The 71,441-nt window shown below is 48.0% G+C and overlaps 1 protein-coding gene and 1 long non-coding RNA gene across 3 annotated transcripts; one reads left to right on the top strand and one right to left on the bottom strand.

The window, feature by feature from the left end:
- Positions 1 to 2,177: 2,177 nt before the first annotated feature.
- On the bottom strand, positions 2,178 to 40,540 carry Adgra1 (adhesion G protein-coupled receptor A1). Of its 2 annotated transcripts, XM_004838698.4 has the most exons (7): positions 40,086 to 40,540; positions 39,109 to 39,315; positions 31,319 to 31,446; positions 29,514 to 29,637; positions 25,343 to 25,488; positions 6,150 to 6,248; positions 2,178 to 5,265 (listed from the first exon to the last, which is right to left on the bottom strand). In XM_004838698.4, exons 2-7 carry the CDS (start codon positions 39,109 to 39,111, stop codon positions 4,059 to 4,061), a joined length of 1,707 nt encoding a protein of 568 aa, XP_004838755.1. In that variant the 5' UTR covers positions 39,112 to 39,315; positions 40,086 to 40,540; the 3' UTR covers positions 2,178 to 4,058. The 2 variants fall into 2 exon arrangements, with proteins under 2 accessions (XP_004838755.1, XP_021108876.1); XM_021253217.2 differs by lacking the exons at positions 29,514 to 29,637; positions 31,319 to 31,446; positions 39,109 to 39,315; positions 40,086 to 40,540 and adding an exon at positions 26,597 to 27,077.
- Positions 27,059 to 36,948, top strand: LOC110347799 (uncharacterized). Its single transcript, XR_002392630.2, has 3 exons — positions 27,059 to 28,643; positions 28,927 to 29,044; positions 35,696 to 36,948. It is a non-coding gene; the product is annotated as an uncharacterized LOC110347799 (long non-coding RNA).
- Positions 40,541 to 71,441: the final 30,901 nt, after the last annotated feature.

Below are 71,441 nucleotides of genomic sequence, written 5' to 3' on the forward strand. Positions count from 1 at the left end.
TGGAGCCTCTGTGAATTTGGACCACAGCCTGGGGAGGCTGTTTGCATCCTCTGTCCAGGGCTTTGGAGGGCTGACTGTGGGGCAGGTGCATCTGGGCTCAAGCCACTGGCTCCACAGCCCAGGAGGCCCTGGCAGTTGGCCTTGGGTAGTAGGAGTTACCCAGATGGATGCTTGCCCCTTCCAGCACCCCTCCTTCTGGGTCCACAGGAGCCAGCGTGGTGGGGCCTAAAGTGATATAGTCATTCTGTTGCTGATGCCCTCCCTGAAGCCTGGCCTTACCCACAGTGGGAATGTCTTCCAACAGTGGCCCAGGGATGCACCTCTCCCTCATGCTTGGCCTCTGTGGTCCATTTTCTGCTCTGCCCACCCTTTCTAATGACTGAAGGATTCAGGTGGCTGCTCAAGTTTTGCCTTGAGACCTTCCAACTTGGCCCCTCTACTGGCCACCCCTGTTTGGCCTCCCAGATGCCCATCAGGGCCCTGCCTCTGCCCTGCACCGTGCATCCTGTGTTCATCCTATCTTCTTTCTCCTACCTTGCCCTTGTCTTCCCGGGGCATACCCCACTCCTACAGATGCAAAGCTGTCCTCTATCATGGCCAGAGGCTCTGCTTTCCCCAACTCAAAGGTTGCAGAACAGTTTTTGGTTGACATTTCAGCCTGACAATGAATCACGCAGTCAAGGTGGTATTGTGGCCTTCAGTCTCCAGTGTAAATCCTGGCAACCACCGTGGTAGAGGAAGCATAATGGGAGGATGTCCTGGAGATCTGTGGGCCTTGTGGAGGGCTCAGCAATCCTCAGGGCCAGCAGACACTCCTTGCCCCAGGCTGAGGATCATACAGATCCCAGTGGTATCCACCCAGAGACACTAAGAGTCTCAAGGACAGGTGGCAGGACTAGACAAGCTTCCTATGCTGCCTCCATTTCCTGGGACACCAGAGCCCAGAGCAACTCAGAAGCCCCCAAGACAGCTGCCTATGCAGAAGGATGGGCATGCAGGTCCCACCTTGAGGCTGCTTGTCAGCCCTCTGACAGCTGGGTCAATCTTCTGAGCTGACCTTCCTCCTCAGGTGGGCTCTTGGGGGCCAGGAGCTGCCCTTGGCCTGCTGTGTTTCTTAGAATCTCAGAGAGGCAGGTTATCACCCTACTCTTACTAGAAACCCCATGGGCCTCTCAGCTACTCAAAGCCCTCACAGGGATGACTCATTCAGAGGCTGCCCAGAGGGCTTCATGGAGGAGTGAGGGGGCCAGAGAGATGCTCTTAATTTACCTAACCAGCTCTGGCGCCTGGGTAGGCAGACCTGAGACCTTTCTGGAGCTATAGGACAGCTTCCCAGGAGAGACAGAAGCTGCCTGTGTGGTCTACAGACCTCTGGGGGCTTCCTCAGCTAGAATCACTGCAGAGGAGCCTGTTGAGACCCACCTGTGTCCTAAGGCACAGGTGACTTTCACTTTCCCACCTATTTCAGGTGATTAAGTTTGTCACAGCTTTCTTGTGTGGTAGGGATGTCACCTCTGTGAGTTAGTACCTGTGCAGAGAGGAGGGGGTGCCTCATGCTGTGTCTTTTGAGAGTGCACATGTGCATGCATGCACATTCATGCACGCACACATGCAACAACCTTCACAAACACATTTACTCCCAAATACAACCACACGCACCCTCACAATCATGCATGTTCACATCTATAGGTCCCACACACAATTCATAACCACACAACACACATATGCAGGCAGCATACCCACACATATATCCACATGGACACTCACAAAAGAAGGAAGGGACACAAAAAACCCCTGAGACAATGGGACGTGGTCTGCTCTCCTGACCCATGTCCTATGCAGGATGGCTCCATGTTGAGTGCTCCATCTTGCAGTTATGCTGTGAATCCCCAAACAGGACACACACAGGGGATGTCACAACACTGGTCTCGAGTGGACTCACAAGGCTAAATCAATATCGAAACACAATGAGGTTCAATATTTAATGCTGAATTTCTTTGGTTGAATGATGAGGTGCCCTCTTTGTTCTGCCAGGGGGTGTGGAGAGCAGAAAGGATGTGAGGGGCCGCAGCCCAAGGGAGCAGCCTGGATGGGGTCCCGCCCCCACCTGGACCATTGTCCCCTGTCAAGGGCAAGAAACACACACAGGATGCTATTGACCAGCCTCACCAAGGACAAACAATGCAAAATAATGTATTTTCATCTGGACAGTCTGCATCTACAGTGTGCACACAGCATAGCATTGGGTTCTGTGTGCATCAGCTACGGAAGCAGGTGACAAGCCTAGACAGTGACAAAAACTTAAACCACCCAGAGGTCCTTGGTTGCCTGTTGCTTGACCTATAAGGACACACAGGGTCTGTGTTGGGTGCAGGAAGCTGCGGTAAGTTACAATATCACAGATGAGTTTATAAGTGTCAGGGCTGACAGGCTCCTTACTCAGATACTGAGCATTGGTCTCTGGATGGCACTTCTCACTGCAGCACTGCAGATTGTGCCTACCTGGAAGGTGCTGCAACATGCCTCCTGCTCTCCCCTCTGAGGTGTGCATTGGGAAGGTTCTGCTCCCGATGAAGCCACCTGCCCAAACAGCAGAGTCACAGTGACACTGATCCTGAGGCTGACATGAGCACCTGCAGTGAAAACCCAGGGCTTGGGGTGGATAGAAAACAAGTGTCTGGGTACATGTGTAAATGTGTGTACACTGCAGTATGTGTGTATGTGCACTCGTGTGTGTTGTACAGGTGCATGAAGGTATGCATGTGTGTTTTGTACGATGTGCACACACTCATACACATGCCTGTTCTGCAAGTGTGTGCATGTGTACTTTTCACACATATATACGTTTGTACACATGCATGTTTGTGATATGCACAGTGTGTGAATGTATGTGTATCCAAGTGTGTGGTGTATGTATATGTGCTTGTGTACATGTATGTGTGCATACATGTGTGTGCACATGTTCCACAGGCTGGGAGGAGAGAGGGGAATGCCTGTGCACAGTCTCATGGGCATGCCCCTCTGAACACAGGTGCTCCAGCCTCAGTGGGGACTCCGCCAGGGACAGGCTACTTCTTTTCACAAAAGGTTCACTGTCGTCAACATCTGTCCTTCGAGTTGGGGCTTTGTGCCCAGATGAAAATGAAAAAAGAAAAAGAAATTTTGTCTACGATGACTATCACACTCCAGTTAGTTCCTCTTCTTTGTGCAACAGAGAAGTGCCCACAGTGGAGTGGGATCCAGTCCAATCCTGATAGTGGCTGGGTCTGGAAGCTGAATCTCCATGAAGTATTTGGGCATCTTGGAAGGCATGGGACCCAAGAGACTGTGACCAGCCCTCTGTAGGCTGGCAGCCATTGGCAGCTGCTTTCCTTGCCTACAGCTCCAGAAGCAGTGTGGGGGGCCCACCTTCCAGCATCCAAGATACTCTCAGGCTGCACTGCCAGGGGTTAGGGTTCAGTGAGCTGGAAGAAGTGCCAGGGGGAAGATGCTGGTGTGACACAAACACAAGGACACTGGAAGGGACCTGTGGAAACTGCCCAGTGGGAGAATGCTCTTTAGGACTGGCCACCATGGCTCCTAGAGCAAAATTTAACACACACATGTGCGCGCACACACACACACACACACACACACACACGAGGCCAGGAAACATCAGATGGAGCCTCTGCTGAGGTTGCCTGGATCACCACCCAGCAATACAGTATGGATGCAGGGCCCTGCCCTGGGGTCTGGGGTAGCTTCTTTGATAGAATCCTGTACTCTGATTCTGGGCTGCCCTGGAGATGGAATACTATAAACAGAAAGCAGGTGACAGTATGTGGACAGCCACATCCCACTTTGGGACTAACAGAGGCAGGTGCGGCCCAGAACATTTTCCTGCTGGGGTCTTTCACAACAAAAGGAACACAGATCTAATGTGTGAGCAGCTTCTGAAAGGCTTGGTCATTTTGGTGACCCTTCCCACCAACCTCATGTGGCAAATGGGCCTCCTCTTTGCTCAGAAGCTCCTCCAGGGACATGGTGGCACTGGTGAGGGTGATCTGTTCCTGTCCCCATTACACAGTAGTTTCATTTTTCCAGGGCCCTGTTCGGATATTGCCCGTCCCGTCGGTGCTGAATGACAGTCCTTCTTGAACAGTGCCCTTGAGCATCCCATTCTGGCTGGGGCCACCAAATGGCAGGGACTGTGTCCTCCGGAGCATCTCCAAATGGGCAGGTCCTGGAGGCAGCCTTGGAGGGCAGCCGTAGAGTGCAGGACTGGCGTCACTGCCCTCAGGCTGGCTGACCATAGGGAAGGGGTCACCCTGGGTGCAGCAGGCCAATGTGTGCACTCCCATGGGGCCCTCAAGAGAGCTGGTGGGACTGTCTGTGTGTGAGCTATGGGGGCTGCCATCTAGGCTGGAGGGGATGTGGTAGGCATACTCATGCTCAGTGGCAGCTGCCTGGTGCCGGCTGAAGTAGTGAGGCTTAGTTCTGCCCTTGAGGCACCTGTGCAAGTGTGGGTCGTGTGGGAAGGCATCCTCCTCAGGCATGTGCACATGGGCCTCCTCCTCCATCAGCTGCTCGCAGTGCATCTTGGCACAGCAGGGAGTGGCTGGTGAGAGACAGCTGACATGGCCCTGGGCAGCCTGCAGGTTGGTCATCTTGCAGTGGCCAGTGGGTGCGTGGCTGAAGCCCCTTGGGTTGCCAGGGCCTGGTGAGTCCTGCAGGCAGGTGTGCCCCAGTATGTCTCCATTGGCATCAAGTGCAGGGTGGGTGCTGGGTTTGGTGGTGGAGGTGTCCCCTCGGGAAGGGCAGCAAGACCACCAGCATTGCCACACGTCCTCCCGCTTGGCGCAATGGTGGATGAGCACGAAGAGCCCCAGCGTCACACAGAAGGCGCCATACAGACAGCTGAAGATCATGTCCAGGAAGTGGCCCTGAGACACAGCCAGTGCCCCAAAGGTCCATGTGGCTGTGAATAGGAACAGTGTGAAGGCGGCGGCCCGCAGCTGAGCCTTGAACGAGTGCTCATTCTGCAGCTGTGAGGCCACCAGGGTGTCACAGGCAGTTGGTGTGCCTGGCCTCACCCCATGGCAATGGCTTCCCTCTGGTACAGCCAGGCGCTGCTGCTCCTCTGTGCGCTCTCTGAGCTCATACCTGCGCTCGGGGTGGCGCCGCAGCTGGACGTAGGTGCTGAGGAAGTACACACAGGTGACCAGGGCGATGAAGGCAGCTGGCCCATAGAATGCACCCAGGCTGGGCTCCCAGGCCATCCAGCAGCTGCAGGGAGATGCCAGTCAGTGCAGGCCTGGTTGGACAGACTAAGAGGGGTTTCTATAGTGTGTTGGATTAATTTTGTGGGACAGAATCAGATGGAAAAGGGCAGAAGCCAAAGCATCTGAAACTGGTCAGTGGAGAGGAGTAGGCATTGGTAAATGGGGACTGAACTGGAGCAATCACTGGCAGCTCAGATGTCACTAGATGGAAGTTTGGGGTCTGATCTCAGCCCTGCTGGTCAGGGGAAGTGACAAGAAAGTAACCTGGACTGGGAAGCAAACAGAGGTGATGGGTGGGGGCTAAGGTGGGGCTGAAGTAGGGAGGGCTTGGGGGAAGCACTGGGGCTTGAGAGGCAGGGCTGGATGTCCTGGGGCACAGGGAGAAGGTGCGTGTGATGATCTGAGTGTGAGGAGAGTCTGACTAGGGCTCTGGACATGGGCAAGGGGTGAGGTGGGTGAGTCTGTCCCTGCTCAAGGTGTCCATTCTCAGCCGACCTCAGGGCTGCTGCTGAATCATTATCTGCCTCCCAGGCCCTTCCTATCTGAAGAAAACCAGTCCTTTGGTGCCCACACAAAGAGATTTAGCAGGAAACTGAGTCTTTGGGGAGGAGATAGCTCTACCCACCTAGGGGAAAGGGAGGGGAGCCATAGCTCTGAGTGGCCTCTGGGGCCTAGAGCCAGGTTTTGCTGCTTGTTTCTCACCAGGGGCACCTTGGGGAAAGTCACTGACCAAAACTGACACCACTGGAGGCCTGTGGAAACCAGCTTTCCCCCACCCAATATCTGGGCATGGAAACAGTAACGTCCTGCAGGGGTTCTGGGCACCCCTGGGTGTGCAGTGGGCAAGTGGTTCCACCCTCTACAGGGTGGCTAGTACTCAGTACTCACTATGCTGTGTCCTCATCTTCAGTTCCATAATTACTGATGTTTGTGGCAGCTGTGACCCCACAGATGATGAAAGGGATGCCTCCACTGATGAGGTAAAACCTGCCAGAAAGCAGAGGGTGTTGACTCCCTGAGAGCACCTGAATTCACTGCTGTCTTTCCACTTCCTTGGTGCAAATAGACAGCTGAGGGGTCCTGGGCCAAGCAGCCCCTTAGGACAGAGAAGCACAAGCCTGATGGAGGAGCCCTGGCCACTCAGCTGTCTGTGGGAGGCATGGGCCTGTGGCAGCTCATCTGTTACAGACTCAGCTGGAGACCTTACCAGGATGCTGGTGGAGGTGGGACAGCCACAAAGGGGTAGAGTGAGTGTACTTCTGGTGAGGACAGGTTTTGGGGGACACTGAGTGGGGTCACCCACTCAAAATCTCAGGGCAAGGAAGTTAGGCCCATCTAGCCCTCTGCAGCTTCGGAGGCAAGATGTTCCCCTTTGGGCTGGTGCCCTGGAGGGACAGCATTCATTCCAAATACAGTTAAGATGACTTTACCCGGGATGATCAAATGTCAGATACATCCAGCAGAAAGCTTGTGTGCCTTGGATGTGAGGCTGAGAGCACACTGGTTCTGACAGCAAGGGTTCCCAGAGATGGTGTACCCAGCCATGGGTGGCCTGTTGAACGGGCCACTGTGGGACCCATTTAGGAGAAGGGGCTCCCTCCTGGGGGCTATAACATACCTGGAAGGCAGAGTGTGCTGTTCCCACAAGCACAATAATGAGACCCCATATTCAAGAAGTGGGATAGGAGGCCCCCAGGGAATCTTCACCTCCTAGGACTCTGTAGCCAAAGAAATGGCCTTCAAGAATGGAGGTAAAATAAAGACATTTCCTGACAAAAATGTAACAGAATTTCTCCTCAAACTATGCTTCGAGAAATGTTACATATAGTTCCCCAGTCAGAGGGATGTTGTACCTAGGAGAAACTTGGGTCATCAGAAAGCATAGAAATGTTAATTATTGGGTAACTGAAAAACTTTGTTTTCTCTTAATTTCTTCAAAATACTGGAACCATCATGTTAAGTAAAATTAGCCAGACTCAGAAAGCTAAATATTGCATGTTTTCTCTCACATGAGAACCCAAATAAATGAATAAAATAAAGGAAAGGTGACAGAAAACCAAGAGGAAGACTTTTGGAGACAGGGAAGGAAATAGGTGGGGAAAAAAGTGAGAGGCAGTAATGGGATAAAAGTAGATCAAGATATGTTAAATACAGGTACCAACTCCCTCAAACTCCACCATCTTATAATACTAATATACACTAATAAAAATACATATGACTGTTTAAAGAGAGAATTTTAACATCACTGTGTGGAGTTGATAATTTATGACCTAAAGCATGGCATAAAAGAGAATAGAGGTTGGCCCTAAGTTACAAGGTTCCTCTACTCTACACAAGGTAGTAATTTTATATTCTACATGGATTGTGAAAAAACCATGGACTTTAATTGCTAAAGTCTGTAAGACATTAATAGAAAAATACTATAAATAAAAAATATTAAAATAATACAAAAGAAGGAAAAAAAGGAAGAATGAACAAACACAAAACAAGAATGAGAGGTTAAAAATAGAAAGAAAAGAGAGTAAAATGGAGACCCAATTCAAACAAATCAAAATTCTATTACAATTAAATTGACTGAAAGATCCAGTTCAAAGGCGGGGACTGTCAGAATAGGAAAAACAAAACAAAAAACCCCCAGCCACATGTGGTCTAGTATAGAAGCGCTTTAATATGAAGGCACAGAATGGAGAGAAAATGCCATTTGCTGTTATCCATCTGTGAGCCCCAAAAGGCTGGTGCAATCACATGATCACCAGATGAAATGGGTTTTGTGGCACAGGGTGAAAGGTAGCATTCTGTCACGATTGCAATGCTTGTCAGGGTATACCCAGAAAAGGGCTCAAAATACTTGAACCAAAATTGATAAGAAGAAAGAAAGGCGAAATAGATGATTCCAAAATCATAACTGGTGACCTTAAAACCTCTCTCGTAGCTAGCAATAGGACAGCTAAACAAAATACTGGTAAAGGAATAGAAGATGTGAAGAATAAACTGATTTCACCTAACTGCTGTAGAACATCACACTCAACAGTGGTATTCAAACATTCTTTTCAAGTGCAAGTGACTTATTCACCATTACAGATGGCAAGATATGCTATGAAATGAGCCTTGAAAAATCCAAAAGACTTAAAAATGATGGAGAGTACTTTCTCTGATTACAATTAAGTTAAATGGGAAATTAACGACAATATCATAACTAGAAAACCACAAATATTTGTAAAATTAACAACAAACTTGTTAATAATTCATAGGTCAAAGGGGAAATCACAAGGGAATTCAGAAAGTATTTTAAGTAGAATGATAAAGAAAATACAATATACCAGAATTTCTGGGATGCAGCTATAGCAGGGAACACAGGGAAATATATAGCTTAAATGGTCGTATTTTTTAAAAAAGGAAAGATCTAAAATTTAGTGACATAAGATTCCAATTTAACAAGATAGAAAAATACAAGATCAAATTAGACCCAAAATAACCAGTGGAAGAAGATGATAAAGATAAAACACTGTGAAAGATGATTCCTTGAAAAAAATGAACAAATCCCCAAACTCCTAGCTAGACTGAGTAAGAAAATAGATAGAAATCAAATTACCAGCATTAAGAAAGAGGAGTTAATGTTATATTTCCTAAGATATTGCAAGAATAATAAAATAATATAATAAACTACTACAGGCCGGGCCTGGTGGTGCACACCTGTAATCCCAGCACTCAGGAGGCAGAGGCAGGAGGATCCCTGTGAGTTTGAAGCCAGCCTGGGCTACATAGTGAGTTCAAGGCCATCCTGAACTACATTAGTGAGACCCTGTCTCAAAACAAAACAAAACATAAATAAACAACTATGTACCAATAGGTTCAGAAACTTTGATGAAATTGATAAATTCCTTGGGAAAAGTACAAATTGACAAAATATAAAAATAAGAATTAGAAAATCTTGGTATCTAGTGTCTAATAAAATTGATTCAATATCTAGAAACATCTAACAGGTAGGTTGGTTGGTAAGTTTGACCACATATTTGAGGAGGAATAACACCACTCTCATATAAGCTCTGAAAAGGGGAGACACCTCCTAATTTATTTACAAGGCTAGTAAGACTCTGATCTCAAAACCAGACTGAGAGACTAAAAAAAGTTACCTTGCACTATCCCTCATGACCACAAACACTAATTGCTCTAATAATGCATCAGCAAATGAAAGCTAGGAACTTCATGGAAAGGACAAACATTATGACCATGTAAGATTGAGCTAAAAAAGCAAAGCTAGATTGTTATTCACAAAAATTAGTGAACATAGTTCAACATATGAACACAGCAAAAGGAACACAGTATGATCATTCAATAGATGCAGGAAAAGATAAAATTAATACATATTCATCATAAAAAACATAAACTAGGAATGGAAGGCAATTTCCTTAGTTTGTAAAATGCATTTATGGAAAACTTATACCAGATAACAAGTGAAGTAAAGATATTTTTGTTTGCAGTTAACATAACTGATTACATGAAAAATTCTGTGGACTCTACAACAATTAGCACTAGGAAGTGATTTAGGAAAGTAGTAAGGTTAATATAAAAATATCAATTTTATATTCATATATGAACAGGAAACCACTGAAAAATAAAATAAAAATGTTTTACAATGGCATGAAAATCATAATCACAATCATAATCCCAGCAGTTCTCTTTTTGTAAAGGTTGAAAAATCTACTCTAAAATTTGTATGGGGATGTAATTGATGTGGTGTATTCAGAGCCATCTTGAACACTCACTTCATCAGACCAAAGACTTACTAAAAAGCCACAACTATCTAGACATGTAGTCCAAGAGGAAGGACTGTAAAAAACAAAACAAAACAAAACAAAACAAAAAACAAAACCAAACCAGAAAAGACCGCAGTAATTTAGGAAGAGTCTGAGATGGACCCACAGTCACACTGTGGAATGATTTTCTGTTAAGCCATCAATCAGTGTGATGGGGGCCTGGGATTTAGCTCAGTGGTTCCACCGCCTGCCTCACAAGCAGAAGGACCTGAGTTCGATCCCTGGTACCAAAACAAAACAAAAACAAAAACAATGTGATGAGGAAAGGGCATTCCTCATCACTAGAATGTCCATATGGAAACTCGACTCAACCTATCCTGTACACAGACTTGGTAGGAAAAGTTCAAACTCCAAAGATTTATGGGATAATACAGGAGAAATTATCACACAATGGTGGTAGGGAGAAGTTTCTTGGAGTCCCACAGGAAAGGTAAAATAAATGAATAATAATTAATAAATGAAAAAAATTGATAAGCAAAACTTCACCGAATTGGTAACTTCTGCTCACAAAAAACATTGTTAAGGAACTGTATAGGCAGCTATGGAGTGGGAAAAATATTCACAGAAGGTGGTCTTGACAAAGGGATAGCATTCAGGCTGGGCTTGAACTTGGGATGTTCCTCCTGCCTCAGCCTACCAAGTGCTGGGGTTACAGGCATGAGCCACCACACCCTGCTCTCCTTCCTTCTTTCTTTCTTTCTTTCTTTCTTTCTTTCTTTCTTTCTTTCATTTCTTTCTTGTTTTGAGATAGGTCTTGCTGTATACTTCGGGTTGGCCTTGAACTCACTATACAGCCCAGGCTGGCTTCAAAGCAATCCTCCTGCCTCAGTCTCCTGCGTGCTGCAATTATAGGTGTGTGGCACCATGCCTGGCTCCTTTACTTTAAATAAAAGTTGCATTTACCTGTTCATTGGTTGTCCTAGCCAATTCTTTGGATGGGACAGAAAAAGCCTAGAACCACTGGATACCGTGCCATCTGGCAACATAAACTTGCAAGCACAGAAAGACTTGAATCAGAGTTCACACAGATTTGTGTAACCCAAACCAGAAACAGGAAGGCGTTCAACACCTGGAAATGGATGATACCATGGAACCCACTCAGCAGGATGGTCCCAAAATGTTCTGGGCTAAAGAAGTCTCAGGCAATAGGGCACATGCTGCAGTAATTTGGTTTCTTTCTTTCCTCTTTTTTTTTTGGTCGTGCTGGGGTTGGAACTCAGGGCCTTTTGTTTGCTCAGCAAATGGTCTGCCACCGAGCCATACCCTTGAGTGATTGAAGCTGTTAGTCAGACAAAATTACTCTTGATGGAAAAGAATCATAGTAATTCTTCTGTGGGAGGATGGGGCTGCTTAAGCTGTTCATGAGGGAAAGTTGTTAGAATCAAAATAAAACAAATAGCTGGACAAAATGGCACTACCTATAATCTCAGTGGCTCAGCAGGCCAAGGCATGGCATTGAGCCTCTGCCTCCCTATATCTTCTGCTCTTGCTCTGCCAGGACCTGCCCTTCATTTTCTGTGGACAAAACAGCTGACCAATTCATCCTCTTCCCAGAAGCCCCGCTGCTCCTGGGGACATGTCAAGGGGTCTCTCACTTCACCAGAAAGTGTCAAGGCTCTTTGAGAAACAAGAAACATCCAAACCAACAGGCAGCATTTTTGGCCTATTGACAAAGACCACAGAGGCCTTTGATCAGGGATGGCCAGTTCTTGTGTGGTCCAGATGTATCTGTAGATCACAGCCCCACTAGACTCAGCCCCAGATCCCTGTCCACTTGGCTCCTGCCTGGACCCTTCCCAGCCTTCCCTACAAGCTCTGTTCCATTCTATGGGTCTCCTAGAACCTCCTTGAGAAGTTGCCTTGCCCCACGTCAGTGTCCTGCAGTCCTGTACACTTTATACCAACATGCTTATTCACCTATTGGTCTCACTACAAAGGCACTGATCACATGTGCTAGACACCTCTAGCATATAGCAGGCACCCAAAGTGGCAAGGTGCATAATGATTTTCTTTCCTGATGAAATCAGGTGTAACAGGAAGCCCTGGACTTGCCACAGGATAATTCAAGGCTGTGAGCCTCTAAGGGCTTTCTACGTGGCCCACCATGAATACACACCCATGCAGGCAGCCAAATGAGGGGTAAAGAGAGGGCAATTTGCCAAGAAACAGCCCAATTTCCATGAAAATGTCACAGAACAAGCAGGTCCACCCAGCCCAGTGAGGAGCTGCCCTAGGGCTGGAATGCTTGGGAGCTGTTCCTGCTGAGTGTGGAGGGAAATAAGCTCAAATGTTTTTGCACAGAATTCTCTGAGTGTAAAGAGGGGCACGAATGATCCAGGTGAGATCCCTGTGAAGCAAGTAGGAGATCCCAGTGTGCACACCAGCAGGCTAACAGGACAGGGTGGTAGGAAACTGCCCAATGTCTGTAATACCTACAGGAACATTTCGTGAGGGAGCTTGCTTGGAGGCTAGGTCCAAGACAGTCCTGTCCAGAGTTTGTTCCAGCTGCTGGGCTGCAGAAGGCCAGCCTGGGTTTGGTCATCCAGGTCCCCCTGACCTGCTGTCACACATGGGGCCTCTCTGCTCAGCTCCCAAGGTGGACGATAGTACAGGAGGCCCCTGAGGTCCTGCTGGACTGTGCATGAGGAATCTGGAGACCCTGCTCAGAATTTGCAGAAGCCCATGCTATCTATCCAGCCTCTGTAGGCTCTGATTACGAGGTCTCCCTTGATATCTTTAGCAGGCACTGGGAAGCCATGTGACAAGAGTGGCACAGGGCTCACTCTGTTCCAGAGAGAAACCTGGGCTCTCCCTTGTGGCCTCAGGACTCAGGGGAGCCCATGAGAGCAGGTCCCTTGGTATCCCAGGGTGGATGGAGAAAGCCTGTGGCCACTTGGAGGACAGCTTGTCCTAGAGACTCAACATGGGTTACTATGTGGAGTGGCCCACCTTGGCCACTCAGCCCTGTCCACCTGCCTTTCCTGGCTGCTGACCTACCCTCAGGGGACCCCATGGGTCCTCCCATGCACTGTAGAAAAGCTGTTGCCACAGTCAGCTGAGAAAGCACATATCACGCATACATGGTGGCCTAGGAGGTGGCCCCTCCCTTCTGCTGCTCCGGCTCCCTCCCGACCAGGCCTTGCAGGAACAAGAAGCACGGTTGTCTTTGCTGGCTCCTTCCCTCCACGTAGGGCTAAGTTTGGTCAGCAGAGGGCGCAGGAGGCTATTGCAGTTGCCTCCCAACCCAACCATCATTTTTCTTGTTGCAACTGCTAGGCTATCTAGAGTGTGGATGTCCGTGAAGTCCTGACTTGTCCTGTAACTGTCGTCCTACAATCCATAATAGACCCTTTGCACTAACTCCAGTTTGTCCTTGCTGGGCACCCACCTGACTAAATTCTCTCCAGCAGAGTCTGGTCCCCAGCTTGGGTAGCTCCCTCCTTGGGGACTCTCTCATATGTCACGGTCACTTGAGTATCACCTTATGTCACATCAAGCTGTGGGGAGATTACTGTCTCCTAGTTATATCAACACTGACCAGCATAGCACTGATGAGGAGGGAAGGCAGAGGTGAGAGGAGAGGAAAATGTCCATGCTGCTGGGCTGGAGGATGGAGAGAGGGGACACAAGCCAAGGAGGGCAGCCACCAAGATGGGCTCTAGAGGCTGGAAAGATGAGTCTCACCTCCCCTGGAGCCTGCAGCAGAAAGCAGCCCTGTTCACACCTGGATTTTAGTGCAGGGACTGACATTAGACTTCCGACCCCTGGACTGCTGCATTGTCACCAAGCTGTGGGTTGTGTGACAGCAGCCACTGGAAGCTGAAACATATCCCCTGCTAGTAGAATAACCCAGGTGGTTAGGAAGGAGCTGAATGTAAGGGTCAAACTCCTCAAATAAGACACCATGGAAAACACGTCAGCACTATGAACTTTTTTTGCAAAAGCTGACTGAGTGGAAGCAGGGGTCTGATGTGCAGCCACTGGAAGACTTCCAGGTTAGCACAGACCCTGCTGGCCAATGAGGGCCAGACAGTGGCCAAGAGAAAAGGAGAAGAAGCTCTAGCAGACACTTTCCAATGGTGATGAGAAGCAGTGGTACTCATGGGAGGTGTCGACTAAACCCAGTAAGAACCCACCAAGGAAGAACACCAGAACAGATGGGTGCAGCACTTGGGGCCTTCCCATCCGGATGGGGTCCATGGGAAATGAGTAAAACTGCTTTGCAGATGGTTACAGCTGAAACCTGCGAGCATGTGAGACAGACGCTAACTGTAACAAGAAGGCTGGACAAGCTGCTGTGCTTTGTGAGTCTGTCTTGTACAATAGTTACATGATGGGTTGTAAAATCAACAGCCAGAGAAAGAAAAACAATAAAAATGACGTGAAATGATTTCACATAAAACCAGCTCAATGTCAGGGCAATATAAGTGTGAGGAGTACAAACTTGGGTGACAAAATATGAACAAAGACAGAAGTGTCAGTGAGGCCAGTGAGGACCTGGGAACTGGGACAGGCTTGGAGGTCTTTCCTGCCCCACAGGCCACATGCCATGCACTGATGCTTTTGGCATTTTTTTGGGTAAGAGCTCTGTCACACTCAGAAAGGGAGAGAGAGAGAGACAGACAGAGAGGGAGGGAGGGAGAAAGAGAGACTTAGAAAGAGAGAAAGGTTATATCAGGAAATGTATTTAAAAAAAAGAAAAAAGAAGAGGAAGGACTTAACCCCTGATACAGGCAGAGCTTTCCACAGGAGGGGTTCATGCTCTCTCACCCAGACTGATGGTGCTTGAGAGGAGCTAACTCCACTTGTCCTCTTGAGTCTGTTAGTCCACTGTCCTCCATGGGCTCTGTGACCCCACCTTGCACACAAACCTTGCTGTTGATTGGAACGAATGGTCCAGTAGGAATAAACTAATTTCTAGGACACATAGAAACCATAAGAAGAGCCTGAACCCAGGGCACAGCCCTACCACAGGTTCCATTCACACACAAGCCCACTGTTTGTACAAGTGGCCTGGCAGTCGTCACAGCCTGATCAAAGATGGCATGGGAGTGACCATGTTACTGCTCTGCCCTGACCCAACACCCTCCCTTCCTGGCTGGCCATATCCCCTGGGAGCAGAGAGTTTCTACCATCTCTGCATCCACAGGATGCAAGGGACAGCCTGAGGCCTTCTAGGGCTACCTCTGCTTCTTCTTGCACAGGCATACTGGAGTGCACACTCACATGCTTGTATACACACCACATAGTAACACATGTACCCTTGCACACAAACTTCATACTCACATCACCATAGTAATGCACATGCATTTGCACACACCACTGTATGTATATACAAACATACCACACACACTATACACATGCATGCTTGGAACACACTCACAGAACACACTTGCACAAGCATTCACACACATGCACACTCACACATGCAGAATGCATGCTTGCATATGCAGCATATATACACATGCACACTCATACAACCACATATACAAACACAAAAACATTTACATACTCTTACATGCACATACACACACATACACACTCTTATACATACAGTTGTACATATGCACATATAATATATATATACTATACACAACCCTCACATAATCACAAACTCACACATTTACACACTTGCATGCACACATATATACACATGAAACACGTGCACACACATTTTCCCACATACCACACATACACATTCACACACATATTTGGATGTACACACATGCACTCCTAAACCACATCAACTCACACATGTATGTACTCATGCACACATGCAAACAACCTCACACGTACGGTTGTACATATGCATATACAACATGCACACAGCCACGGTCTCACTCTGGGGACAGCTGGAACATCACCTACTCATCTACTTACTCTCACACTCATAGCTGCACACCCATAGGAAGTGCACAGGTTAGGATGTCAGCTAACATACAACTCAGAGGGACAGGAGTAAAGCAAGGCCTTGCTATGGGATATGAGTGTCATAATATGAATCCCTTGTGGGACTGTAGCAGCCAGTGGGAAAGGGGCTCCTGAAGAGCTCTTGTTGTTTATGAACAGCCAAGCCTGAGAGTTTTGGGAACTCAGGCAGGAAGGGACTCGGGGCTTCAGATCCCTGAGGTAGTAAGACCAGAGAATCCTTCAGAATCCCATCATGGTGGTAGATTCACCTCGGGAGTTTGTTCTCACCCAGCCTCTCCACCATCACATGCAGCTTTGTGGGTAGACCTGACATAGGCCCACTGTCCTGGATGGGCAGATGGAACATAAGAGAGCAGAGAAACAGGTCAGAGAGATGGTGACAACCGCTGGTTGGAACTGGGATCTCAGTGGCTGAGACCTTTGCCAGCACCTACGGGGTTGGGTCCAGCCCTCGTGGGAGCTCATGTCCTGGCAGCCATGGCTGAAATGCACTGGATCTGTCTGCTGCCCTACAGCTGGTCCAGACATAAAAACACATGCTAAGCCCCTCAAGCTGCAGTCAGCTCCACCAAATGACCATCACAAAGAACTTCCTGTTGGGCACATAAAGCTTGAGACAAGGACAGACCCTAGGAGTTCCCAGGGGCCTTGGATGGGCAGTAGAAAGAGAGAAGAGGTCAAGAAAGGGGCTGAGGATAGGAGCAGAGAGCGGCTGGGGGCTAGGCGTTGAGTGCAGAGTGTTGGCTCGTTCCTGAAAATGGTCTCTGGAAGGCAGGGAGGGATAGGGGGGCATGTTGGTAGCCAAGGTGTGGTGACAAGCGTGGAAGCTGAGAAGGCAGAAGGCATGTGGCTGTTCTGAGGACATCGAGGGACAAGGCTGCTTCTGCTGACAAGGTCAAGAGTGCAGGTGGCTGTTGGGAGCAATGCTACATAATTCTAGGGATAAATCATTTGGTTAGCCTAGTTCTCTTGCCTACAGCCCAGCTACAGAATAACTCCAGTTTGGCTTCCGGTCACAACTGAGACTTCAGTGATCCAGTGATGCTGTGATTCTCCGGGACAAGAAACATCCTGGGAGAACAAACATCTGCTCAGTTCCTCATTGTTCTTGGACTGATTAACATCTTGTTTGCCGGAGATGTACTGAACTCTCTGCAAGCCTTCCGTTACACCTTGTTTATCCCAATGTGAACTATTGAACTCTCTGCAAGTCATTTGTTACATTTGTTTCTCCCGATGTACTGAATAAAAGGTGTGGTAAGGTGGGGGCTTTGTCTTTGCTGCCCAGAGCAGCACTGATCAGACCCAAAGCTCAGCTTCTTCTCAGTCTCATTTTTCTACCTTTCCTGTAATTCGCCGTGTGCTGCTGTGGCTCGCAGGAGACCAGGACTAACTGCAGAGGTTCTCGTAACGTCCCCTTCCCCTGTCCCCTACAGGTGGCCAAGAAGGCTGGGACAAGGTCAGGTACCTGTCACCTACTCCTGAGCTGTGCTGAGTCCTCACAGTGTCCCTGGCTGTGTGCTCCACCTGTAGACATGGTCTCCATCCTAGTCCTTGAAGAAATTTCTTGACCTCCAGTCTTACTCTTGGAATGTCTTCTTTGCACTTCTCCTTATTTTTCCTCACTTGCTCTGAATGCCGCTCCTGCACTTGCAGCAAATCTCTGTGCAGGAGTCTGCCTAGCCACTGCAGCCTTCCAATGGAGCCATTGGCTAGGCCTGGCTGACCAATGCTGGGCTTCCTGGAATGTTCCCAGCTCCCATGCTCAGGTGTCCAGGCTGGAGGAGAGTTGTTCTTTGGTCAGATCCAAGGCCTGGCTATTTCCCTTTCCTTCTGGAGCCCTCACCCTAGCCTGCTGCTGACCACCTGTGGGGGCCCGTGTGTACCCTGTTCTGCTCTCAGCTGGTGGAGATGGACTGGGAATCGAATCCTCAGCTTCACAACAGGTGACAGACAAGGTTCCTATGCACTTTGAACCCTGATGTCTTGGCTTTTTCAGGATTCCCTTGAAGGAACAATCTCAACAGCCAAAATGCATGTCACTGAAGACTTCCCTCTGTAATATATAGGTAGTGTTGCCCCCTATCCCACCCTGACCCAGAGGAAATCAGATCCTCCCTAGAGTACCTGCAATGTGCTGGGTCAGAGCCAGTCTGGATGTGCGGCTGGTGCTGTCCAGGAAAGTGTGAGGCATGGTTGAGACTGTGTATGTGGACCTGGCCCCCAGGAGTTGGCCTGGGCAGGAGCCCAGAAACTTCAGCACAGCCCTTTGGGGCCCTTTACGTCTCTGAGATGCAGGATTTATCTGAGAGATGTTAATAATGACTTTTGAATTCCAAGAAATCAAACTGGTTGTTTCAGCTAAGGCAAGAGCCACTTTTGCCAATTTGCATAAGTATACTGCCTCTTAGTTACTGCTGTGCCCCTGAGGTGTCGCATGCCCATCTGCCTTTTACAGCCTTTGAGCGGAGGGTGGGGGTGGGGGTGAGGCTTTGCATGCATGGGGAGGACAGCTGCTGGACAAAGATGGTGGGAATCAAGTGCAGAATGAGATCAGCATCCTAGGCTGCCACCTGCAGACCACACTGTGATGTGCCATGTCCAGAAATGCAATGATTAATGAGATGCATTAAAATATCACAGCACCATTTGCTAGGATTTTCTTGGAGACAGGTGCACACACATAGGGTGACATGATCATTTTGTCATGAAGAATACTGCAGGCCAGGGATTTAGCTCAGTGGTTCCGCTGCCTGCCTCACAAGCGCAAGAACCTGAGTTCGATCCCTGGTACCAAAAAAAAAAAAAAAAAAAAAGATGAATACTGCATTTTCTGGATTAAGTCTATGTCCTAGAATGTTTCTGCCCAAGTGTGGCCTTGAGGGACTGCTGCTGGACATGGCCTCTGTGTGACCTGCTCCATCAAGTCTCTGGAACCCTCTAAACTCCTGTATGGGGGATCCCAACAGTGGGTGCTGGGCTTGCACTGGCCCCCATAGTGGCAGCAATGGGACTTGTGGAGAAGCTGCAGGTGCCCCTGTGACCCCTCCCCCCAGCCCTCCTGCTGGTCAGCAGACAATAGGAACAAGTTCCCACCATGGCCCTCAGTCTGTCTGGGTGAGAAAGGTGCAACACCTGGTGAGGGGGCTGAGGGGTCTACAGAGTCTGTGGGGTCAGAGTGTGGGGCATTTCATCCTGATGGCCGGCTGTGGCTCTGGGCAAGCTTCTGTGCCTCTATGACCTCAGTTTTCCTATTTGCAAAGCTTAGGGGAGGACCAGGAGACGAACCCTAAGGACCTTTCTGGCCTGAGACCGGAGGATCCACGAGGAGAGGTAGGAATGGACATGAGGGCTGCTTCATGAAGAGCTCTGGGTTTCATGGCAACCCTGGGAGCTTTTACCATTACATGAGTGTCTCAGTCAATCCCCTCCACCCCCATATCGCTTTGGCTCCATGAACTCCACGGTCTTCTGAGCAGCAGGGTGGGTCTGAGCACCAGAAGAGGGTGGGTCAGCCATGCCTGTGCCTCCTGCCCAGCATCTGTCTACCTGCCTCTGACCCCAGCTTGCTCTGAAGTAGCTCACTTGAAGATGGGTCCACAGATGTGAATTCAAAATGGAACACTGTGTTGTTCCAGCCCTGTTCCTAGGGCTGGCATACCCTGAGGGGCCCAGATCTATGTGTAGGTCAACCCTGGCCAGTGCTTGAACATGAGCATGTCCCAAGCCCATGGCAATTGTTAGAATTTGCAACTGTGGCCCAAAAAGAGGTTCCTGGCTGAGAAGGAAACCACTCTCTGCTGAGCAGGTTGGGAAACAGAATGGTTTCTCTACCTCTAAGCAAAGTTGGGAAACAGAATGGTATCCTTCACCAGTGCTGGCCTATGAGGTTGAACATGAACACTGCTGTGGTGCTACTGCAACTGTCTTTCCAAACAGAAACACCACCAGCAGAGCTTCAGTAACGGAAACCACTTTGGTCCACTTTATCAGAGGGGCAGCACAGATTGCAAAATTAGAATGTAATTATATGTAGTTAAATTGGAAATTAGCCCCTGAGCATCTACAAGAAAGTCTGTTGCTTCTGAAGTGTCTTCCCTTTGGATTATGGAGGGAGTAGAAAACATGAATGGACCTGGGTTCTCAGAGACCTTCCTGAATGAAGGTCCCTGACCAGCAGGGTTGGAGAGAGGCACCCAAGGCAGGCAGCTGGCCCAGCCCTCTGAAACCTGTGCAGCTCAACCACATTCCTACTGTCTTAGTGGGGTGGAACATGCTGAGAGCAGCCATGTGTAAAATCCAAGGATGTGCTCAAAACTGTGATCACTGATCTGTCCTGTGGTCCTGACTGTGGTGACAAGATTGAGCAGTTAAACTGAAGACAGACAGAGAAGTGGTTTGTCTGTGGTTATGAGAATTCAGGGAAATAACAAGTCTGGACTGTGAAATTTTGCTGTGAAGGTCTAAGTAGGTCTCTGCTTTGTAAAGAAGGGTCAGCTTGGGGGACACAGTACTACATTCATTCTTTCCTTCAGTTTCTTACCCAATCTCCTTCTCTCAAACTCTCCTCTCTCTTCTCATTCAGGTAGTTAGGAGTGGACAGATCCAACAGCTTCCCTGTAGAATGCAAGCCTTGGGCGGGGGGCAGTGTCCTCAGGTCCCAAGTTGCTACGTGAGGGGCCTGTTCCAGGGCTGGCTCTTGGTGGGAGTCTGGGAACTTGGCCTCTGGGATGTTACCAGCAGAGGCAACTCGGCTCTCTAGGCTATGTATGCAAACAGTGTGTTGTGTGCTCAGCACCTGTGCTTGCCTCAAAGCCTGCAGGATTTGAGCCTGTGGCCAGTCAGTGGATAGAGGCACCTGTGGCCAGTTCCAGTAAGAACCCTGAGGAGGTCTGAGCCAGTCTCCCTGCATGGAAACATAGTTCACATCTTGCTGTGTTTTGCTGCAGGAGGTAGGGGAACAGGTCTTCTGTGTTCCCATCCTTCAGAGCAACAATTTTGAGGCCCTTCCCTGGACCTCCCAGACCCTGCTCATTATGGCTTTTGCCCTTGCAGCCCTGTCACATGACCTGGTGCATAGAGGAACCATGTTCAGGAAGGCTATGCCTCTGTGTCTTGAGTCTTGGCCTGCTCCTTATGGTGGGTAGCCATGGGTCCCTGCCTGCCCACAAGGGTAGTTAATCCTGCTGGCCACCCACCCCAGGAGGCAGAATTTACACATTGTTGTTTAACAACGTCTGGCTCAGACTAGACACTGCAATGATTCCCCAGAGGCTAATTTAAAATATACACGGTCCTGAAGGCTGACTAATTCATAGTGCAACATTTAATGAGCAGGAGTTAATTGACAGACTCTGATGACACAGAAAAGAAATACCATTGTTGTGGTCTTGGGAAGGGTAGTCCTATTTCCTTGTGGTCACACTTGAGGTGGCTGGTGACATCTGGGAGGGGGTGTCGGTGGGATCCGTATGTCTGAAAGTCTAGAATGATGTGGATCCTGGAATGGCCACAGTGTATTTAGGCTGTGGGCAAGAGTCCCATGGGCAAGAGCTTAGGGTGTCAGATGTGACAGTGGCCACTATGGAGGGCCACTATGGAGGTGAAGTGTCCTAGAATCAGAAGGGATCCTTGGGGTGCTGGGATAGTTAGAGCAGTGCCTCCCATGAGCTGGATGGGTGGAGTCCAATGCTGCCCATCACTTGCATCTGTCTTCTTAGGGTCTACCTTCTTGCCTCCCAAGGTTTACCCTCCCTTCTTCCAACACCACTCCTTCTTTAGGGCACATCTTGCTCTGTCCTAGGTTGACCTCACCACACTGAGAAAGTCTTCTTTCTCTGGAGACCCCATCTGAAGACTGTCTCTCCTGAACCCTCCTCCAAGCTGAGGGCAGCACTTGTGTTGTTGGCCTAAGGCTCACACTAGGCTCCGGGTAGTGTCTAACCTACAGAGGCCAAGGCAGGACTGAAGGGTCAGGAACTGAATCACACTCAACTTGCAGCCACGCCTCTTAAATAACCAATAGCCAAGGAAGAAATCCAAAGGAAAATACTTGAGATAAATGAAAAAGCCACATAATACACTTTGGGATATAGCAATGCAGCTCAGAGGGAAATTTACAGTTGTAAACATCTGTATTAAAGAAGAAAGTTCTTGAATCAATAATCTAATTTTTATACTGGAAGGAACTGAATAAAAGAAGAGCAAACTAAACCCAAAGCTAGTGGAAGAAGGAGAATCATATGGATCAGAGCAGAGCAGAGGTGAAATAGAGAATAGAAAAATAGAGAAAACAGATAAATCAAAATTGGTTCTTTAAAAAAATCAACAAAGTTGCCAAACCTTTGCTAGACTGCCCAAAGAAAAGAGAGATTAATACTGATTCAGAGGTTCTAGCCAAAGTGGTTAGGCAGGAAGAAGAAATGAAAAGTACTCAGATTGGTACTGCCTTACACACAGATGACATGAACATTATATATATAGGAAATCTTGAAGAATTAACAGCAAACTATAGTATCTAATAAAGCAACTCAGCAAAGCTCCAGGATACAAGATAGACACACAAAAATCAGTTCTATTTCTATACATAAGCAATGAATAATCAGAAATGAAAAGTAAATACAATTTATATAATATTACAAAGAAAAAAAAGAGTAAAAACTTTAGCCAAGGAGGTGTACGATTTGTGTGCTCCAAATTATAAAGCATTTTAGGAAGAAATTAAAGATTTCAGTAAGTGAAAAGAAGGGCCATTCTTGTAGACCAGAAGTTAGTCCTGTGAAAACAGTAATACTTCTTCATGTGGTCTGCAGACCAGTGTGGTCCCCATAGCAGGGATCTGACAGACTGCCTAGAGCCTGTGTGAGCTACCCTGGGCCCAGTTTGTGAAACTGTTCTACACATGACCTGCCTCTTTATCTGTGGGAGTTTGGGCCTCTGATGACTTGTCCCCAGGATATAAACTCCATGTCCTATATGTGCTTGTTCACCTGTCCACACACAGGACCCAGGCCTGGATGTTGGCTGCTTTTCTTCATGCTCCCCAGCTCGTGTGGCTTGGGCTCCATACTATGGGCCTTGCTCCAGTGTGGGTTCTCGCTATATATACCCCTGTTGTCAGGGAGGAGACCTGGGTGGGGTGATTCTTCTGCCCATGACCAACACCCATTTGACCAACAGCCATTTCCTGAGGGCCCAGCTGGCCATGGAGTGCTTCCAAAGGCCCCACGTACACATGGAGGACACATCTTGGGACTAAGGGGAGATGAAACCAGACGAATCACTATCTAAAGTCACAAAATCTCCACTGAGACTCTAGTTTGGGTTGTCATAGAAACCAGAAACCTCCATCAGGATTGAGGAGTGAGTAGATGACTTTAACCTTGGCCATGAGGCCCACTCAGTTGAAAGGTTTGGACTTTCCAAGGCTGATGCCCTCAATGAGTCCTCCTCTTTTTTGACCAAGTCCTGACTCAAGGGCAGGTTACCAACCCACCTGTGAGGATTTTGGGGTTGTCAGTACCCTCTCCCCACCAAGTTGTCTTGTGAAGAGAAGGCCTCCAACTCACCCCCCCACACACACACACACCATGCTCATGCAGAAAGGGGATTCAGGCTTGTATAGTATTCATTGACTTCAGATCTGCAAAATTCCTTGAAATCTCCAGGAAATGGGCATACATCCCCCAAAGCTGAGCAGAGGTATGTTCTGAGAGCACATGCAGACCCAGCTGTGGGATTGAAGGAAGGGGAGGGCTTCTTAAAATATTAAATGCCCAAATAGCATCATCTGATTTCCCACAGAAGACTCTCAGGGACATTTATTTTTTAAATCTCTTGTTGGAAACTCGCAGGATGGGCCAGGACATATGGGTTCCTTTATACACAGACAATGACCCTGACCTGCTGCCCTTGGAGCTGGTTGCCCTGCCTGTTGTGACCTAGGGTCCAGCAGGAAGGGTGTGGCTAAGTAGGACATGCACCTGTAAGGGCATCTTGGGGATTTTTTCAGGGCTGAGAAGTTCTTGGAACTCATGAGCTAATTTCTGTTAATGTTGATGTGCACAGGCCACATATAACTTTTGGGCCTGGGGCCTGAGATGCAGACCCAAGGATGCCCATTGTGGAGCCCGGGGAAGTGTAGCCTTTAAGTGGGGCACTGGGTTGAGGAGGTGGTGGCAGAGGTTGTGGGCCAGGGTATGGAGGGCCCCTTAGGAAATCTGAAAGGAAAGACTCCAGGTCTCCAGCTGCTTCTTGCCTGGTCTTCTCAGGAAGGGGCAGCACATTCCCTAACCAGCTCTAAGCCAGGCCAGAGAGCAGCAGAGAGGAGCAGGCACTTGGTGGAGGATGATGCTGTCCTCAGTGCCCAGGGCACCCTGAGTTTGTATCTGCAGAGGGTGTGCACCTATGGAAGGTGTGTACACTGAGTCCATGGCTATCCATGGGGCCCAGGGGCTGAGAATCAGGAGGGGCAAGGCATGCCAGTGATCAAGGGACCCTGCATCATGCAGACACTCCAGCATGTGAAGGCCCAGGGGGAAGGGCATGGCTGATAGGTTTCCTGGCAGCACTGTGAATGGCAGCAAACTTCCTCAGAGCACAGGAGCAGTCCGTGCAGTTCACTGCTGGTCAGCACCACCACCCATGAGTCCTCTGAGGAAGGAGCAGGGAATGCCAAGTTGGAGTCGGTCCCCTTTCCCAATTCACTCTCGCCCAATGTCACCTTGAAATCTATGCCTGAGTGCATAATGGCTTACTACTAGCAAACAGCAGGTATCTTAGAGTCACTGATACCAGGAAGTAAACCAAAGTCAAAGTCACAACCACCAGTCTTCAACATGATTACCCTAGGGGGTACATCAGGTCTCATGCCAGTAACTGGGCAGCTGGGAAGAACATGCCCAGCACATGGCCGCACAAGTCCCAGAGCAGCTGAGCTCCAGTTATAGCAGTGCTCTGTCCCCCATGTTTCTCTCAGCCCCTTCCCCAGCATACTGCCCCTTAGCCTTATTCCCTGCCCTCACCCTAGCTTTACCCTCTGCCTCACCTGGTCTCACTCAGGACCCTGCTTTGCCTTCCCCATGCTGTCCCCATCCTCACCCCCAGCACACTGGTCCCCAATCTCCATCTCTGGACGCTCCCTCACCTCCCTGCATGCCGCCCCAGCTCCCTACCCCCATTCAGCTCCCAGGCCACCTATGAGGATCAGATCATCCTCAGGCACAGAGCTGATTGGTGTAGGAATTTGCAAGACCTGTAAAGAGTATGTCCAAGGCAGGGATTCCTCGGGCCCAGGGAATGGAGGGGGCTGTGCCCAGGAGTGAGTTTGGGTACCTGAGCAGGGGCTTCTTGGGGAACGGTGGCTGGTCTGCGCCTGGGCATGGCAGGGCCTTCTTGGTCACTTGCTTGTAGATGTTCCTGGCGGTCACTCCAATCCACAGCATGGTGGAGAGTGTGGAGTAGTGTAGCACGATGCCCACCTGGGAGGGGAGAGTCGTCAGCCAGGCCCTCCTCTGCCAGCCACCTGCCCCAGTGTCACTGACCTGCAGGGCACAGCCCAGCTTTTCTGGAAGCCCCAGTGGGCTGAGCCCCAGCAGCTTTAGTGACAAGAAATGAGTCCAGTAGGAAGATGGTGGACACTCCACAAAATGGCAAAGACCCTTGAACCGCTGAGCTTTGCTCTCCTGCTGGAAGAGGTGAGATAGAGCCCATGGGGAGCCCGTGGGCCTGTGTACCAGTCCCTGGGTGGTGCCGTTGCCATTCCCCCTTTGGGGCCTTTGTGCACACCCCTGCCTACAGAGTCCACCAAGTGGAAGGAGGGTACTGCTATACGATAGGGTGCTCCCAATATGCTGTTATTTGTGGCATTGCATGTAGGAAAAAACACCATAGGGATGAGGCTTGGATGACCCACCCATGCCTGTCAGAGTGACTCATTACTTTGGAAACAGCCACCAGAGTTGAGTCCCATCCACAACACTTAGGTGCTAGCTAATTATGCATTCCATACTCCTTCATCTCCATCTGATTCCATAAAATGAGGTTACCTTTCAGGTAATAACCTGACATTTCAAAATGACAAGTAAAATACTGTTATCATTGGAAAGGACATAAATGTTTAAGGAATACAGAGATTCCCTGAATAAAGTTAACATTGCACCATCATAATGATTTATCAAATCCAGAGTTCAATTTATACTTATGAGCAAACTCCACAATAATTGTTGAGGATTTTGAGGGTGGAAAGATAAATGGTTTCTGAGCTCTCTGTACAGAGCTCATGTGTCCTGCAAGTCGTTTTTTCCTTGGCCTTCCTGACCCTCAGCATGTCGAGGCTTCTGTGAGCATTCCAAGCTCTCAGCCCTCACCCTGGCCTGGCTAAGAGCAGGAGGTACTAGAATCTGCCAAAGAGACCTCTCTGCACTGGAAAGCATGGGACAAAGGTGAATAAGTTGGCCTGGCCCTGACTTGAAGGAAGATCCCTGTCTTTTCAGGAATTGGTAGGATGGCTATCACTGCCATGTACAAACAGAAGCATCAGAGATCTGTCCTAAGAAGAACACTGATCCTTAGCTTTGGTACACTGACCTAGGTAGGGCCTTGAGGAAGGTGAGGAATGTGGCTAAGTGAGCTGGGAGGTCGGGCTTTCTTCTCCTCCCGTCTAAGCTTCTCTTAGATGTGGGCTTGGGGATCATAAGAAAGTGTATTTGGCAGGACTCTGTCTCTCAAACACCCACTTTCAGCCAGATACATGGGGAAGTCACAGGGATGCTGTGCTGGCTTCTACAGAGCACTCTACTGCAGAAAAGGAGGCAGTAAGCAGGCTGCCCTCCCTCGCTTCCAGACCCAGGGCCAGCACTGACGCACATTCATTATGTGGGACCATCGGCAGCCGTCTGTTTTTGTTTATGATGTCACTTAGTACTTTAATGAGGCTCATGGTCATCTTTCTGTTGCCATAACAACTCTCTGTTCTCTGCAGCCATTCAGAGTTTTCCTGGTTGTTCTGTTGTGATGCTGAGCTACATGTGGACAGGAGGAGGGGCCTGGGAATGGTGGTCACAGGTTGTTGTTGGTGGAGGGACAGCTTTAACTTCCTCCTCCTCAGGTGTCTCTCCCCACCCCGCTGAGCACTTGATGACTGTAGATGCTGTGCTGGGAGAACCGGGCTAGCTTTCCTCCCTAGCTGCCAGGCTGCAGATCAGAACCAGCCTGGGCTCTGGCTTACAAGCTCTCAGTGGTAATAGACATTCACATTTGTGTCCGCAGGCATAGGAGAGTTAAATATCTGGGTGTGGTGGGGATTATTACCTCCAGGGCTTGGTGGATGCATTTAGAGCTGCAGTCCTCAGACTCATGACCTCTGTTGAGCTGAGCCTGGCTCTTTTCCCAATGTTAGCAGCTCAGCATCTTCCAATGGCTTGTTGCTGTGTTTGTCTGCTCCCCCTCACCCCAATGGCGGCTCCGTACTGCAAGCCCGATGAGTGTATTTATGACTGTTCCCTGCACCCACAGCAAGCCCTGGCACCAGCTTGGTATGTTTGCCAAGCGAGTGGGTGTGAGTAAATGAGGCCTGGTATGTTCTGGAAATGTAATCAGGAGATCTAGACAGCATCTGAAGAGCCATGATCTTTCCTATGTCACCAAAGAGGGGGCCATTTCCTCTGATGGGGATCTTGAGGATTGTCACAAGGAATTGAACATTTTCCACCTCAGCATGAGCTCCTCCACAGATCTGAACTCTGCAGGTCCTTCTAGTCCCACCCCTGACCTTCTGTACCAAACATCTGTGCTGGCCCTTGAACTCCATGGGGTGCTTGGCCTCTATGATCCTTGTCTGGGCTGGTCAGAGCATGGGAATAGTCACAGGTTTTCTGCAGGGCCCTGGCACCATTTCTCTGAAACCCTGAGGCAATTCCAGTGGGCTGTGTGGCTGGCAGGTCCTAGCTGTGGAGTTCTTGGTGGCAAACTGCAGTCATAAAGATAACGGCCCACTTGATTGCCTTTCAGATCACTCCCAGGCAGGCATTTATAGTAGGGCATAAACAGGACTTCCCTGTGCTCCCTGTGGTTGTTCCCAGCTCATGAGAGGCATGAAGACAGAAACTGTCTGCCCCCCAGCCTCCCTTCATGCTTGTGCTGCCAACTGTTTTGCAGAATCATGCCTAGGTGGGGTGTGGAGACGACATGCAGGCACACATTCCAGACATCCTTTGGTACCCAGGGCTCTGGGGCAGTAGCAATGTCTCTCAGCCATAGGTAACTGGCTCACAGAACACTCCTAGCCTCAACTTGGGTCAGTGCTGGGAAAGAAAGTAGCCCCATGGCTGTATCAAGCCAGTGTCGGGTGGGCATGGGAACTACACAGGGAGGGAGGTATGTGCTCACAGCCTGAATTTTCTCTGAAGCGCCCCTGTGGGAAAAGTGTCTCATCCTCGCCTAGGGCCATCTGTGCAGGTGGAGAGGTCAGGGGATGGCTGATGGTCATCGACATCAGTACAGGATCATATGGGCCTGTAGAAGGGTGCTGTCAATAGATTTTGATTGAGTTCAAAATAACAAAAGGGCAAAGAAGCAGGACAATCCCCAAGTCAAGCACTAGCCCATGAAGTGACAGAAACTGCAGGAGTCTTTGGTAAGTTGCTCTGAGTCCCTGGGCATGGTCCCATTTGTAGACACAGAGCTGGCATAGAGGCTGGGTGCACATATGGGTGACATCCTGGAACTGTAGCTGGACTCTCTTCCTGGGCCCAAGACCAAGGCCAATGGGAGCAGGACTATGTTTGGTTTTAATGGGAGGGTCTCTACCATGGGTTCTTCCACAAGCTAGAGCTACTTTATATTTCCTTCTTTTAAACCAAAGCCAGGTCACCAGTGTGATGAGGATCAATTTGGCGACTTTCACTGTTCTTTTCAAGTCTCAGATCCTTCCAAGCTCCCCCTTTCCCTGAGAGAGGACAGAACTGCCAAGGGTGCTGCCCACTGAGGACAACTTGGTGAGCTGCAAATGCCACAGCTGCTCCTCCTGATGGCAAGGTAAGGTTGGCACCTAGGAGACTTCACTTGGTCCTTCCTGATCCTGCCCTGCTTGTTTCTTCAGGAAAGACATCTGTGCCTGATTCTCAGGAAGGTCACCATTTGCTGAACAGTAAATGCCTAGCTCAGTAGTGGCAAACCTATGGCTGTTTGTATCACTGAAAGCTCTAAAAGGTTTGCCATCACTGGAGCTGCATATCACATAGGTCTCAGAACAAGCTGGTCCAATTGAAAGTAAATTATTTTATAGAATCAAATGGTGAGCAAAACAATTGGCTTCAGATGGAGAGAAACTGTAATAGGGACCTGCTAGGTATATGCCTAACTATTCCCTTCATGAGCAACAGCTGAGCAAATACTAAAATATTAGTTCATAAACAAGACAATTAGCACACAGTTCCCCTTTTGTAGGACTGTTGATAAACACACTTTCATTTTTGTGGCACAATGAGACACAGACAGCACTCACCGCCTGGCACAGGATTGGGTATTTGGTGCGGTTGATGCCACCTGCAAACACAGTGAAGGTCAGAGCTGCATGGAAGCAGAAGTTCAGGAGCGTGTGCCGGCCTTTCCTGCTGATCCGGATGGCACTGTGGGAAATGGAGATTTCATGTAGGAACCAGCATGTCAAAGAACAGCATGGAAACAAGAACTCTTGTCCAAATGCAAAGCTCTGTCCACAGCAGGAATAGTAACCCCCTAGTGAGCTGGGAGCAACATGTTCAAAGGACTAGATCATGGGACAGAGAGTTGACTGTGCTGTGTGCAGCTTAGTGGGTTGCCACTGGATGACTGTGTGGTAGATCACCTTACAGAGTGTTATACCTGGAAGAGCTTCTGCAAAATCTTGACCAATCTGACCATTTGACAGATGAAAGTGTTAAGGCCCTAAGACTATGACTTATCCACAGTCTCAGTGACAGAAGTCATGCCCCTGACTTCCGGAAGGGGTTCTGCCCTCTCTGAGTAGATGACTACTCCTCAGGAAGACGGTGATGGCTATGTAACTATAAGCATGACTCCAGGTGTTTCAGTGCCTGTGGCTTGGACTGGGATACTGTCTGTGGACGAGAACATCTCCATGGCCACAAACATGTCTAAGGTTCTGCCCAGCTGGCTATGGCCAGGACTGATGTTGTTAAACTTATAATTTTGACTTCATCATGACCCTGAATGTGTTCAAACTTCTTCCCATAATCACAGCTGCTATGGTCTAAATGTATGTATTACTCCCAAATTCATATGTTGAAACTTAGTCACCAATGTGGTGGTATTAGGAAGTTAGGTGTTTTAGCAGAGCCCTCATAACTAGGATTAGCACCTTTATAAAAGAGACCAGAGAGCTGTCTTGCCCATTTCACCATGTGAGGGCACAGGGAAAAGGTGCCACCTATGAACCAGGAAGCAGGCCCTTGCCAGACACTAAATCTGATGGTGTCTTCTTCTGGACTTCCAGCCTCCAGAACTGCGAGAACTCAATTTCTATTCTAAATGATGGTTTATCAACCTCCTAATATGTGTTAATTTGTTATAACAGCCAAACAGGCTAAGACAACAGCTTTGCACTTGCCAGAGCTCACCCATGACTGTGGCCTTGGCCTTACTCATCCCTTTCCTATGACCATGGCCTTGGGTGAGCCTGAGCTTCTTAGCATGACCACAGCATTGGATGCACTCAAGCTTTTTCCTATGATTGTGCCTATGGCCAAGGCCTAAGTATTACCCATGACTTTGATTATGGGTTGGAGTGTGGCTGTGGCTGGCACCCCTCCTCACACTTTCCAGTGCATCTCCAAACGATGCAGTGAGGTCACCCCCACTCCTGCTTTCAGGCAAGGTGGCCAAAAGCTAGCTCAGAATTATAAATCCAACTATACTCCCCTTCCCAGAAAAAAAGGAACAATGTAAAGGCATATCAAATGTTTTGCAGGCCTCTAGGCAGGGTCTCAATGTACGTGAACTCATTTTAGGAAGGACTTATTTCACCTAATTTGAGAAGAACGTGGAGGCTGCTGTTGAGAAGACCTGATGCAAGTCCAGAATGGAAGAGCTGGGCTTTCCTTGGGCACTGTCCCCTGCTGGTTCCCATGATAGGCACCCTGAGTGTGGGCAGGCTTGAGCTGGTGCATAATGTGTGAAGTACCTTCTGGGGGACATCTTGCTATGGGGAGGGGGTGAAGTCTTCGAAGCTTCAGGGGCTTGCACTTGAGGGTAATAGAATGGTGTCTCTTCTGGTAGCATGAAGACCCCATTCCCCTGTGCCAGACTCACCTCTGGTGCATGATGTAGGTGATAACGGAGGCAAGGAGGCACAGCAGCATGACTGCAGTGCATGCATACACCACAGGGTGCAGGAATTCCCCTGGGTACTGGGGCAGGGAGAGGACAGTCTTCAAATCCTAGAAAAGAAGCAGAGAAGACCAGGGGTGACTATATGACTGTAGAGCCAAGAGTCTATACACACAGCCAGTCACCTGAGTTTTCATTTTCAGGTTCAGCCTCCCCCTCTCCAAGTGGCTCAAGGCACTTTCTGATTTGAGCTTTGCTTTGTCAGGTCACTTAGGAGGGGTCAGGCTGGTGGCTGAGGAAGACCCTGCTCAGTGGATGCTCCATTGGAGTGGAGGGGGTCTGCAGCAAGCCAGTCACCTGCATGGGACTGGTCTTCTCTAGGTCTGCTCAGCCAAGAATGTCTTCATGTGGCTTTGAAAGCAGCTCCCAGAGGGAGGCAGCATTTCTGCAGTGCCAGAGGCCTGCCTCCAGCTCCCTTTCTGTCAAATGCTGCTGGCAGAGGGCAGGGCACAGCACTGGCTTCTGATATGTACTTGTTTGATGGCAGCACGCCTGCTTGGATGTCTAGATGGGGCCACCGGAAAAGCAGTGAAAAGTCAAATTTCCCCAACCCACTTCTGAACCTCACACCCCTTGACATTCTACTTTTAAATGTCTCCCAGGGGAATTCTGTATCACATTTTAGCAGATCTGAGCACTGTTGACTCAAGCTGATGGAGAAAGAGAAGTGGTTATAAAAAATATAGACACGGGACTGAGGACCTCGCTCTCTTTCTAATATCCCCAACCCCATTGTGCATCACAGCCAAAGTAAAGGTTCAAGGTCCAAGTTCAAAAGACAGCATGGTTTTCTGTGGTAGAGTAAAACTGAATGTCTCAGTTGAAAAATGTTAGAACTTCTGGAGGTTTGCCCTTTTTGGGTCCTGTAGGGTGATGCCCTCATCCTTGTGTTTCAGGCAGAGGGCTAAGTCTCTGGTCCCATGGTCCTAGGAAGATGTTCTGGTTAAGTGGGAAATTAGTTAGGGCTTGCTGCTCCCAATTCTTTAGCCTCTTGGCCGTGAATAGTGCAGGACAGGAGGATCAGAAATGGACCTAGACAGCACAAATGCCTCTCTGGATGACATAGGGCTTCAGGACTCGTGGTGCCTTATAGCCCATTTTATCACCAGAACATGAGCTCATGATGACATTGGAGATGCCAGCTGCATCTCTGGTGGCAGGGATGTCATGGTCTGAAACAACCTCTTCAGGAGATCTTGAGGTCCAGCCCGCTCCTGCTTGACCAGTAACCTGCCCATGCTTGGCCTGAAGCACTGGGAGGGGTGTGTGGTCTGGATACTTGAAGGCTGGTGCTGCTTAGGAGGTAAGCCCCATTCTGGCCTTCATGTCTTCAACCCAGGGCACCTCCTTTAGGAGTGTGAGCAGCCAACACCTGCCAGAAGGAGCCTTTGTCTGAGCAAGGACAGGCACCTATGGGGCTGAGAGAAGTAGTGGTACAGTTTATTTCCGCAAAGCTATGTCTGCAGCTGGCCCTTTCTTCCTGGACGCCAAGGACCCAAGCTCATGACTCAGCTCAGCTTTGCAGTACGCTCTGGGAATTTGCCCCTGAGGGCTTTTTTTTTTTTTGTACCAGAGATTGAACTCAGGACCTTGCCCTTGTGCATGCGAGTCAGTCAGTGACACCACTGAGCTAAATCCCCGATCCCCCTGAGGGATTTTGAGAAGGTAAGGCTGGCCAGAGACCCCTGCCCTTGTTTCCCCTCCTTTGTAAAAAGGAGACCCCCAGGCCCCAAAGCATCAGATGCCTCCTGCAGCAGGGTTGGCTCAGGACTCCACCCAGATCCCCCTCGGGGGCTGCTTCTTCCATGACACCTGATCTGCCGGGGAAGATCTCAGAAATCTTTCCTTGGTGCCCAACTTCTGGATATTTGACATCTGGTGACTGGGGACTCTGTGTGGCCCTTATGAGTGCCAAGGCCATCATTCCATGTCTGTCATGGTTCAGCCACTTGCTGCAAAATGGAAATAACTACAGAAGTCATGGGAAAGCATGTTTCCTGGTGCAATCCTGACATCAAGTTATCTGCATATTTCTGTGCTTCTGAGAGGTGGGAAGGCCCGAGACTCTAAGAACTTGAGGTTCAACTGGGCATAAGTGCTGTCCCCATATTCTTGTACACAGTGGTCTTTTCATGGGAGTCAGTCGGCTCCCCACCCATGACACTGACCCCCTTTGGCCACTGTTATAAGTTTATTTCCATATATATGTGAGAGAGCTTTCCAGTGTGGTCTGTTCCCTGTATCCTGTTCTCATCTGCTGCTACCAAGATATTTCCTCCATGGTCACCTGGAACTAGGACTTTGCATCTATCATGAAGGGCCTGGGGCTCACAAGTCCTCCACAGGCTTCTTTGGGGCTGGTGTCACTGTGGTGAGAATACCTGGTGGGTTGGCCTTCTGGCTGGTTTCAGACTCCTGTTCTGCTGGGGAGGGGCCCGGGGGACAGGATAGTCATGGTGGATGAGGGGCTCAGCTTGTACATCCCAAACACTGTTTGAAGCATCCCAGATGTACTATGTCCAAGAACTGTGTCCTTTCACGTCTGTCGCCAGGACACCCTTAGGAGAGCTTGCATTTGGACACATCTTATCTGTGGGTTTTAATACACATAACAAAGCCCCTTCCTGGAAGCCAAATTAAAAATCAGAACAGTGCTTCAGGCAACAGGCCGACCTCTGCAACATGCAGACCTCCCAGGGAGCCAGTGTAGGAGGCAGAGGCGTTATGCAGGAGGCTCGACTTGAAGGGTGCACCACCTTGGGGTAGGGGACTTGATTCTTGTCTGAAGGCTCAGTTTTGAAGTGAGCAATTTTCCGAGTCTGAGAGGCCAAGGAGGGGCATCACCATCACCTGTGTGAGGAGAGTTTTCTGTAACCATGGATAAGATGACCTGGGGGTCAGCAATGAGCTCTATAAGAAATAGGGATTTGGTTTGGTTTCTTATTTTTTCTTTCTCCAAATTACAGTTATCAGCAGTGACTTTCTACATTTTTAGAGGTGACATTTAAAATTCAAAGTAGGTAATGCAAAATAGAAATAGATATATTTTATGTTTTAAAGTTCACACATGGGCAAGTTTCTCTCAGAAGAGTCTACCATGCAAATGTTCCTCGGGCAAAATTATGATGATCCAGGGTGTGGTTAGACAGAATCTGCCTGACAGGTGGACAAGTCCCTCTGAAGCTGTGAAACCACAGTGCTCTTTGGAGAAGCAACAGTGAAGGAGCATCACTCTCAGGTCAAAAGACTGCGGAAGCCTAGAGCACCCTCAGGGGCAAGACAATGGCCAGAGCCTGGGATGCTGCTCCTTTCCACACATGTAAGAGGGCCTGATGGCCGAAGCCGCTTTGGAGACACCTCTGCTCTCCTGGGAAACAAGGGTGTCCCCCTTTCCCTGGGCTGGCCTTAGAGCTAATAGTTCCACAAGCACCCTGGGCCTGGTATGCAGCAATTTCTTGAATCTTGGTTTCTTTTTACATCTTTTCTTATTTTAGTTGGACGTACCCTTTTTGGTGTGTTCTGCAGATTGACTGAGTCAGGTGTTAAGGAGGACAAAAAGGAGAAAAGATAGGAAGAAAGAGGTCAATCAAGTGACGTGTAGAGATCAGACAGTCAGATGTGGGAAAGTGACTTCTTCAAATGCCACTGTCTGAAGTCACATTCCTTCCCTCACAGTGAGGTGTCCATTGGCCAACCCAGTAGGCTCCGGCTGAGGCAGTAACTAGGTTTTCCCTGATTCTGTGCCAACTCAGGTTGATTTAATTACGGCCCTGTGCATTCCCTTGTCTGCCTTTTTAATGATAATTGCATTTTATTGATCTATCAACCTTTCATGAAAGTGTTTTTTGGGGAAGGCAGAAGATAAGTAATTTATTCATTTGAAAAACAAATTACTCTAATTGGACATTACATAAATATAGCTTGTTATGGTTCTCTTTTTGGAGGGGCATATAGTCTAGGTAGATTATAAAGAGATTTGGAGAAAAACATGTTAAAATATCACAGAGACTCTTCTTCTAGACTTGTAGTTACTTGCTTAAATTTCATAATTTAAGGAGAAATGTTAGGTGGGATGACAAACTCCATCTGTGAGATAAAGGTAGAAGTTTTTAGTAATTTAGATATTAAACTGAATAAAAATCAACAGACTGAAAACTTGTTAAAAGTTCTAAAATATTTGTAATCGTGACATAAAATCTTTTGTGGGCCTTTGTTAAGGTCCATAAGTCAGCATATGAGGGTCACACATTTTATAAAAATGAAGATCTGTGACTGTCTCATCCCCTCTTTTTTGTCCAGGTCCTGATTCTGGTCCTTCCTGAACTGCCCTCACACAAGTGGACACCTGTGTCTCCTGTTCTCCCAGCCTTCTTGACTCACCTTTCAGGGCACTGTAGAGAAAGGGCATTTTCCTGTGGCTTGTCTACATCCCATGGAGCTGTAGTTCCAGGGTCAGAAGTCTCTACCTTCCATCTGTGTTTGGTCCCTGTGGGGTCTTAATCCCATCCATTTTTTAAATGTAGGGCATTTATGTATGGAAAAGGAAATAATAGTCACGAGGGTACTCTAAATGCACCATGTATTATGATGCCCCCCTCACTCCAAGCAGGCCTGACTTCTGGCTCTCCTGACCTTGGGTCCCCTGAACAATGTGGCAAAGACCATTCTACTCTCAGTGAGGTCAGCCCTGAATCCAGAGAAAGCAGAGACCCAGCAAGTTGTCTGGGCTCCTGAGCCCTGCTTCTGGTAGATAATACACCAAAGCAAAGCCACTAAACCCAGACATGGTGCTCCAGCACTGGCACAAACACTAGAGGATGGGAGAAGCATATCTGATCAACCTGACTCAAATGCTGCAACTACCAGAAATAAGTGGCACCAGGAGGCTACCATGGCATCCTATAGGCACCATCTTATACACACCACACTACACCATGCCATCCTAAATATGCCATCCTATACCACACCATATGTCACCCTATGTATACCATCCTACATACACCATTCCACATACAGCATCCTACATACGTTACCTCATCCTATACTATCCCAAACTCTACCATCCCTTTTCACACTATCCTATGCCATACCACTCTCTACCACACCAATTTACACTACATCTTTTTATATGTAACATCCTACATGCGCCACACTATCCCACCTATTCCACACTATAGCAGCCATCCCACCCCATGGTATACCATGCTATACCCTCCCATACCACATTGCCCTATATCTTATACCATACCGTATTGCACCACAGCATCTGATCCCACACCATGTCATCCCACACCACACTATCTTATACCCTATATATACAACATACCATCCCACTCCACACCATCCCACATCGCACCATCCCACACCACATCAGACCACACCACACCACCCATGCCACACTATTCCACACCCGTCACACTATCCATCCTCCCATTTAGTTCTTATCACCAAGAACAGCATTGTTGGAAGACCAGAACTGTGCATGTTCACCAGACTGAGAAATTCTCAAGAAAGTGGAAAGAAAGAAAATACAAAGATCTGAACAATTTTTACTGGAATTCACAGATGTCATTTTGTTCCCTTTAAGAACATACTTTCTTGGAGCTAAGTATGAGGATTATAGATGGCAGAGTGCAAAATCATATGCATCTCAGTGTCTGCTGGGTTTAAACAATAACAGCACCTATTGCAGAAACAAGCCATACCATGTCTGCTTTGTTTATCATCAACTGTGAGGCAGATCACTACTCAGGGGTGGAAGTGCCCTTGGTCTCACATATTGGATATGTGTCCTAAAGGACATGGCCCCTCTGGAAAGCAGTGACTCACTCTCCCATCAGAGTGCGAAGAGCCAGATACAGAGCACACCTGGGGAAAGGAGCATGCTCAGGGAGTGGAACATGGCACAGCCCCAGGCCTGCTGGAAAGAGGCTCAGAATCCAGCACTATTGCAACCCAGGTGTGTGTTTCAGAAGCTACAACTTACAGTTGGGAGCTGAGCAGGCTGCTTGCTTCTGGATAGGTGTCAGGGAAGGTCCAGTGGGCACCAGGCTGATGGCCATGATACATTAGCTAAGGCTGGGCAGGACGAGGACCACCCCACCCTTCTTTGTCCCTAGGCTCAAGTGGGCCTGCCCAAGCATCTGCACCACAGCCTCAAGACGTGCTGAAAGTAAGCTCCCCAGAATTAGCTAGGGAAACCCCACACATTTTCTGTGCCTTTCAGAAATTCTCACAGGTGTGAATGTTACTTATTAAGAATAATAACCCAACAGACTGCTGAAATTCCACATTCTTCAGGCACATATGACTGGGCCGACTTTACAGTGTGGGGACAGGAGGTGCCTTGAAGGGCAGCTTGGGGCTGCTAGGACCAGGGGTGACTCTGGTGTGCAAAAGAGATTTCCATGGGGCTGTCAGGGACTAAGATGAGTCCCCTGCATGGACTGACTGACAGGGAGAGGGGAAGGTGGAAGCACAGGGCTTTCTGGATGGGGGACTATGTGCAGGAGATGTTCAAAGGTTCTCTAGGTTGCAGACAGGCGGGGGTTGAGCCAGGACACTGGGTTCCCCCAACCCTTCAAAAGGCCACAAGGTGGTGTTATGACCACTCCTGCCTCCTAAAGCACCTTTCAGTTTGCCTGTTACCTGCCAAGGGCAAATTTCCATTTTGAAAACATCCTAAATTTGAAGACAGAAAGCCTTGGATAATGCCATCAGAAGATGGCCATGTTGGGTGTGGCACCTGGAGGCAACAGTCAAGGAGCCTCAGGGCCAGCCTGCTGTCCTCAGAGAGCTGCATGAGCCTTGTCCACGTAACCTTGTCAGATGTCTGCAAGGGATGCGGCTGATGGCCTTCAGCCTCCAAGCTCGGAACAGCAGTCTAAGATGATGCTGGATTTTGGCAGAAAGCATCTCTTTCATTTGGACATTTGGAATCCAACAAGAAGAAAATGAAATAGTGACTCAGAATGCTCCTCATGAGGCAGACACTCTGGTCTGCACTGAGGTGTTCACGAGGCATCTGGGCCGTGAAGGCACTGTCCTAACAGGCCATTGGCATTCTCTGCACACGCCCCTGTCAGCTGTCCCTTACAAACACACACAATGCATTATTTACTCACCTGTCAACCTTCCCAGACTCCAGGCTGGTGGTAACCACAATAAAACCTTGCAGAAGTCTTTGGAATGGGCCCCCCTGGGTCCCGGATGCTGCTCCAGCCAGCTGACCACACTGTACCCTTTATTTCCCCCTCCCAATCACTGCTTTGGCTACTGAAGCCTACTGACTTTCTGTTGGGAAGGGGAAAGGCCTTGTGACCTGGTCGTGGGCACCAAATAGGAGGGATCTCAGCTCAGGGTCAGACAAGCTTTCCCTGGAGCATGGAGGGAAGCCCTCAGGGATGGACCCCACTCTCTCAATTAAATGATTTGACATTGCCGTATGGCGGCAGCTAATTAGTATGAACAGCGGTGAGTGAGCTGGCAAGCAAAAGGAACCCTCGCAGGCTGCCCAAGACCCAAGCACTGTCAGATCTTGCATCCCTCTTCCCCACCCCATGGAGCTTCCACACCCCAGGACTGAGTACATGCCGGACTGCTGTTGACTGACTAACAACTTATTTTCCAGCCTGGGTCTTCTCCAACAGGGGCTGACAGCCCTTGGTCTGGCCAGCTGGCTGGCAGGGCTCCATTGAGCTGGGAGTACTCACCATGAGCCCTGCAGAGTTACTGAGGTGAGAGCACCGGTGGGGGCGGTGTTGCCGGCAGAGACAATTATGTCGCACCCTTCTCCCCACCAGGCTCCATGGCCATCCAGAAGGTCAAAGTCCCAGACAGCAGCTCTAGGTCAAACTCCAGGGCAGTGTGCCTCAGGGTGACCCTGAGGGGGCTGGTGAGGGTCCGTGGGTTGTACCCATCTGCAAAGACAGCACTTGGTCAGAGGCACAGGCCGAGGGCCCTTCTCCTGTCTGTAGCTTGAGGCCTCTCATGTCTGTTACAGGTTAGCACTTGGGTGATGGCAGAGTAGGGAGCAGCCAGTACCTTCCGAAGTTTGCACCTTCTCAGCTTCTCTAGACCTGGGCCAGCCTGTTGGAGTGGCTGGCTCAGGCTCTGTCTGGAGCATTTGGGAGATCCAGGTGACAGGCTGGGCTTGTGCGGGACTTCAGAGGGAAGTGCCAGCAGCCCGACACTGCTCTCTTGGGCAACATTCCCTCTCCTTATTTAAAAATCAATCTGTGCTCACCATCCTAATACAAGAACTAAACTCAATCGTTTCAGGCTGCACAAAGCCAAATAAACATGTCTGTCAGTTTAAATCAAGAGAATTAAATAAACCTGAATTAATCTCCCAGCACACAGCCTGACCTGGCAGGCAGAACCCTCTGCTGCTTATCGTGGCCAGACTCAGGGGCTGGCATCTTCACACAGATGCTCTTGCCGGTGCCGAAGGCTGCTTGGTTTTGGCTGTGGTTCTGTGCCTCCCCTTCACCCAAAGTTATTCAGAATCTACCTCCCAGTATCAGGAGTTGTCTCACCTCTGGGCTGGCATGTTTGCCTGAGAAACGACCCTGGTGAGTAGACACTGCAGCCAGCAGTTCAACCCTTGCTTTCCCACGCTAGTTCCATAGTCTCCCCTTCCTGAAGACCCTCCACCCCCAGACCCCAGGATGACAGCCCAACTTCTCACCTATTCTGGCAAAAACAGCTGGAGAGGCACCGATCTTGTGCTTCCTGTCACTGGTGAGATGTAGCGGGTTCCCTGTGCTGGGGAACAGCTTTCCATCACAAGAGGCATTGGACTGGAGCGCCAAAGTGGAGTTATCAACAGATTGCAGGGCTGCAGCCTGGTGACAGGCTGTGGCCAGTGCACAGCGGCAGTGACAGTGCTCTGCACCGGGAAAGGATGAGTCAGAGCTGGGGAGAGCAGGCACTCAGTGCGAGCTTAGCGGGCAGTTTCCAGGATTCTGCTGGGGGATGCCAGCCGCCTTCGCCTGTCTTCTGTGGTGGCAGCCAGGGATGAGGAACCGGCCGGGAAGCAGGAGCCGTAACCATGGGGACTGGGGGAGGCACGGATGGCGGCAGCAGTGTCCGGGCTCCCTGCGGCAGGGTAGGAATGGTTCTTCCCAGCCAGCCCGGCCAGCCGCCTGTCACACTGCAGAGCCGATTTAAAGAGACAACAGACCAGGGTTTGCTACTCTGTTTCCAACAGATCCAGACAACTCACATTAAAGCATTTCCCTGAAAGGAGGACAGGATGATATTTCATTTTTAAAGATAATCCCTGTCTGCTGAGGGCTCCAAGAACAGAAATGAGAAAAAGGAAATAGATTTTGGAGCAATTTTCATAGACCTTGTATTAAAATATTGTTAAATTCAAACATGGCAAAACTGAGGTAAAGTCTGCCGACTCCATCCCAGCCATGAGTCAGCAGGGCTGGTCTTGTCATGTGGACAGGGTCTGGCTGGCCAGCTAGCACCCCCCATCTGGGGCACCCTCTCCCTGAAGTTTGGGTGACAGAACAGGGTGCTGCAGAGGAGGTACATGATGGAGAGGAGGCGAGTGCATCCTACCTGCAGTGGGGCAGCTTTGCCCAGGCCACAGTTGCCTAAGTTGTGGGTCTGGGTTGGCTAGGGACTCTTCACAAGGTGAAGCTCCTGGGACAGTGCCAGTGTCAAAGTTTGGCAATTTGACTGGAACCTGCCCAGTCAGGGAACTTATCCCATGGCTTCAACCTGTTCCTCTCCTTGGTCTTCAGCCCTGCAAGGCCACTTTATTCCCCTGGGTGTTCAGATGCTGGTGTCTTCTGCAGGGGTCCTTAGCTCCCTGCCATCCTGGATTTTGAGGGTCCTGAAGCTGGAACTCCTAGCAGGGGAGGTGTTGCTAATAAAAATCACAAAGGCAGAATCAGATAGAGGGGTACTGCCGCTCCAGCTTCCATAGCCTCTGAGCATGCTGCCTCTGATCAGGGTATGGCTGAGCGCCCTTCATCCCAGGGTGCTCCTAGTGCTCTTCTATGGGGATGTAGAAATGAATCATGAACTTCATTGAATGAAACCCAGGGGTATTTGTCTCTTCCAGCTCTCTGTAAGTCATGGAGGCCTCAAGGTATCTTGAGTTCCTAGGAGGATCCCCAGGGGCTGGAAGGAAGCCAGGAGCACCCTGGTGGCACTTGGGGAATGGTCCTAGAAAAATGGGAAGGCAGAGGGGCAAGGATGGACCCCAGACTGTGGAGGACTCTGTTTGACACCTGTGCCCCTCACATCTCCGTGGAGGTGACCCAGGTGTGCAGTGCAAGGGTGAACACAGGCCACCCCTCTCCCCCCTCAAGGGGTTCTCAGGCAATCGTGGTGTGGTCTAGGACCCCAGAAGTGGTCAGAGGAGGCCCTGGCTCTCATGCCTGGCTCTGGTGCCTGGCTCTGTGCATAGCTTGCGTGCTGTCCCTAAACCTCTTCTCAGAGGAGCTGAGCCAGGGGTGGGTCATGGCCTCAGAGTAAGTGGGTTTCGGTGGAAACTGGAGTCTCCTGATTCAAAGCCTGGGCTCAGGCTTCATGGGAGATGGAGTGTTGGGCCACTTAGCTTGCCCACTCCCAGCTGCCCCAAGCCCCTCTGTGACTACCTCATTTCCCAATCCTTGGAGCTACTTGAAGAGGGCATCTGCTCTAGACCCAGTCTCTGGGGTGGTGTTGGGGGCAGGGGTGCTGTGATGCTCCATGTGGCACGCCATGCTCTGCACTTGACACAGAGAGGCACTCTGATGGGATGGGGAAATTGAGGCACAGAGCAGTCCCGTGCTTTGCCAATCATCCACCCTGCATTTACTGCTGCCCTGGGAGCTGCCTGGTCATTAGTACTGGACCACAGATGCACCATTCTGGGGAGCTCAGTTGACTCTGTGGCTTTTTTGTGATCTCAGGGCAACCTTGATCCTGAGGTCTTTCTCTCAACACAATGACTGCTGGAAGTCATGGTCATGTGCCTCAATGAGGTGGTGCCTAGGGCAGTGTTTGCCACTGCGCCTGGGAGCTATCTTTGTAGAGCCCTGCATTGTCTGCACTTGCCCTGTCCTAAGGTGACCAGGTGACAGTTCGCAGCCTTGAGCCCTTCCTTATGCTGTTCCTCAGTGAGGACTCTGTCCTGTGGCCTCAGAGGTGGCCATGGGACACAGACCCACTATACTGTTCACCTTTCCCAATTTTTGCCAGAAAGAAATGTACTTACTTGGTGTCACAGAGGCATGTGGCTAAGAACACCCGCAGACCTCCTGTCTTTTAACTGGCCAAAAGAGGAAAGCAAAAGAAAAGGACAAGACCAGGACAATGGCAACCAAGTAAACTAAAACTTAAGATCATTTCAAACATATGCCAAGTTTCTCATTGTGGAAAGGATAAAATTATTAGGTGAGGAAAAGCCATTTTCTGCCCTTGCATGTCTATCCTCACTCAAGGCAAATTTTATCTGCAAATTTTCTAAGGTGCTTAATTGTATCTGAGTGTGGTCCCTGTAGAGACACAGAAGAGGGAGTATCTACATCTGCATCTAGATAGAGTTTCATGTAGGAAGAGGCTTTTTGCATGGAGTTGGCTCATGCAATGTTTGATGGGATGGAAGTCTTGAGCGTGAGGTGACGTGGCCATCCATGGCGGGATTCTGTCTTTGTCATGGAGGCCTCAGCTCTGGCCATCATATCAACCACCCAGTTGTCCAGGATGATCTCCTTTATCTATGGTATGAACAGTCAGCTGGTGTTAACAAATTTTATAAAACTCCTCAGCAATATTTTGATTTTTGTTTGTTTAAAAAATGAAGGACAACATCCCCAGTGGACATATGGAATTGACCATCTACTAGATGCCCCTCTCTGTAAAAGCCAGACTGCGGCTTTTTTGGGCAGTGTTCCACACTGCAGTGTAGGTGACCAATCAGCAAGTGGGCATGGTTGGATGCTGATGAAGAATAATCTACAAGTACCAAGAATTGAATTTCATGTAGATCTTGTGTGCAATGAAACATTGTTTTTCTGAATTTTCTCAACAATTTAAAACTGTAAGAATATTTTGTTCATAGGCTGTATATGAACAGGTGGTGGCTTTGTTTGTTCTGAGGCCATTGTCCCCATCCCTGCTGCAGAAGGCCTTGTTGAGGGAGGACTCAGCCCAGCTTGCAGTGGAGGTGGAACCACAGGCACCACCCAGGCTACTTTCTGCTAGAAATCCTAATGCATCAAAGACTGTTGACCTTCAAAAGAAGCATTTATGAGCCTCAACCCACCAGTGTTGAGAACTCACCTCTGAAACTATGGCTCTTGTATGTTGTACATTTGAAGTTTAATCTGCATTAAAATGCACTTTCCCTCAGTTTATAGCTTTCTCCTGCAGATGGATGGTACAGGGCCCTCCATTGCCCTCAGTCTCTGTTCTCCTTTCCAGGAAGCTAAGTTTGCTGGACATCCTGTGAAGAAAAAAAACAGACAGTCTCATTGCAGGGTAAGTAACTCCAGCTTACTCTTGACCAAATCCCTGGCCTCTCCAGTAGCCTTTGAATCTTTGGATCTCTTGGAGGGACAGTCCTCCTTGACAGGAAGATATGGAGTGGCTTGTTAGATATTGCTGCCTCCCACCAAGGGTGGCTAGGAGAGCCTGTCCAGTCTCTGGCAGGGCTTGATGCTGTGGGTACTGGCTCCTTAGGGACAAAGCCCAGTTGAGGCCAAGTTTGGAAGGAGTAGGCCAGGCTGCCTGAGTGGCTAAGAGGGCAGGGCCTGAGGTCATGGGAGGCCATGCTTCCCTCTGCATCTCATGGCTTCCACAGTCTATTTAAGGGAGAGCAGGACCCAGGACACAGACAGGCAACAAAGCTGGCCTTAAGATAGTGTTGCATGTAAGATTAAGGCAATGGAAGATCTGAAGATGTTTGAGGGGACTCAGGACACTGACTGAGACATGTTCCCTTTCTTGGAGGGGCTGAGGCTACTGAGGACACAGTGCTTGAGAGGAACACTACATCCCCGGAATAAGGATGGCCTCAGATGTGGCTGCTGTCCCTGCCAGATGGGCCTCTTTCCTGAACACTACAGAGCTTCTGCAGCTGCTTGCTTTCCAGCCTTTTCTTGGAGACTGACAGCCTGAATCAGAAGCCACAGAGACTGGAAATGGTGGCTTCTGGGGCATACAGCCTAGCCCTGGGGGGCTTGGGACCCATGACCAACAGCCTCCCTGTGTGTATGGCATCTATGGTTCACAGAGTGAAATTAAAAATGGTTCTTCAGTTGCTGTGGCAACCAACAGCCCCCCTCCCCCTGCATCAATCTGAATTTGTGCCAAGCATTTCCAACAGATTTAAGCCAACAAACTTGTTCTTATCCTGAGGGGAAGCCAGGTTTGAGAACCAAATAATAAAATTAATAATCTTATAGTATTCTGATGGTGCTGTTCTTTTAATAGAACACTCACAGGAGCCCTGAGAGCTTAGAGTGAGTTTAGCCTCTGTCCACAGCCATGTGGAGGCCGCTGAGCTATTTTAGCATCTCCTGCTGACCGTGCTTTGTAATAAAGAGGTACCTTCTGTGTTCTTAGTTGAGCTCTACCTCTGAAAGGTATCCATTGCACAGCTCTGTGTTCAGGAGAGTCTAGGAGACTTCTCAGCTGGGTGTGGGCCCCTATCATGGTAGGGCTCCAGGTCAGGAGAGCTCAGGCCCCATTATCCTGGGTCAAGCTGTGGGCGTTCTCCAGCCACAGGGTCAGGCTGGGCAAGGGGATCCTTCATCCTCTGCCTCTGAGTCCCCAGGCCAGGGCCATTGTGTTTTTGCCAGCTGCCACCTCCTGAAGCTCAGATCACTTCTCTTATCTTAAGAAAGAAAGGGCCTTTCTTTCCTCTCCTGGATCCTCAGGTTGTGGAAAGTTTGGAGGGGGTTGGCAGGAGAAAATAACTACACCAACACAGGCGTTCCATCAAGAGCCCCTCTCCATTGTGCCATGATGATGGAGCCCCCAGAAGAGGTACTAATGGCTCCTGCCCACTTCTGGTAGTTCCACTGTGGACTGTTGAGAAGCCATATGGCCCCCTTGCATGCTAAGCCCACCCCAGCTCCAGACAGAGCAAGCCTGGGACCAGGTGGGGAGAATTGGATGTATTTGGGATTCATGCTCATTCTGTAGGCACTGGGGAAGTATGGCAGGTGTCTGGGGTAGAGAGGGAGTCACAAGTTTGTGCTCAGTTGTCACAGCAATGTGGGATGTGCTGTAACTTTATACCTTTGGCCTTCTTTAACCCACAGCCGTATGTCCTGACACCTGGTGGATAGTGTAGACAGCAGCAACTGCCACCCACAGTGCCACACAGTGAGCACACCAGCTCCATCTCCACCCCGCTTGTCAGAAGAACACCACACCAGAGCTCCCCCAAATCCCTGCGAGTGATAAGAATCTATCACCTGCTGGCCAATGATCTCAAGGCTCTAATAAACATGCAGTCTGACCCCTAGCTATTCTTCCCAACTCCAGACAGCCCTGGACATACACATGGATGGCCCTGAAGGATCTGATCTCTCCACATAGAATTGGGGCTCCACAGACCAAGGAGGCCACCACTGGTGCAGCACTGGGCATAGCAGCCACACTAGGCAGGCTCACCTGTCTCCAAAATACATCATCATCTGCACCTCCCAGGGCTGACTCATGGCCTGAATACTCCACTACAGGCAAGAGGCAAGGAAGCTTCCTATGAGCTCTGCTGCAGAATCCTTCACGTGCAGCACAGAATTTTAATGAGGGCTAATCATTGGGAGAGATAAGCAATACACAGAAGAGATGCATTGACTAGTTAAACAGCCAATGCTCCTATCTCCCATAATGACCCACCACTATCGGCCAGCAAAGCACACAGCTACCAGGCATGGGCTTTGCAGAGATAGGAGGCAGTCAGGCCAGGGATTTAGCTTAGTGGTTCTGCTGCCTGCCTCACAAGTGCAAGGACCCGAGTTCAATCCCTGGTACCTTAAAAAAAAAAAAAAAGAAAAAGATATACAGAGATAGGAGGCACAATGAAATTCTCTAGTTTCATGCAGATAATTCCTTCTGGACTCAGGAGTTAATATGGGTCCTTGGGAGCATTTGTAAACATGGAGCTTTCACAGCCAGATCTGCAGGAACTTTCCTGCATCAAAGCAGTACTTCCCCTCCTGCTGGTTTTGAGATGTCTGTCTTGATCTCAAATGTGGGATAAAGAGAGAACAGAAGCATCCAACTAATAAGACAGTTTTACATTTTAGGTACCTTTCCAGTTTCTAGACACAGAAAATCAACCAACTGACTTGATTTTTGTGGAAATATTCAGCCTGGTGAGATGGGAGCCAGGGTCATATGTCCTGGCATTCTCAGGTAGAGTTCATCTTTGGAATATTTCCAGGAGTGGAGATGACTGTGGGGTCTTTCTGTGTCCTGTCCCTGCTCTGTCAGAACTGGGATGTGAACTTAGGCATTGGATTGGGATCCTATCCTTGGGCAGTGGACATAGAGAGGATGAATTCCAAGGAGAACTAGGGTCCTGGCCACACCTCACCCCTGAATGCCATGCTGAAGCCAAGAGTAGACCTAGTGGGAATGAGGCAGGCAACTGAAGAATCCTGCCCCTTCCACATTGCAGATGGTGGACTACTCACATGTTTTCCTTCCCCACTACCTACTTCCTCACTTGCCTGTGGCCCATTCATCCACTCCCCTCACTATCCCTTGATTGTTCATCTAGTGCCTTTCTTCATGAGCCATCCAGTGGGTCTGAGGATCAAGCCTAGATTTAAACCACAGAGCCATCTGATCTGGAAAAGTGTGAACACATGCCTGGACAGCAAGTTCCTGGGGACCAGAGTGCCTGGACAGCTCCTTTATGAGTATAAACCAGCCTGGATAGTCTTTCCCCGGAGATTAATCTGCCTGGACATCTCTTCCCAGGACCAGGCTGCTCCGGAGCTGTCCCTGGTGCTACCGAGAGCAGCTCCAGGGCTGAGGTACCTCTGTCCAGTTCTGCCTCCCACTTTTGCCAGAGATGCTCCTATCTGGATCCTGGGGCCTGGGTGCTGTGCCTGCACCTGCCTGGGCTGGCCCATCAAATAAGTCCTGCTTGGCCTGACCTTGCTAGCTGCCTGCCCCTCAGCAATAGCCTACCTGCCCTGCTTGCCTCCTGCCAAGTCTTTTGGCAATTAAAGCAATTTTACCAAATTAAATGTGATAGAAAGGAAGTCATTTCACCTGGCAATTTTGTTAAAATAATTATTGTTGAAAGATTAATGTTACCAAATCACTGGTTTTTCTAGTATTAGCAATTTTGCCACACCACAGGATGGTTTCTGCTCCTTCACATCTTGAAACACTGCTCTCTCTCTTCAAAATATCTTTGCACCTAAAAATAATCTTTTTATTTTTAAATTTCTAATCAATTTTTAGCCAGTTATTCCTGCTTTGAGTTGATAGCAACAGAAGAAATTTGACACAACTAAATGTCTGATAATAGGGTGTAGGCTGGAGTAACTGACACATCCACCCACTGGCAACTGGTCAGTCTGTCAGGGAGAGCAAGCAAGCTGCTGGCATAAGTTCTTATGTACCCATGCACCATCATGTGCTGACTGTGTGTGTGTGTGTGTGTGCTAGTGTGTGCAAATGTGTACAGGAGTGTATGTGCAACCACATATATGTGAGATTGTGCATGTATGTGAGTGTTTGCAAGTGTGAGAATGTGTGTATGTGTGGGTGAGTGTAAATGCATGGGCAGGATTTGAGTACAGAGAGCACTAACCATACTGGCAGGGTGGTGAGTACTCATTACTTTATTCTTTTGTAGTCTATTTTCAGATATTATTTTCTTCACTACATTTGTTTTATTGTTAAAAACTCAATGAAACCACTTCAAAGAATTCAAAATGAAAATTTTATAGTTGTGACATTTAGTGTTTTTCAGTTAATTTCTTAGTTGTGGTTATTTTATTTTTCCAACATTTGCCTACATTACAAAGCAAGGCCAAAAAAATGAAATTAATTCTAAACACAGAGTCAAGAAATAAAGGAAAAGAAGTGAAACATTATGATAAACATAAGCAAAGGTAGAAACTCTTGACCTCTGAGAGAGGAGCACAACTTTCAAACGTGAGTGAACTTTTCACACCTCCAGACCTGCAGTGTGCTCCTGAAAGCAGAGACCTTCCTGGTCCAAGGTCTGTCTGGGGATGTGCTGGGGCAGGATCTGTGTGGATGCCTGCAGGGGTGTCTGGAGGTGGGGGTGACAAGAGTAGCATCATCAGTAGGATGAGATACTAGGAGGAGAACAAGTGGCAGAACCTGAACTCTGCATGTGTGCAGTCTCAGAACCAGGCACTCATGGGCTTCTGAAGACCACTCGTTGCAAACGAGTAAGTCTGGGTGGAGCTGGCTTCATGGAGAATTGCAAACTCCTCTCCTAAGTTGGCATGTTTTGCATTTTAGAAGTCTATAAAAGCTAAAGTCCTCATTAATTTCAAAATACAGTTCACAAACTGCAAATATTTGACCAGTATAGCCATATGCTCCACAGTTTTTCAGCTAGAGCAGTCAGTAAAGGAGAAACTCTAAGAAGGTTGTGGGTGGTGGGGGTGGATAGCAGAGCTGTTGGAGGCGAAGGCACACATTGCTCTCTTTTGTGCTTCTGGGGTGTGGGTGGCAGACCCAAAGGTAATACCATGTCTCTGAGCCCAGACCCCTGGATCCCACTTCCAAGGTACTACAGGAGGATGGTGGGCAGCCCTGATGTGGATGAGGAAGGGATGGTACTGAGAGGTGCAGGGACAAGAGGTGAGAGAGCGAGAGGTACTCCCTGTGTCCTTCACCCTTGAAACCCCAGTGGGTGGTTGCATGGAATAACCATGGGTGCAGACTTCATAGCCTTGGAGAAAAATGCTGCCCAGGCATCAAGCCAGACCTGCCTGTCCTTCCTATGTACATCACCCCACAGGAAATGGGGGACTCTAGTATGCTCTATCATCCTTAGCCACCTCAAACTTCTGAAGAATCAAGCCCAGCCAATTCTCAATTTAAAGAAAGACTCCTGATGAAGTGATTCCTTCTGAATGCAAACTGGACCTGTGGCCTTTCTGGATGATCCTCCAGGTCCTCCCTCAAACTCTCACTCACTCCCATCTGAGTTGGTAGGTTCCAATGGCAGGCACCTCCAGGAGCTGGATAACTGGAGGTATGGCCTGAGGAATGACAAACAGGCCACAGCCATGCTACCTGACAGTGCTGGACTGTGTGGGGCCAGTGAGGCTGAGGCAGATCTTGGATCAGGGCTTAGCCCCAGCCCTTCCTAGTGTCAAGGAGCAGAGGAGTGAGCTAGCACCTGAAAGGCATTGGTTCGCTTCTGATGCTGAAGTTTCCTGACCAAGGACTCTCAAGCAGGATTCTACAGGACCTCATCTGTAGTCCTATAAGGGCAGGGGTAGTGACAGCTTCAGGCTGGGCTGTGAACAATGGCCTCTTCTTCTTACCTGAGCTCCCATAACCTCCTCATAGCCCCTGTGTGGCCTGTAGAGGTGCTGGCCTGGGAGGAACCTTTGGTTTCTGTGTTCATAGAGGGACAAGCAGGAGGTTATGGGTTTGGGGACCCCTGTCTGGGCTTCCTTTGCTATGTGGGAGACAATAGAGACAAGGTCTCTGAGCACAAGCTGGCTGAGTGATATCCAGAGCACCAGCCTCCATCTGGGGTGAGACACTGTCTGTCTGGGCCTAATAGACCAGGACATGATGCTGTTGGCAAAATCTCAGGTACAGAGGGCAACTACTGACCAGACTTCTAGCAGGAGGTGCCAAGGGACCACATGGAGGCTTGGAGCCCCTGGCCTGTTTCCTACTATTGTCACAGGTCAGGGACTGGCCTGAAGCTTCTGCTATGGCTCTGAGAAGAACAGGGATTTCTACCACGTCCCACCACGTAGTGTGTGGATAAAAACCTAAAGGCCTGTTCCCTTCCTGCTCTGATGCTTGGCCAGCCCCTGGGGATGAGGTGTCACATGAAGACTGATATTTTCACTCTGAGCTGAGATGGATTGTAAAGAACACAGCCCCATGGGGCTTTACTTCACCACAGTTTTGGACTGTTCATAGAGATGTCTGTTTCTGGTAAAATGTCCTCAGACAGCTTTCAAATATGGGAACTTGGCATGGACTGACAGCTGCCCTGGACAGCCTGAGACTCAGTGCCTGTGGCTGCTATGAGCTCCTGTACATGGGGAAGGCAGTTTTGTCCTGTGTTCACACAGAGTTTACCAGAGAAACAGAAGATGGCCCAGCTCAGACCCTGCTCCTGTGCCTATGATGACACCAGATCGCTGCTCTGGTCTCATCCTTCTGGCCTTTCTCCAGCAGGGTCTCATTAGGGGGCCTGATCAGGTGCACATTCATTCTGCCATGGCCTACTTGGTAGCCTTCAGCAGCTCCATCAGGAGATCCCAGGCAGTGCTGTGTTCCTTACGGGCACCCTTCACCCCCACAGCCTTCTTCACCCCCATGGTATACCCCAAGCCTTGATGTCTCATGTTTCCTAATTTGCTCCGTGAAAATGCCAAAAGGCAATGACCAGCCAGTTTTGGCAAATGTCTAAGTACTCATGCTGAGGTCTCCAAATGTATGGTCCTCCTGTCAAGAACCGGGTCTCCTGAGGGAGGTGCTGTTCCAGGCCTGGGAAAGGAAGAGTGGAAGGGGAGCCTATGGGGTCAGCTTGTACCAGAAAACAAGGCCACCAGGCCTAGAGTTATCTCAGGATGACTTAGGAGCTGCTAGCCACAGTAGCTATGGGCATTGACATAAACAATGACTGCTAAGGGGTCTCTCAGCTGGAACTCACACATTCAGGACTAGGCCCACTGGTTACCTTGGAGGACTGTAGGGAATGTACTCATTATTTTGACCCTGGGTCCTGCTTTTCCTATGTAGGTGTGCCTCAAGGTCTTCAAGTTGGGGGACAGTGTGAAGAAGTTTCTCTTTGTAGAAGCATTCTTAAAAAAGGGAAGGAAAATGATAGTTTTTCAACTCCCAATAATTTGCTTATGCTGGCAATGACCACCAGGAGTGGAATGTTCACAGCATCCTGACAAGCTGCCCTGCAAATGCTCCCAGCCATCAGGGCCTTATATGTAGCTGCCTATTTATCAGTTATGCAGACACAAGACCATCGCAAAGTTCAGGAGGGGAAATGGCAAGAGGGAAGATTGGATTTCTCTAGAAGAAAACATGCAAGGGGAAGAGAGGGAGAAGGAGGCCCAGTCAGAAGATGCTGAGTGACACACCTGCCTGTCAGATGCAGGGGCAGAAAAGGGTTAGAAGAACATCTAGCAACAGAACCTGGGCTTCATGTTCCATTAAATAAAGGAATTTTATCATTAATTTTTAAAGCTTGCATAGTAGTATTATGGCTATTTACAAAAGAGTCATTATCTTTCAGGCAGCATGCTGAATATTTACAGACAATGTTAAAATACTTGGGACTTATTTCAAATGATCTATGTGGAGGAGAAGTAGGCATTCCGGGGATGTGAGCATCAGGCTTGGACAGTTGTGGAGGCTGGGCATTGACATTTCATTTGCCATTCTTACTGCCACTATACCAGACTGAAAATGTCGTAGTAAAAACTAAGCACGTGTGAGAGCATGCATTCGTGCATATGCGAATACATGATTGCATGTGTGTTTATAAAGGCTGCCACCATCCATCTGTGCAGATAGCTTCTCCTAACTATGACCTCCAGTGTGACCTGAGCTTTTCTCACCCACTTATCTCTGAAGTCACTGGGGCCTTTGCCTGCTCCAGAAATGTAGGGGCTGGCCCTTCTGGGCGAGGGCCCTGCTTGGCAGCTTCAGCCTTAGTCCCAGAAGGAACACTGCACCCCAGTTGCCACTTTGTCCCACCAGCCAGAAGCCACTGGTCACAGGGACAGGGCATTGGCCAAGCTTGGGGCTCATCCCTCAGGGGCTGGCTGGGGCATTTTTTGGAAGCTCCAGATTTTGGTATGTGTGTGTAAGTGCATGGTGGAGGCAGGAGTGTCAGTAATGGGTACCAGATGAGGGTCAAAATAACACCGTTTCCAGAAGCCATTTTCCCAGATGAATTCTTGCCTCAGGTAATTTGTTGCTTAGGAAGCCAGAGAAATAGACGTACCATTTGTAAGCAGCTGCATTTCCATCTGCATGGCTGCCACCACCTGGGCAGGTTAATAAATCCAGGTTGTGAGCAGCCCTTCAGTGCTCCTGGAGTGGGTACTTCGGGAAGTGATGTTGAAAGTGCTCTGATCATTCCTGCTTAGTATTAAAGACCGTATGAGAGGAAAACACTTCCAGATAGATGATATTAAATTGGAAATAAAATTGAAAAGCTTGATGTGCAACTCTGTAAATGTGGTACTTATGGTTTTTAAACTTTAAACCAAGTGTAACAAATATATGTGAAGCCAACACTTTGCCACAAAACCAATGAGAAGGCTTGGAGATGACAGGGTAGGTCTAGGCCTACTGGAGGGCATGACTAAGCCCTGCTCAGCCTTGTGTGGCTTAGTTCAGCTCCACAGGGGCATCCTGCATCCCTGGTGACTCCTCTTCCTTGGTTACCTGGCCCTTAAGTGGACAGTCCACTCATGGGCAGTGCTCAGTGGGCTATGCCCCACCTTATCCTTACTGGGAGCTCTCTGGCATCCCCTGTCCTGCTTGATCAGAGAGGCTGTTCTAAGGCTGACCCTGTGGCTGGGGCTAGGCTTTCTCTACTGGTCTTCCCCAAAGGACTTCATCTGAAGTACCCAGGGCTCATTCCAGCTGATCTGTGCCCCTGGCCTGGACAATAGTCCCTTCACGGTGTCCCTTTTGGGGTAGGCTGGCCCTGATGCTTGAGACAGGAGCTAATCCAGGCCTGGAAATTCCAGACCAAAAAGCTGGTACAGAGCAGAAATCCCTTTGCACTTTTGTGTGGAAAACTCTTATGTGGCTGTAGTCCTCAGAGGGGCTATCTGTCCCCAGACATCCCCACCTCATGCCAGCCATTCAAGTGACTTTTGAGTCACATTCTTCCTGTGATGCACACTTGTGTGCAATGAGAAATGCCTCCAAAACAAACACACCTAGAATTCAACTGTAAGCAGTTTCCATGGTAATGCAGTCATTGGCAGGGATGCCCTTCTGCAATGGGCTGGGCTTCCTTGCTGGGGGTCTCCTACTGGATCCAGAGAAGCAGAAGGAACCCAGAACCTAATATTCTCTGGAATTACTCCAGGAATCTCTTGATGGATGTAAGGCTTCTGCAGGATTTGCAAAGTCCTGATGTGGGATGTGAAGGAGGTATGACCCTGTTGTCCACTGGGGAAGGGGTAGAAATAACTATAGCTTAAGGTAGCAGGGGACAGGAGCCAACCTGAGTCGAAGGAGTCATCTATCCTCAAGGGAGGAGCAAATAGGCAGGGCTTCCTGGAGGAGGTAGCTTTTGAACTTTGCTTTGAAGAATGAATAGGATCCACTGAGTGGGGAGAGGCCATGCAGGGGAAGGAACAGAGGAGCAGAGCATGGATAGGGAGAGGTCTGTGTGTTTGTAGAAGGAGGGGCCCTGGTATATATGAGAATTGAGTGACACTCACAGGGTCTTGGGGAAGCTTTTAGGAAGAGAAGCCACAGAGCACCAGTGGGAAGAAGCAAAGTTTACTCAGCAGTAGCAAGAAGCTGAGAGGGTTCAGGTGACAAACTCTTAAAGTCATCAAGTAGGGGAGCCACTCGGCTGGAGAAGAGGCCTCAGGCTTGGGCTTTAGTGGCAGGAGGGTTGCAGGGCCATGGGAATGTTTTGTAGCCCTGGGAGTGAGGTGGTCTGGGGCTTGTGGCAGCAGTGGGCCTGGCTTCTAGCCTCCTTTCTTGTCTTGGGCTGTGTCCTAGTTACTTTCTCATACCTGGGACAAAATATGTAACACCCACAAGTTAAAGGAAGAGAGGTTTATTTTGGGTCACAGTTTGTAGAGATTTCAGTCCCCAAGTGGGTGGCTCCAAGGCAGGGCAGCAGGGCGGAAGTGCGTGTCAGAAAATAGTTAGTGGCATGGTCGGTGGGAAGCAGCAAGGGATCAAGGGAGGAGGAAGGATGTCTACCATTCCAGGCCATCCCCGCAGGGACCCACCTCTCTCCACCAGGCTTCACATCCCAACATCACACCCAGCTATAAACCTATCAGTAGACTAATCCAGTAGACTAATCACACAGCCCCAAAAGCCCCACCGCTATGAGCACATGATGTTTTGGGGGGGACATCTACACTTGATCTCAGCCAAAAGGCCAAGAAGCAAAGGGGGGACATCTAGATATAAACCATAATGAGCTGAGAGGGAGTCTCTAGGATGCCTGCTGTTCCTGCTCTTTCCCAAGGATAGGAGCCCCTCCAACCTTGCTCCAGAGCCAAGGTACAGCATTTTCTGCCTTGGGGAGGCACCTTCATTGGTGGACCCCTCCTTCCCTTTGTGGCCTTAGTTTCCCTCCCATCTCCCCACAGCACAGGCCTCATGGGATCCCTGCCATCAGCTACCCCAGCACAGATACACAACTGGAAGCCAAAGTCCACAGAAATAGATATTCTGGCTTGTATCCCCTACCCACAGGGGACATGATTACCTGGCACAGCCAGAAACTGTGGCTAAATCCCCAGAGTTTCACTGAAGGCCTTGCTGGAACACAGCCAGCCAAGCATCACGTTCTGCAGCAGAGCTAAGTAGCTTTCACAGAGACCGTATGTCCCACAAAGCTGAGAACATGGGCTGTTGGTCCTTTCCTAAGAAGTAGGAGCCTGCTTTGGTGGACTATGTGCAGGTCTGACTTCATTCATCCTCCTACCTCTTCTTCTCTCCTTCCTCCTTGTCCCTCTTTCTCCTTCTCTTCATTATCCTTGTCCTCCTCCTATCCTCCCCTCTCCTCAATTGGGCTCCTCCTGTGTCTGGCCCTGAGTCTGAGCTGGCCTCTGCTCTCACTGACAGGCCCTCTCTGGAGAAAGGAAGTTGGGTACAGGAGATTACCTGATTTTTCCCCAGGAGGTACAACCAGCACAGAGAAGGGTCCAGAATGAGGGTTTCTGCTTTTGCTCATGACTCTGCACCCTGTCCTTCAGTACTTGGCTCCACAATGATGGTCATGGTTTCTCATATTGTTCTGGAGAAATTTAAATACCCTTGGAAAATGTAATTAAAATTATCCAGTACATTTCTCAATGGTTGAAGAAAAATGTTAGCTGCATTTCCATTCCTTCCTTCACTCATGGTTTGATCTGTCTGCTGTGACTGAGCATGTAGTGTGGGTCATTGTGTGTACTAGGCCCTGCCTCAGGCCGAGAAGGCCACTACAGGCCACCACACTGCCTGCTTTCCAGCCACAGGCACCAGGAGCAGGAGTTAGTCAGGTCCACTGTGTGATTGTCCTGGCTTAAGGCAGTGGAAGACCAGATTGGGTTCCCCAAGGTCTTCTGGCTTGGGGCTGCACTGAGCCTTGGGCCATATCTCTTAGATATTGATGAATATATTTATTGGTTTTGGTCTAAGACATGAAAAATCACTAAAGGGGTTTCCAGTAATTAAAACCAGCCATGATGGCTTTGGAGCTGTGGAGCAGTGACTCCCATGGTCAAGCAATCTCTCCTGCCTCCCAATGGAGCCCAAGCCTGGTTTCACAGAAGCGACAGAAGGTCACAGCCACTGTGTGTTAATTAAAAGCATAAAGTGCCAGAAACTGCAAGAGTCTCAGAGAACTCAGGCAAGTGGTGGATTTGGAATATGGGCCATGGCTTAGGGTTTGGTCCCTATGCCTCAAGAAGGAGCCTTCTCTGCTCTCTAACCTGACAGGGATGCTCAGGGGATAGCCTGGAGCACCAGAGGTCACCACAGTGGGATGAGCGATTCCTGTCAGGACAGGCCCAGATGGTCCCCACCTCAGACAACATCTCTCAGCCCCCACCAGCCATGGCAGAGGCAAGACTGGGACCTGCACAGGTCAGCACAAGGCCAGCCCCCTTCAGGTGATGTGGGCTGTTCCTCTGAGACAGAGACAACAACCACAGAGGGAGTCAATTAGGCTCTCCCATTGTGGGGGCAAGTGAGGTTCCTCCTTACACCATGAGCATTTCCTTACATCAGTGCTCCAAACACATTTAGGCAGAGGGAAGCCTTGGTCAGAGTGAGGGAGGGGCCAGAGCTCCTGGGTTTTGTCCAGACTCCTCCACCTTCAACAGAGGAGTCAGGTGTGACACACACATCCCTCAACTGGGTGTCCCTATGCCACATCACCCAGATGCCTCACCATCTACTTCAGTGCCCTTACACTCCCTGTGCCCCACCCAGGAGCAACCCTGGACACCATGGACAGGTGCTGCCTGTGAGTTTCAGACTGTTAGCCAGACCCACAATTGTGTGAGAAAACTCTCCGTAATGGTGTCTGAGTGTCTGGTAGTGCCCTGACATATCCAACCCCAGTGGCTCCTACATCTGTATCACCTCCCTGTGGCACCAGGCTCTGGGCTTCATAGTGTGCAAACGGCCTAATGGGTCTGACTGTCTAAGGTCCCTGCCCCATACTTCCTAGAGACTCAGGCCCTCTCTATTGACCTTGGAAAAGGTCGCACGTGGGGCCCACTCATCTTTGGGCTCTTGAGCAGTGTGCAGTCTCAGAGGTGTTGTGGTGACCAGGGAGGTCAATCCTGCCTTGGATTTACCATAAGGACTCTGAAGCCCAAGACCATACACTGGAGTATGCACACACCCAGAGTGACGAACCTTGTTGTCATATGACACATGCTTTCCTTCCCAAAGGCCAACATCAGCCAAGGCCCCCATCATGTGGTTGTGTCCTCTGAGGATATACCACTCAGTCTGAGACCTCTGACCCACCTCTGGGAAGAACATGCCACCTGTGTGGGCCAGGGGGTCAGGCAGGTTCCCCTCTGCAGGGACTGATCACTCTTAGCCTCCTCTCCTTGAGCCTGTCACCAAGCCATGTTGTGACACCAGCCAGAACACTCTGGTGCTGAGCTGTGGTCCTCTTCTACTCCTAGGCATCTGAAAACCCTCTTGGCTTCACAGTGACTTTTCTTCTGTAATGGCTAATGATGACATTAATCACAACCCCAAAGTGAGTGTTCCTCCCTAGGCTTGAGCTGACACCACAGATGATCACTTCTCAAGGAAGCCCCTGCAGACAGGTCAATCTCTTTCTGCTCTAAACTGAGAAAGAGAAAGAGGTGAACAGGGCTCCAGGTGCTCTTGCATGCCAATGACAAGGGTCAGGGCATGGGACATGCATCAAGGAAGCAGCTGAGGGGACTGGGAGCTATTGTGGCCTAGCTGATATTCGCTGTCCTGGTTTCAGCATCGTCTTAACACTGTGCTTATGTCTGTAACTGGGAGCCAAAGTAGATGGCTGAGCCATGACCTCATACAGTCCCAGATGGAGAGGGGCTCCTTGGGACATCTCAAGAGCTGAGAGGGGCTGCTCAGGTAAGTAAGGAATGAGAGATGCAGGGAAAGATGCCTCAGGCAGACACCATGCACTACAGGCCAGGAAATAGCAGGGGATAATCTCTGGGTCGCATCAGTGGAGTGGATGCATCTGCTTGGGGACTCAGGCCTGCCTGTTGAGGCCCAGCTTCTAGCCAGTGAGCTAAGAAACTGGACATCCTTCTGACCTCAAGGCGTTCCATCCTATACTTTCAATAGACAGTGTCGTGAGCATGTCATCAGGAGGAGCAGAGTTTAGCTGAGCTGATGTTTAAGGCCCAGAAGGTCGAGTCCACCTGCCAGGTCAGCTGGGGACACCTTGGTATGCTTTGCTCCCTCTTCCCACCCCCTGCATTAGCATCTCATTCTTCACCTGATGGTCTGTCCTTAGGCCAGCCTCATGTTGGGATCAAGGCCAGCACTGGACAAGCAAAAGTGGGGCAGGAAGCTCTGAGACACCAAATCTCAAGAGCATACAGTGGTAAGGTGACAATTATCTGCTGGATTCAGGGAGGTACAGTCCCTGGGAAGGACAAGGTCAGCAGGCAAGTGGCCCAGGAGATGGGTAGGGGCTCACAGCTCTAATCTTCATCTTCCAGGGATGCACATCCACAGCCCTCCCAACTGAGTTTAGTGCACCCATGCAATCAGAGTACAGGGAACCAGTACCAGAGCCAAGCACTCTGGAGTGTGGGAAAGGGACACCCCTGCATGAAATGTATCTCCCTGGCCATGTGTTGGCATGTCTGCATGTCTGTCTCTCACACACGCCCATACCCAACCAGCTCCAGCTGGTTGTGTGAATCACAATAACTCACCCACTGCTCAGTCACCACCTTTTGCAGACACATTCAGTAATGACTATTTTTGGAAACAACACTAAACCCATAATTTCTTTGCATAAAGCAGAATAATTTTCACACAGTAGCTGGGGAAGTCCCAAACATACTTGCTTCTGTTAAAGTAATTTGTATGTTTATGACACTTAACCTTGTTTAAGAAAATTTTACTGAAAAAACAACATTTGTTCTTATGTTTGTCTCAGCCCTTTCTCAGCCTTTTCTTGAAATGAGCATTCATGGGTGCTTTTGTTGCAACGTTGGTAGCTGCATGATGCTGCCTCATGAGCTCCAGCTGCTGTACGGAGAATTTCCATATCAAGTCAGGTCTTGTCTGATATAATATATAGGAATAAAGAATATTCTCTTTGGGTTCCTGTAATTCATTGTATCTTATAAGCTAATATTTCTTTTTAGGGGGTTTGAGACATGATTTTTGCTTCATCATATTTCATCTAATATTTTAATTTAAAGAGAAATTTCCTTGTGAAACAGATTGATAAATGTCTGCTCCAGTGTGTTGCCTATATTCACAAAGATATAATGAATTCTGGGAGTAAAATAATGCTAAACTACCATTTCACAGGGACAACCTTCCTCTTTTTGTGAAAGGTGAAATCATCCTACATTCCTGCCCACCTCCTGCCCTGTACACTCCAGCTACCTGTTTGTTCTTTATCTCTCTCTCATCTCCAGCATGCATGAAAGCATCTATCCATCCATCCATCTACTGCTTGTCTACCCATCCACTAGGCCATCTACCCATCCCCACCTACTCACCAACATAACCACCCTTCCATCATTCATCTTCCATCAATTCTTCTCCCATACAATCAACCATCCACTAACCTGACTTCACATTCATAATTCATCTATCCATTCACCCACACATCTATCCACCTTTTCACTCCATTCATCCAGCCACCCATTCACTCATCCATCCATCTATCCATCCATTATTCATCCATCCACTCATCTGCATATGCATCCATATGTTCACCCAGCACTCATCTGCCTGTATATCTGTCTGTCACAGTATGTGACTGGGACTGTGGGGCTGTGCAGAGGATGAAAAAGGTTACTTGGAGGCGAGACTTGGTCTGAACACTGAGAGGGCCTGAGGGGCTATCTCAATCAAAAGTACCCAGCATTAGGGAGACTCCCAGGAGTAGCCCTGAACCTGAGAACTCTCTGGCTTTTCTTTAGAATATCAGTGTAAGAGAAAAAAGCAGAAGAAAAGCAGTCTGTGCTAGGAACTGCCTCAAGGCTAGGCAATTTCATGGGGAAAGGGGAAGGACAACAGCCAGACACAATATGCTTCGCTAATCTAAACTTCTTGTTTAATCATTCACTCTTCACAGAGCTTGACTGCTTTTGCCCTGCAGTTTAACCATTTACTCCTCTGCCAAGTCTCCCATATCCTTCCATCCACTTTTCCATCCAACATATTCTAACCTGAGAGAAAGAAGTAATCATGTATCTTAGAGACGCAAGGTTATCAGTATTTTTCCTCAGAACCCAAATCTAAAAGTAGAATGGAAAAACTGCAGCATGGTCACATAAGGAATCCCACCCAACAGTGACTGTCACTGACAGAAGTGTGGTTTGCCATGCATTTATGTTGAGCCAGGGTCAAGTGGTCTTTTGGCTTGTGAATCTCCTGCTTCTCAGTCTGGTTGCTGTCTCAGAGCATGTGTGTGAAGTGATATCCATTGCAACACAATTGCTTGTATTATAACTAGATAGCAACTGTGGGACTGGAGGGTGGCCACTCCCTAGGCCGGGGCTGACTCACTTCCCAAATAGGTTCTTTATTGAGAAAGGGCCAACCCAGCAGGTAGAGGAGAAGTGACATGACGCAGAGAGAGTCAGTATTCTCCTCACTCCTTTTCAAGCTGCACTGGCCAGCAGACTCATTTTACTGCTGGTGGTGGAAGAGGAGGGGCCCAGCCATGTGACTTCCAGCTGAAACCAGCCTCTGCATGTTTGCAGCACCCTGAGGGAGGAGGTTGGAGCAAGCATAGAGTCTGATTCACCATCAAGGGAAATGATGCCTGCCTCAAGCCACAGAACATTCTTGGACTGAACTTTTTTCAGTGTCCTAAATTTAAATGGCTAGAATTATTTTTTTTGAGCACCATCATATTTAACCTTTAGAAATGATTGGCCTCCTAATGGGGTGACTGCATTAGACTATGTGGCTGGAATGTGACATGGGCCTCATTTCTTACAGCACTTTTCCTTGCTTGTGCTCTGAGCATGGAGCACTATCAAAAGCAGCGATCCGAATCAGCAAAGTCCACTGCACAGTTACTGTGTGTGGGGCAGGATGTCAGCCAAGAGGGTGTGAAGGGACATCTGTGTTGGCCCAGGAGGGCAAAAGCTCAGAGCTGAGACAACCCTTGCCTTCCCTCCTGGAGTCCTATGGGACGCTGAGCAGGAATGTGACCTGACCATGGAGGCCTGGAGGTGGCAGGAGGTCGGGGGTCACCTGGCTGGCACTTGAGTCATAGGAGATCTCTGAAGGGGGGCAGCCTATGCCATTCTTAGCTTAGAGCCCAGGGATGGGGACTCATAGTTGGCTAGGTGGCAGAAAAGAGGCAGGTGCCCACTTGATCTGCTATGGATGACTCCATAACTGCACTCAGGGATTGAGGGAATGTGGCCCATCATATGATTCTTGGTCAGATAGTAGCCAAGAGGGAGTGGCCTCTCCCTTTGGCAGCAGCAGGCTGGTCTGGGCACTGGCTTGCTACTGGGGCTGGGCAGGTGAGATCAGCCCAGGCTCTCCAGCACCTGTAGGCTCCCAGAGAGGGCCTCTGTTCTTTCTCACCCCCACTGTCCCTCGGCAAAGGGAGCTGGGGAGGCTGTACACTATGGCTATCTCTGGACCTCATGGGTTGGAGAGATTTTTCTGGAGGTGGGAGCAGTTGAGGTAGTTGTGGGGACCTGTGTGGTCTTGCTGAGCCATGGACAGGTAAGCATCTTGGCCTTTCTCAATATTTGTGAAAATGGCCAATGTAGTAACAATCAGAGCGGGTTTTCCCCCAGGAAGACACCAGATTCATCCAGTGCTAGAACCCTGCCAATTGCATTAATATGTTATGTCAGGTGTGTTCAGACAGGACTCCAGTTTGGCTGTTTTGGACCCAATCCGACAACTGGCAAATGTGATATTTGCTGGGCCAGGCTGGGATCTGCCAGGAAAGACTGATATTTCCTTGCTTGTGGTTCCCAATTCCCTGCTTGGTGAGTGAATGAGTGGTCTCAATGGAGCAGTCAGGCAGGGGAGGGTCACTTTTGTACGTGGTACAATGATGTTAGATTTTAGTGCCTGGACAGGAAGTGGAGTCCTTAGCAGAGGAATGACCTTGAAAGTCCTATTTCAGGAGCTCACCTACATTGGGGGAATTCTTGACTCCATTATATAATGGAAAGTGAGCATGATGTGTTAATTTGATTTTCCCCTGGAAAATGTATTAGCACAGGGGTTAGGTGACTTTCAAAAACTGGCTGCTTCTCCCTCTACGTGAAGGCAGGCCCAGCAAGGAGGCTGGTCTACATCCTAAGAGCCCAGCCCAGGCACAGAAGAGAGCCAGGGATGGTGTTCTCCAGGATAAATGGAGGTGACAGCTCTTTTATGCTAGGCCCTGGGTGCCAGCTTAGCTTGAAGCCTGGATCTGCCTGCTCATTTTGCCAAGGCTGCACTGAAGAGGTCACAGTTGTGTGTGCCTATAGCTCTGTGGCAGTTAGTCACAGGTGCCTGTGCTCCATGCAGTGACCTGGGAGTCTGTAAGGAGAGCCCTATCTGCATGATTAGCTGCAGATTACAGCCACTGGCCAGATAATGAATGCCTGCCTTGGTCTGAAATGCACAAACCAAAGCAAGAAGGGAACTCCTTCCCAAGTCAGTTCTTGCCTATGACTATGTAGGTTGCACAGAGTCATCATCCTCCCTTGTGCAGAACCTGTAACATGGAGCAGAGTGGCTAACACAGCCATTAACAAGGCTCAAATTCAGCCATGAGAGATGCCTGAGAGGGACTGGATGGACCAGGTTCATGCCCAGCAGCTCCCTGAAGAGTTCTTGGCAGGATAGGTGTCTTAGTTACTCCTCTTTCATTGCTGAGACAATGCCCAGGGAGAGAGATTTTTTCCTCTAGATTATTTTAAATCACAGTGTTGACTTGGCAGGGGCAGAGGGGTGGATGGCTAGAAACTCTTTATTTCTCAGGGAGAAGGTAAAATGCTCTAAATCCCTCTGATTGTTTGGGGAGAAATGGAAAGAAAAGAAATGGAAATGGAACAAAGATAAGTGGATGCAGCTGCCTTCTAGACAAACCCTTGGGACTCTCATGGCACCAGGGACTAGAGTGGTGAGGCAGAATCCATGCTCTTTGACATCTGAGTCAGGTTAAGAATTCCTCACCCTTAGTGAAACCTACAGGAGGACTGACCACCCCTAAAATGCTAGCCAAAGGTGACAGGTGTGAATCAAGAGAGTATCTTATTTTTTTTAAATTCTTTTACTGGTACATTTTAGGAATACAATATATTTACATTTATCATTGGATACTTGTACCTGTACATGATGTATCTTAGCTCTTATTTTTTTCCCCATTGCCTGTGTGCCCTTCACCCCCTCCACCCTTTTCTATTTGCATAAATTTCATTTCCATTTTTTTTCTTTTCTCATAATTTTTCTTTTCCCTTCTTCCCTTTCCCCTTCCTCTCCCACCACCCCTGCACCTTTGGACCTTTTCCTATTTCAAATTATGAATTATTCATTTTAATTCTTATTTACACTTTCAGTTTCTCACACTAGAGAAACTATTCGGCATTTATACATATGTGTCCTATTTATTTCACTTAAGAGTATGGCCTCAATATGCATCCATTTAGCTATAAATGTCTCTAGTTTCTCATTCTTTATGGCTGAGTAGTACTCCATTTTATTTAAAAAAAACACATCTTTATGCAGTCTCGAGTTGATGGGCAATTGGGCTGTTTCCAAGTTTTAACTATTGCAAACTGTGCTGCTATAAACATGGGTGAGCATGTATCACTGGGGTATGATTCTTTTAATTCTTTGCGAGAGATATCCAGCAGGGGAATAGCTGGGTCAAATGGGACCTGTAGCCCTAGTTCTTTGAGGTATCTCCATACTGATTTCCACAGTGGTTGCACCAGTCTGCACTCCCACCAACAATGGAGAAGGGCTCCTTTCTCTCCACACCTCCGCCAGCATTTGTTATTGGTTGATTTCTTGATAGCAGCCATTCTTTCTGGGGTGAGGTGGAATCTCAGTGTTGTCTTCATCTGCATTTCTCAAATTACCAGTGATGTTGAACATTTTTTAATATATTTATTTGCTGCTTTTACTTCTTTGTCTGAGAAATGTCTGTTCATTTCAGATGCCCATTTTTGAATTGGGTCTTTGAATTTGGGGGGGTCTGATTTTTTTCAATTCCTTACATATTCTAGAAAGTAGACCTTTGTCTGAGGTACAGCTGCTAAAATTTTTTTCCCACATTGTAGGTTGTCTGTTAGCTCTGTTGGTGGTTTCACTTGCAGTGCAGTAGCTTTTTAATAAGATGAGATCCCAGTTGTTGATTCTTTGTGCTAGCTCCCGTGCTACTGAGGCTTTGTTCATAAAGTCTTTTCCTATGCCAATGTCTTCAAGAGTTCTACCTAACTTATCTTCCAGCAATTTTAGTGATTCTGTCTTAATATTTAGGTCTTTAATCCACTTTGATCTTAGTTTAGTGTGCAGTGATAGGTATGGGTCTAGTTTTAATCTCTGACAGGTTGAAATCCAGGTTTTCCAACACCATTTATTAAAGAGGCTATCTTTCCTACAATGAGGGTGGTTGGCTCCTTTATCAAAGATGAGGTGGCTGAGTATGTCTGGAGTTGTTTCTGCATCTTCTAATCTATCCCACTGATCCTCGGGTCTCTTTCTTTGCCAGCACCATGCTGTTTTTATCACAGTAGCTTTGTAGTATAGTTTCAAGTTGGGGATTGTGATACCCCCAGCCATGTAAGAGAGTACCTTATTCATTGAGCTCAGCCCTGGCCAGTCAGACAACACCATGTGTAAGACACAGAAAAGGTCTGGTCAGACAAAAAACTACTCCCCAAACAGTGAAAAGTCTTTATTCAGGGGCCACAAGATGTAAGATAACGCAACTGTACACTAAAATCAAGGTGTTAGAAGTGAGAACAACCAGTGGGAAGGAGGTTTCTCAATTAAACAAAATTGCTGAAGTGAACACCATTGGGAGGGTTGGGAAAGAATGAGGAGATTTCAGGAGATAGATGCTGGCCATGGGGCTGTGTAAACTAGCAAACTAGGGAATTCACAGAGAGATGCAAGCAAAGGGATAGGGATATCCCCACCCAAGGGCACACACCCCAGAGAGCTGGGGAGGAAACCACCTGCCAAAGGCTGCATGTTGAGGAATTTTCTAAGGATTAGAGCACCAAGGGGACACCTCCAGGACCGAGCAGCCACAGACCTCCTTGCGTGTGAGGTAGCAGTCATCTTCCCTGATTTCTTTTTTTTTTCTTAAATTCTTTTATTGGTACATTGTAGGTATACAACACATTTACATTTCTCATTGGGAACTTGTACCTTTACATAATGCATCTTGGTTCTTATTTTTTCCCCATTCCTAGCCCTCCCTTCACCCCTCCACCCTTCCCTATTTACAAACACTTATTTCCATTTTTTCCATTTCTCATCATTTTTCCTTTCCCTTCTCTCCTTTCCCCTGCCCCTCCCATTACCCCTACCCCTTTGGACCTTTTCTTCCTATTTTGCATTATCGATTATTCATTCTAATCATTGGTACATTTTAGGTATACAATATAATGACATTCATCATTGGAAATTTGCACCTTTACATAGTCTCTCTTGGTTCTTACTTTTCATCCTTGCCCAGCCCTCCCTTCAACCCCTCCATTCCTCCTTATTTACAAAGATTTTGTTCCTATTTTTCCATTTTCTCATATTAATCCCATTCCCTTATTTCCTTTCCCCTAGTCCTCCCACTTCCTTCCCCTTTGCCTCTTTTCTTCCTATTTCACATTACCTATTATATGTTTTAGTCCTTATTTACTCTTTCAGTTTCTCACACCAGAGAAACTATTTGGTATTTACACATGTGTGTCCTATTTATTTCACTTAAGAGTATTGCCTCAATGTGCATCCATTTAGCTATAAATGTCTCTAATTTCTCATTTTTTATGGCTGAGTAGTATTCCGTTTTATAAAAAAACCACATTTTCTTTATCCAGTCTCTAGCTGATGGGCATTTGGGCTGTTTCCAACTTTTAGCTATCACAACCTGTGCTGCTATGAACATGGGTGCACATATATCACTGTGGTATGATTCTTTTAATTCTTTGGGGAAGATACCCAGCAGGGGAATAGCAGAGTCAAATGGGACTTCCAATCCTAGTTCTTTGAGGTATCTCCATACTGATTTCCACAGTGTTTGCACCAGTCTACACTCCCACCAGCAGTGGAGCAGAGTTCCTCTTTCCCCACAGCCCTGCCAACATTTGTTATTGGTTGATTTCACGATAGCAGCCATTCTTTCTGGAGTGAGGTGGAATCTCAGCGTTGTTTTCATTTGCATCTCTTGAATGACCAGTGATGTTGAACATTTTTTCATGTATTTATTTGCTATTTCTCCTTCTTTGTCTGAGAAATGTCTGTTCATTTCAGATGCCCATTTTTGGATTGGGTCTTTAAATTTGGGAAGTCTGATCTTTTTAAGTTCTTTATACATGTGAGATAGTAGACCTTTGTCTGAGGAAATGCAGGTGAAGATTTTTTCCCACATTGTGGGTTGTCTCTTCACAGTGCTGGTTGTTTCTCTTGCTGTGCAGAAGCTTTTTAATAGGAAGAGATCCCACTTGTTGATTCTTTGTGCTAGTTCACTGGCAACTGAGGTTTTGTTCATAAAATCTTTTCCTACACCAGTGTCTTCAAGAGTTCTACCTAATCTCTGTTCCAACTGGTTTAGAGTTTCTATTTTAATATTTAGATCTTTAATCCATTTTGATTTTAGTTTAGTGCATGGTGAGAGATATAGGTCTAGATTTAATCTTTGGCAAGCTGAAACCCTATTTTTCCAGCACCATTTATTAAAGATGCTATCTTTCCTCCAGTGAGGGTGTTTGGCTCCGTTATCAAAGATGAGATGGCTGAGGGTGTCTGGCATTGTTTCTGCATCTTCTAATCTGTTCCACTGGTCCTCAGGTCTGTTTCTTTGCCAATACCATGCTGTTTTTATCACAGTATCTTTGTAGTATAGTTTCAAGTTGGGGATTGTGATACCCTCTGCCATGTCTCTGTTACCTAGAATTGCTTTTGCTATTCTGGGTCTCTTCTTGTTCCAAATGACTTTTTGGATTGTTTTCTCAAGGTCCGTGAAGTATGCTGCTGAGATCTCAATTGGAATTGCTGTGAATCTATATAGCAGTTTGGGAAGTATGGCCATATTCACTATATTAATTCTTCCTACCTAGGAGCAGGGGATGTCTGTCCATTTTGTGATATCATCTTCAATCTCTCTTTTCAGAGTGCTGTAATTTTCTTAGAAGAGGTCTTTGATTACTTTTGTTAGGTTGATTCCTAGGCATTTCATTTTTTTGGATGCTATTGTGAAAGGAATTATTTGCCCTATTTCTCTCTCAGTGAGTCTGTCATTGGTGTAGAGGAAAGCTATTGATTTTTGTGTGTTGACCTTGTATCCAGCTACTTGACTGAATTTGGTTATTAAGCCTAGAAGACTTTTTGTTGGAGTTCTTGGGGTCTTCTGTATAAAATATCATGTCATCTGCAAAGAATGACCGTTTGACTTCTTCATTTCCTACCTTTATTCCTTTTATTTCCTTCTCTTGTCTAATTGCCGTGGCTAATGCTTCCAAAACTATATTGAACAAGAGTGGTGATAGTGGACATCTTTGTCTTGTTCCTGATTTGAGTGTGAAGGATTTCAGTTTTTGACCATTTAGGATGATATTGGCTGTTGGTTTTTCATATATGGCTTTTATCAGTTTGAGGTAGAGACCATCTATTCCAATTTTGTGTAGGGTTTTTATCATAAATGCATGTTGCATTTTGTCAAATGCTTTTTCTGCATCTATGGAGATAATCATATGGTTTTTGTCCTTAGCTCTATTGATATAGTGTATTACATTGATTGATTTGCCTATGTTGAACCATCCCTGCATCCCTGGGATGAATCCCACTTGATCAGGGTGTATGATCTTCTTGATGATCTTCTGCATTCTGTTTGCCAGTATCTTATTAAGGATTTTTGCATCTATGTTCATTAGTGAGATTGGCCTATAGTTCTCCTTTTCATTTGGGTCTTTCTCTGCTTTGGGGACCAAGGTGATGCTTGCTTCCAGGAATGAATTTGGGAGTATTGCTTCCCTTTCAATTTCATTGAAGAGTTTAGACAGTAGTGGCAGTAGTTTCTCTCTAAATGTCTTGTAGAATTCAGCAGTGAAGCCATCAGAGCCCGAGCTTTTCTTAGTTGATAAGTTTTTAATGACATTTTCAATTTCATTGATTGATATGGGGTTGTTTAGAATTTTTAGGTCTTCTTCATTCAACTTTAGTAATTCATATGTATCTAGAAATCTGTCCATTTCTTCTGTGTTTTCCATCCTGTTGGCATATAGGTTCTGGAAGTAGGTATTGATGATCCTCTGGATTTCTGCTGGGTCTGTTGTAATTTCACCCTTTTCATTCCTAATTGCATGGATTTTGGCCTTTTCTTTCCTCTTTCTGATAAGATTGGCTAAGGGTTTGTCAATTTTGTTGATTCTTTCGAAGAACCAACTCTTGGCTTCATTGATTTTTTGCATCGTTCTCTTAGTCTCCATTGCATTGATTTCTCCTCTGATCTTTATAATTTCCTCCCTTGTATGAGCTTTGGGGTTGTCCTGGTCTTCTTTTTCTAGAAGCTTGAGGTTCAGCATCAGGTTGTTTAATTGGGCTCGTTCCGTTTTCCCAATATGCATATTCACTGCTATGTATTTCCCTCGTAAGACTGCTTTCATTGTGTCCCATGGATTCCGATATGTTGTATTGTCATTGTCATTTAATTGAAGGAACTGTTTGATTTCTTCTTTAATTTCCTCTGTGACCCATTGGTTATTCAGAAGTGTGTTGTTCAATTTCCACATGTTTATGAAATTTTTTGAGTTTCTTTTGCTATGGTTCTCCAATTTCATCACACTATGATCTGATAATATACAGGGGATAACTTCAATTCCTTTGCACTTACTTAAGCATGTTCTATGCATGAGTATGTGGTCTATTTTGGAGAATGACCCATGTGCAGGTGAGAAGAATGTGTATTCTGATTTTGTGGAGTGAAAGACTCTATAAACATCTGTTAAGTTCCTTTGTTCAAGAGTTTGATTGAGATCTAGTATTTCATTACTTATTTTTAGTCCAGTTGATCTATCTGTGACAGTGGGGTATTGAGGTCCCCCACTACAATTGTATTAGTGCATATATGACTTTTCATGTCTGTTAGTATATGTTTTATATAGTTGGGCCCACTAGTGTTTGATGCATAGATATTTATGATTGTCATCTCTTCCTCTTGGATTGTTCCCTTTACAAGGATGTGGTGTCCTTCTTTGTCTCTCTTAATCAGTTTTGGTTTGAAATCTACTTGATCTACAAAGAGGATAGCTACTCCTGCTTTTTTTGGGGTTCCTGTTGCATGGAGTATTGTTTTCCACCCTTTAACTTTCAGTCTATGAATTTCATTTTGAATTAAGTGTGTTTCCTGTATGCAGCATATTGTTGGATTTTGCTTCTTGACCCATTCTGCCAGTCTATTTCTTTTGATTGGTGAATTGAGTCCATTAACATTGGTGGTTATAACTGAAAAGTATTGACTTATCATTGTCATGACTTTTTCTTTTTGTTGGGTTCTCCCCCCTTTCCATTTAATTTCTTGTCGTGCCCGATGGGTTCATTCTGCTTTGCTTCCTGGAGTTGTGATCCTCAATGCCTAGGATATTTTGTAAAATTTTTTGGAGTACTGGTTTGGTATTCATGAAGCTCCTAAGGTGCTCTTTGTCATAAAAGTATCTTATTTCTCCATCAATTTCAAAAGATAGTTTTGCAGGGTACATAAATCTGGGTTGGAGGCTGTTTTCCTTTAGGGCTTGGAATACATTACTCCAAGGTCTTCTTGCCTTGATGGTTTGTGTTGAGAAGTCTGCTGTGAATCTGATGGGCTTTCCTTTGTATGTGATTTGTTTCTTTTCTCTAACTGCTTGTAGAACTTTGTTCTTCTGTTGAGTTTCTGGAATCTTAACAATTATATGCCTTTGTGTAGATTTTTTTGATCAAGGCTATTTGGAGTCCTATATGCCTCACTTATCTGTATGTCAAGTTCTTTTCCCCTCCTTGGGAAGTTTTCTGCCATTATTTCTGTGAATAGTTTTTTTTTTAATGTCGTCTGCACTCTCTCCTGTTTCTTCTTTGACTCCCATCAGTCTTATGTTATTCTACTTTGCATAGTCTAGCAGCTGCTGGATTTATTTCTCGTGTTCCCTCATAATTTTGAAGCAATTTTTCTTTTCCTGGTCATTAATTGCAATCTTATCTTCTATATCTGAAATTCTGTCCTCACATTGGCTCATTCTGCTGTGTAGACTTTCAATGGAGTTTTTCATCTCCTGGAAATCTATTTGCATCTGTTTTATGGATTCCATTTGCTTCCTATGTTGGGATTCCATCATGTTCCTCAGCTCCTCTCTAGATTTATTAATCATGTCTTGCACTAGGAGCACACTTTCCGCTGTTATCTGAGAAATTATTTTTGATTTCATTTTTTCCAGATCCTCTTTTGTTGCCAGTTCAGTGGGTCCAGGTGTTTGAGTATCAGAGTATTCCATCGCATTTCCCTTTGTGGTTGCTGTAGGTGATGTGGAAGTCTGGTTTTGAGACTTATTTACATGTCTTCTCATTTTGACTTGGGGGTTGGGTGGTGATGTTGACACCCACGGGGTCCACCTCCTCTGAACTGGGAGAGGTGGGACAGGGGTCAGGAGCGGCCAGAGGTATGGTGGCCCAGAAGCCCCTCCTCTTGGCCTGGAGTAGCGGGAAAGACAGAGCCCCCAAAGCCCTTTCCTCTGAGCCAGGAGTGGTGAGATGGATGGTGGCTGGGAAGCCCCTTCCTCTGGGCCGGGAGTGACAGGATGGACAGCAGCCCCAAAGCCCTTTCCTCTGGGCCAGGAGTGGCAGGAGGGATGGTGGCTGGGAAGCCCCTTCCTCTGGGCAGGGAGTGGTGGGATGGATGGCAGCCAAAAAGCCCTCATCTTCCCTGATTTCTAAGCCAGAGGTGCAGGGCTCTCTGAGGTGAGATAAGAGCCAGTCCATCAGATGAGGCAGAGAGGGGATTTGGGGCTCATAAGGAAGAAGAAAGGTGGCTTCCTGATATACTATACCATCTCCCAGAGAGTCCTTGGAAAATTCCTGATGGTTGTAGGACCCAGCACAGCTCCTCCAGTGCTTGGAAATAGGAAACCAAAGCCCAGGACACACAGCTAGATAGTGAGGGAGAAGCTAGAGAAGACAGTGAATGTGTCATGTGGCCTTTCAGCCCAGCCCAATTAGTCTCTGTGAAACTCATAATGGCTCTATGCCT

This window comes from Heterocephalus glaber, unplaced genomic scaffold (assembly GCF_053883595.1).
Source record: "Heterocephalus glaber isolate CG9 unplaced genomic scaffold, H.glaber_assembly_v1.0 deba00001497, whole genome shotgun sequence".
NCBI classification, from domain to species: Eukaryota; Metazoa; Chordata; class Mammalia; order Rodentia; family Bathyergidae; genus Heterocephalus; species Heterocephalus glaber.

Bases quoted from the DNA above. Each gene is read 5' to 3' on its own strand.
- Adgra1 (XM_004838698.4), bottom strand. The intron at 29,638-31,318 runs GTGAGTCTGGCA...CATTTCCCACAG, and splicing joins ACCTACATCATGCACCAGAG to TGCCATCCGGATCAGCAGGA. The intron at 25,489-29,513 runs GTGAGTGCTGTC...CTCCCCTCCCAG, and splicing joins ACCCAATCCTGTGCCAGGCG to GTGGGCATCGTGCTACACTA.